The 72,089-nt window shown below is 34.5% G+C and overlaps 1 pseudogene; it reads right to left on the reverse strand.

Moving 5' to 3' along the window:
• Window positions 1–13,646: 13,646 nt before the first annotated feature.
• On the reverse strand, window positions 13,647–40,994 carry LOC113260718 (AP-5 complex subunit mu-1-like; annotated as a pseudogene).
• Window positions 40,995–72,089: the final 31,095 nt, after the last annotated feature.

Genomic DNA, 72,089 nt, shown 5'->3' on the forward strand with positions numbered 1-72,089 from the left:
AAAGTTGATATATAATTTGAAAGAATATCGTCAGAGAATTCTTTGCAGTTGTATCTTTTATAAGTGTAGTAAAGTTATCATTAACTTCATAGTTCATTAAATTAGTATATTGAAGGAAACAACTAAGAAAATTCAAAAGAGTATATACTTTGAACAAAAAGTTAATGGAGTTGGAAAATGAAATAAATCAAAACCAAAAGAGGAGAACACACACACACACACACACACACACACACACACACTTTGGTATATAGAGTGAAGTAACTAGAAAGAATGAAATAAGTGACTTTATAAATAATCAGTAATCCAATTATATATAAAAGAAATAAATTATTCATTTAAAAGATAAATATTTTTAGGCTGGTTTAAAACACAGCTGCATCTATGTGCTGTTTACAAGAATAATGGCTAAAACACATAAACAGATATACTGATAAGAAATACAGATATACTGAAATCTAATAATAAAAACAAAAAGTTGGTGTAGATCTATTGAAATTAAAAGGAAGACATTTTGAGGCACCATTAAAAGCATGATGGAAATTTTAATTTTAAGCTCACATGCCCCTAACATAATATTTCAAAATTATAATTAAAATAATTAAGAGAAGTAAAAGTACATATGTACCCCTATGATCAAGGTGTTCATTTTTTTTACATAATTCATTCAACAATTAACTGAGCATATGCAGAAAATCAGCACATATGTAGATTTTAAAAACATATAATAAATCTTAATCAGTGGACAAATAAAACAATACATGACTATATGATGCACATTTTCAAGCATACATGATTTGTATACACCACTAAATTTTCTATGTATTATTTCAAAAGGAGGTCTTTCTTATTAAATTTCAAAACATTATATCACAGGAGTAAAAAAAATTTTTCTGTAAAGATGCAGAGTAAATACGTACATCTTTGCCTGCCATGTAGTCTCAATTACAAATACTCAACTCTGCTGTTATAATACAAAAGTAGAACTGAAAATATGTAGATGAATGGGCATGATTGGATTGCGGTAAAACTTTTTTTTATCAAACAGGGTTGGGGCTAGATTTGGTTTGTGGGACATTCTTGTTAATCTCCGTTATAAAGTACACATTACCAGATGACATATATTTAAGCTCAAGTTCATATGATACTTAATAAAATTTTATATAGAATAATAATAATTTTAAAGATCATTTCTATATATCTCAAATCAAAAAATAATCCATAACAAGAATGGAAATATATTTAGAAGTAAATAATAATGAAAATAACACCTTATAAGAATATCACAAATGCTAACTCAAGAACCACTTATGAGCTAAATTAGAACTTAATAAAAGAAAGGTTGAAATTCAAAGACATAAATGAGTATACCTGAGAAGATGAAAATTAATGGCTAATCCAAACAAGGAAGAAAGTAAATAGTTAGAACAAGAAAAGAAATTAAAGAGAATACAAAATTAAAATGAGGCAGTATATAAAAGCATTTATTTTAGTCAAACACTTAAAAACTAAAATCAAATAAAATTTTAAAAGAACTGAAGAGCTGGGATGCCTGAGTGGCTTATTCAGTTAAGCACCTGATTCTTGGTTTATCATGATCTCAAGATCATGAGATCAAGCCCCGCATCGGGCTCCCCCTACTCAGTGCACTCAGACTCTTCCCTCTGCCCTTCCCCCACCTCTCTCAGATAAATAAGTTAAGAAAAATCTTAAGAAAAAAAGGAACTGAAGAACTTTTGCATATTTCCTTCTCCTCTCAAGGGGAAAAAATGCACAAGTACCAACAGTATATAAAAAAAACAGAGAATAATCATAAAAGTAGCATATACTTAAAAGGAAAATATGATCAATATTTTGCCAATATATTCAATATATTTAATAATTTAAACTAAAGAAAGCATACAAAAATGTAACTTAAGAAAGCAGACTTATGAATAAGTGTAGACACTTAATAAAATAAAATGAAACAATATTGAAAAATTATTGTAACAACAAAATAGAAATATCAGTGTTACAGATGAGTTATATCACATATTCCAAGTAATATAATTCCAATATTATACTATTCAGAGAATGCAAAAAGTAGAAAAAAATCTGTCTACTCTTCTTATGATATAGAAATAAAACAGAGATGATAATAGAAATGAATATTATGGTCAAATGTGTCACAAAATACATGCAAAAATCCAAAAAGAAATAAGAAAATGTATTTAAAGGATGCTATATATATATACACACACACACACACACACATATATATACACACACACACACATACACATGTGCATGCATACATACACATTTATTCACGGCACTGACATATTAAAGGGGAAAAACTTAAGCATGTAGCAAGATACAGAAGGAAGCATTTGGTAACGCCTTCCATATGAAGCAAAAATGAAAAAAAAATTTAAAGTTTCCCAAAATAGAAATCGAAAGGATGGGACAACCATAGTACTGTGTGGTGAAAACATAAGAGCATTTCTTAAAAAGGTAAAAATACCAAGGATACCACTATTAATAAATCAGCCTGTTGTATTAAAAACTTTGGCCAGTGAAAAAGGAAAAGCAAGATCCCGAAAACAGTTTTCCCTTTCCATTCTTTCCTCTTGCCATCTCTTTCTACCAACAGTCACAAAGATTCTTGTCACTTCTCTCCTGAAATCAATCCAGTTTTTTTCTCAAATTTCTTAGTTACATCCAAACCCTAACAATGGCCTACAAGGAGTTGCATGATCTGACTCTCTTCTCCTCTCACATATCCTTACTCTCTGTTCCAGCTGTTCTGTCTTTGCGACTTAAGGCACATGCTCACTTTAAGATATATTCAGCAGCGTTTCCTTCGTGTAGACGTGGTTTTTCTAGATGGCCATTGCAGCCAGTCTGATCTTTACTGAAATTCAGTCTGCAATGAGGCGTAGTCTGACAGCCAGACTGACATGCAGCTCCCTCTCCACCATCTCCCACACTCAATACCATCCACCCCACTTCACTATTTCTTTTTCTAGAGCACTTATCACCTAACATTCTCTATAATTTACTACTTTATTTATTTTGGTAAGTTGACCATTTAACGTATTATCTGACTAGTACAATTTGAAGAATGGAAGTTTGCTATTAACATGTCATGAAAACAGGCACAAATTGAAACTTATCACAAGCAAATGGGGGTATGTTTTTTTTTTCACTATTATCATTTTTTTTCAATATTATGAGTTCCCTGAATGCAAATATCTTTTTTATTGTTGTTTAATGACATAATCAGGTGGCTAGAACAGTGTCTGCCAGAATAAATATTTGTTCAGAGACAAAATGGCTGAAAACTTATTCTTAGCCATTAAAAACAAACAAAAAAAAAAAAACCCACAACAAAACAAAAACCTTTCCTCCCCAAATACTCTGTGATCCGAAAAGTAATCAAATATTTTTGATCAGTTAACTAGGTCGCAAAAGGAATTCCTAATAATTCATATAGCATAGATTTTCGGTTATTCAGTACACAGGAATCATTTCTGAGGTGTAGCCTCACATTAATATGGATTTTTACATAATTATCTTGAATGAAAAGTTTTGAATTTTGACATAATGCAAGAGGGTGTTTTGATGTAATATATTTTCTTTAAATGTTAAAAGTTTGCTTTTCTCTCATTGAAAAATTAGGTAGATTTTTGCAAAATAAATTGGAGAAGCAGGTGTCGGCAACTAGAACACATACATGCTGGCAGATGCCAAATAGACCAACAAGCATTTGGAGGCTTTACATTCTTGCCAGTCTGATGCCTTAGCACAATCTGCAAAGTGCTGTGAGGATTGTCCTTATGTTTATTCATTGAATAGAAATATTTGTAAATTTCTCTTTCCCCTTTGGATATAAAGTTCTGTGAAATATGATAAAGTAAAAGGAACATTTCAATGACAGAATCTGCATACATTAATTCCATTACAGGCAATAGAAATGCTTGCGACTTCCCATCATTCAAGTATGAATATATATTTAAACATCTACTAGTAGATACTTTTTTATATGAGAGCAATCAATAGAAACCTCAGGAAATCAGTATTTATTTTTAAATATGATCATTTAAAAAATTAATATTCTAAGCATTTAAATCTAACACCAGATACATGAAAGAAAAAATGCCACAAAATATTATATCTGGTTTACACAGCTAAATCGAACCCCTATCAGATATTGAAATATTTAAAATTATAAATTTTAGATATTTATAATCTTTGATAGAAAAGTCTTTGTTGTGAATTTACATTTTTTTAAAAAACAGATTATTAACTTTGGCAACATACATTCCTTACCAAGTGCTTTGCAAATGTAAGATGTTGAGAACAAATGAGGTTGTCTTAATACCTGTAGGGTATGTTCATTTATCTTCTGTTTCCCAAACTCTGATTCTATTTGCATTGTACAAAACCCTTCAGACAAAGCCTCTTGCTTCTTGCATTCTGGACTAGACAACGAATACACATACACATATATGATGCGTATCACACATCTTGTATACATGTCACATATGTTAATCTTACATATACACACATATCACACATACACACACACACATATATACATGCATGCACATGAACATATATACTAGATATATAAATTTGGATTACCAATACTACATCACTTAGGAAGTTGGTTTAGAAATTCCTTAGAAATAAACACTCGAATCACTAAGTCTTTTTCATCACTTTTAAAAAAAAGGGCCACATGATGCTGTCTTCTAGTGTAGAGGTAGGTAGTATAATCCTAACTATATTTTTCTTCAGCAACTAGCATGAGTCAGAAAATTCACCCTCAGGAGGACCTTTCTAAATTAATTCGCTACCTGACAGCCGGGGCTAAAATAGTTGCTAACATAGTTACTGGAAAGTAATTGAAGTCACTCCAGAATCACATGTACAAGGAATTGAAGACATTTTCTTTCTCTATATAGATAACGCAAACATTTCTGGACATGCTATCCTCATATTACCCTCAAATGTTAACAAGAATATTGCACACTTGTCTAGTGCTATCTGTATCTCTGTGAACTCAGAAACTTCCCCTGCACAGATTTATAACCATCACAACTCTGTCCAAATAATGAAAAAAAAACAGTCACAAACAACAATAAATTTCTCAGTAAACCTGAAATTGTAACATCCAGCCCACCAGAGAAGCCAGTCTAATGTAACAGAGAAAGGATTTGTTTTGTTGCTAGGCAGAGGAGATTAAATCTTGATATTACTAAGGGATAGCTAGGTCAACTTATTTATCCTCTCTAAGTCTTACTTCTGCCACCTCTAAAATTGCAATAAATCATAATTTCTGTGTATGTGCTGAATATTAAATGAAAAAGTTTTTAGAGTTCTCAGATCATTCTGTGCTTAGTATATGGCATATGTTTCCATCCTTTTCAAAAAGTTAAATATTATTATTTTATCTTAAATTTTTAAATGATTTGAATTCTAATTTATTTGAAGTATCCTAGAAACATTTTACTATCCTTTAAAATGATACAAAATCGAATATGTAGGGCATGGGTCTTTTAAACTTCCCCCTTTATATCATTAATAACAGAGAAAAGAAAATAAAAAGGAACTAGGGATGGAATATTGTTAATACTTTTGCACAATTAGTACTTTTTCACACACTAAATTGACAACTATCTATATAAGCATTCATATTTTCCTGTTAATTCAGTATTTTCCAATACAGTCATTTTTTTCTTTTCTTCAAAGATGTGTTTTTACTAACAAAGCACCTTGTTAATTATCAACTTTATAAGTCAACAATATGAATTAAAAAATAAAAATGGAAAAATAGGCTTAGTAGATTACATCCATCATTTTATATAGTTGTAAAGATTAGCCTAATCTTGGTCTTTTTATTCTTCTTCTTATTTTCAAGCATGTTCTGTGCGCTTTTAAATGTACCCATTTGTACATTTAAAAATAATGTCCTAAGGTGATGTTTTTTGGAGCTTGACTGCCCTCTTTGACACAAGACAGATATCTACTTATCGGGCTGTGCCAACTTTTCATCTATTTCATAAAATTCACTTATCAAGGCAATTTTCAAACTTTTCTAAGAGGAAGCTCCAAGCAATTAATTAATTTGTTTTTTGATTATACTTTTCATTGCATTGCTGCTAGCCAAGAATTTTCTATTTTGAGTTGCAAAAGCAGTTTGGTCATATTCTTTCATAATTTGCATTATTGGCTTCAAAATATTGCTCTGAGTGATATTTTCATTTAGTTATTGCTCAGGGTTTTCTCTCACAAGAGACAACAAAATGCAAACTCTTTTGAAATTTCAAAGTAATAAAATCCATATTTTTAGTATCTTTAAAAATCCCACTTTTTTTTTCTTTTACTTTGGCTAATGAGTAAATTGCAGTTATGATAGCCTACCCGGAAGCAGGAGCATTCTCTTTCCACTCTTGATGATTTCCAGTTATTATTCATTTTTCTTAGTATTTTATTGATTATAATATCACATATTAAAAATCTTTTAATCTCTGATCCTCATCTCAGTTTTTAAGAATAGAATTTTAAAGTATTATTTTTTAAATGGAAAAGTATCTGAAATATAAAATATTTTAGAATGCATGTATATAATATATTTGCCTCAAATGGAATTCACAGAAATATTATTTAAACTTAATGTATTTCCTTTATTTGGAATAAGTACATGGGGCAATAATCAGCAGCCTCAACGAAGGATAGATAGGATTGCAAAGTGACCAACTTATAGCAAAAGCCAAATGTGTTGAACTTTGAGAACACTAAAAAACAAAACAAAAAAATCCATTACTTTCTTCTTTTCTCTAAATAACCAGCACTAGCTGTACAGACCAGTGAATCAATGCTATCCTGTTCTAGTTCAGTATAATAGTGTTCTTTTACCAGAGTGATCATCCTTCCAGGTTCCAAAATAAGGCTTTTTGAAAAGTATTATTTACTGGCCACCTAATTCTCTGGGCATTGATGAAGAAGCTTGAGATCGACTAACATGGAAACATTGATTGATGAACTTACTTGCCCTTCTATATGGCAAAATCTTTAAGAGGAAATATATTTAAAATGTTTGTTTATTTTATTCTAAGATTGAAGAAGTAAGCAGTCACATACTTGTGTGATGCAGTATAAGATGATACTCCACCCCATAGCTCAGCTGTATTAATATCTCATCTTGACAGCACAGTTTGAAAAAAGTGGAGCTGGAAATCGTTGAAGTACAGTCATCTTCTTTGAAGTCTAATTAAATTAAATGGAATATTTTTATTATTATAGCTAGGAAACTGCAGTTTTTCTGGCATTTTTAGTTGAATCATTACATTCATGATCACCTATGGTATACATTTAATTGAAACTGTGAGTCAGCAATCATAAAGATATTCCAATATATAAAATCCTCAAATCTGTATTTAGTTATACTCAATTCTTAAATATTTCTTGGTTCTATGGATATTTTTTATTTCAGGAATTACACCATTACTTTATTATAATGGATATGACTTCTTTATGACATTGACTTAACAGCAAAAGGAGTAGTCTATAGGGGCTCATTCTCCTCTACTCTCACGTCTGTAACAGATGCTTTGTATGGTTCCAAAAGTTAATTTCCCCTACATATACTTGACAGAGTTCAAAATGAAATGCTGGAGAAAAAAGGAATAAATTTAGGTGCTTTATCTTATAGTGGCTTATAATAAACTATTCCAATAATTTAATTAAAGATATAAAGAATGCTACATAGATTTGTAGACCTCATTCATTTATTGCAAAATACTTAGAGGAAACGTAGGATACTACTGACTGCCCCATAGTCCTATGAGGAAAAAAAAAAAAAATAGCTGACAAACCCTTTCTTTCCAGAAGCAAACTGTATTAATGTTTTAAACTGAAACTACAAATAGAGACAGCAATTGCTTTTGGATTCTAGATGCTGAGAGTTTCACACATTATCAACCATTGATGCTTTAAACTCAGGATCATCTAATTTACAACATGGTAAGAATTTTACAGCAACATTTAATTCAAATAATCATACAATTCAGATAGCACTACTATTAGATGTTGCATACTGGCAAGGCACATGCTCTATATTGCTTAAATTGAAGTTTCATTTGGATAAGAAAATATTGGTGTACCAATGTGTGTGTGTATTAATTAAATTTGTATTCGAATGGGCAATACCACGTAATATTTGAGATGTGTACTCTTCTCAAAAAAAAAAAGGACAAAATTGCACGTTTACCCCTTTTCAACACTGTGGCAGAGCTGAATAACAGTCATCTGTCATCTGTAAGCTTCATCACAACACAGTAGGTAGTTTCCTACTATCTACTCCTCCCCAATGATTTTTTGACATTCAGGCCCAGTGTCAGCCATTAATCACCAGCGTTTCCTTTTTGGTTTTTCTCATGAAGAGAGAGTCCATGAAGGAAAAAGCACATTTTCTGTATCCATGACTCGATAAAAACCAGACATTACAAAAAAATCAGTCAGCTCATAATCTTACATCTGGCTTGACTGTTTCAGTTCTATCACTATGCAAACTTCTGTACACATTTAGGTTTTGTAACTCTGCACTACAATATTTCCAAAGGTGATTATATGTAATTTTTTTATTATGTCATGTGCTAGAAATCTGCCACAACATGCAGCCCATGTCACTGAGGAACAGATGCAGCTATTAAAACTGTCTCTCTCTCTCTTTTTTTTCTTTAGGATTTTTTTTCATTAGGGACCTATTTTTTTTCTTTCTTACCAATTTACATTTAAGAGTGATCTGCTCATTGCACAATAAAAGTTTGCAGAGTATATCCATGATAACAAATATGATCAAAATAATACCTTGCACAGTCCAACCCATTATCTGGGTTAAAGCAGCATTATAAAATGTGAACTAAGCCTTTAGAAAAATTTCATTTAAATATCTCCCCGTCATCTGCATTAACATTCATGGTGTGTTTTCTAAATATATTAGAAAAGCATGGCCTTCCTCACTTACGAAACATAATCATTTAGATGTATATAAACCATGCCATTATCTTTTAATTATTAAAAAATCAGAATAAAAACTCGAGATATTTTTAAGTTAAATATGTTCTGACATGCCACCTATAAGAGATAGAATATTTTCAATAAATGTTATAATACATTATAAGCAAACATTATGCTTCCTCCTCATCCCTGCATTTAAAATTTAAGTTGTAATTTATTTAAATAACCAAGGTATACAAGCTAACATTTTGGTGTCACTATATCTACGTAAGACAATCATGAAGCCATGCTCTGTAGCGAGCACATATATATAAATTAGAATAGCAGGATGTTATATTTAAAAACAGAAAAATACAACCTCGGGGCGCCTGGGTGGCACAGGGGTTAAGCGTCTGCCTTCAGCTCAGGGCGTGATCCCAGCGTTATGGAATCGAGCCCCACATCAGGCTCCTCTGCTATGAGCCTGCTTCTTCCTCTCCTACTCCCCCTGCTTGTGTTCCCTCTCTCGCTGGCTGTCTCTATCTCTGTCAAATAAATAAATAAAATCTTAAAAAAAAAGAAAAGAAAAGAAAAGAAAAATACAACCTCAAGAAATTATTAAATATCAATTGAGGGGCACCTGTGCAGGTAGGTCGGCCAAGTAGCTGACTCTTGATTTCAGCTCAGGTAATGTTTTTAGGGTCCTAGGATGGAGCCCCAGGTTGGCTCTGCTCAGCGGGGAGTCAGGATTTCTCTCTCTCTGCCCCCTCTATCTTTCTCTCCAAATAAATTTAAAAAATCTTTAAAAAATATATCAATGGAACACATTTAGGTGTTAAAAGAAACATAAATGTTAGGTGAAATAAAAATAATTATGTTTGTTATATATAAAATTATGTTTAGGTAAAAACTCTCCTAAGGCAAAACGTTTATTCAACTGTTGGACTATTTTTAATGATTTATTTAGCATCTAATAATTGAGTTTGAACAGTTCTTTATATACTCTATTTCCTTTATCAGACACGTTTTGTAAACATTTTCTCCCAATCTGTGGCTTATCTTCTCATTTTCATAATGGTGTTTTTTGAAGTACAAAGAGTTTCCAGTTTTGATAAGGTCCAATTTGCCATTATTTTTTCTTTCTTATTAAGGATCATGCTTTTGTTGGTTCAGTTAAGAACTCTTTGCGTAACCCATAGTCATGGATATTTTCTGCTATGTATTCTTTTAGATATTTTATAGGTTTAGTTTTGTATTCAGGTTTATTTATCCTTTTGAGTTAATTTTTATGTACAATATAAATTATCTAATTAATTTATTTTGCAGTGAATGCCCAATTATCTCAACACAGTTTGAAGATATCCTTTCTCAATGAAACTTATTACAGATTGATATAACTGTAAATGCAGAGGTTATTTCTGGACTCTCAATTCTGTTTGATTGATCTATATACCTGTTCTTTCACCAAAGCTACACCCTACACTATCTTGATTACTGTATATTTACATAATTTCCATCAAAATACAAATACATGTTAAGTTCGATTTCACAATTTCTACAAAAATATCTGTTGAGATTTTAAAAAGCAATGTGTTGAATATAAAACAAATTTTTACAGAATGAAAATTCTCCATTTACTTAGGTGTTCTTTAATATTTCTCAGCATTGTTTTGTATTTTCAGGTTGCAAGTTCTGACCGTATTTTGTTAAATTATTCTTTTTAATGTTATTATAAATGGAATATTTTCAATTTCATCTTTTAGTTCATTGCTGATTTCTAAAAATACAATTAATTGATTTTATTATATTCATCTTGTATCTTGAGATGTGATGAAATAGCTTTAATTCCAAAAGTTTTGTTGTATATTCTTTGGGATTTTCTACACATAAGATGATGTCATCTGCAAATAGCAAAGTTTTATTTTTCCTTTACAATGTAGATGGTGTCTATCTATCAATTATCTATCTATTTCTCTATCTACCTATCTATAATTTTTGTCCAATTACACTGGCTAGAACATCCAGTATAATGTGAGATAGAAGTGACAAGAGCAGACATGCTTAAATTTTCTAATAAAAAAAATGTAGTGACTCGGTATCAGTTTCATTGTTCTATTGCGGAAGTATAATCATTGAATGTCTCTAATTCTTAACTCAAATGACTTTGCATTAATGAGGACTTTATTAAGATTCTTTTTCCAAAATTGATACTTGTTTTAAATTATTTTCAACATAAGTAATTATATTTCATTAGACTTTTATTATTAAAAAAACACGTTTAGGAAAGTTTATCTAGTCATATGAAGGAAGGAGTATGTCTTAGTTTATTAAATTAAACTTTAAAATGAGATTAGCAATATATCACTCCATATAGAAAATTAGACTCTTTGGGGCATTTATTCAAGAGTATATCATGTGTTATTATGCTGTATATTCTGATCTAGAACATATTTAATAAAAAGGTTGATATTCATCTACTCAATTATGTTCTTAAAATATTTATATCAACTTTTTCTTAAAAACATAAAAATTAATTATGATTTTTTATTGCCTCTGCCCCTGATTCTCAGGAGGTTGGATTTATTTTACATTTGTTAAAGTTTTATTTTTGATAACATAATTTTATGGAAAAGAAAGTTAAATATGTAAGCTTATATATTGGAAAAATTTTTATGGAGTGTTTTGTGTTTATTTGGATGTTTTGATTATTTTCCTTAGAGGGGAAAAAAGAACTCCAAACGAAATACTTTTCAGAGTATATCTATGGTTTACTTTTTATTTTTATTTTTATTTCAGTGTATAGCTGACACATATTACATAAGTTTCATGTGTACAACATGGCATTTCAACTTTATGCTATGCTCACCACAAGTATGGTCACCATCTGTCACCACACAACACTATTCCAATATCATTGACTAATTCCCTGCACTGTGCCCTTTGTTCTTGTGATTTTTTCATTCCATAATTGGAAAACTATATTTCCCACTTCTCTTCACCCATTTTGCCTATCTCCATTCCCCCCATCCCCTTCCCTTTGGTAACCATCAGTTTGTTCTGTGTATTTGTAGGTCTGATTCTGCTTTTTCCTTGCTTGTTTATTCATTTGTTTCTTTAGATTCTATATATGAGTGAAATCAGATGGTATTTGTCTTTCTCAGTCTGACTTATTTCACTTAGTGTGTGGTTTTTCACCATCCATGTGGTTGCAAATGGCATATCTCATTATTTTTTATGGGTGCATAAATTATATATTATATATATTACATATATCTAATCTTCCTTATCCATTCATCAGTCAATGGACATTTAGGTAATTTCCATATCTTGGCTATTGTAAATACTGCTGCAATAAACATAGCAATAAATATATCTTTTCAAATTAGTATTTTCATTTCCTTTGGGTAAATACCCAATAGTGGAATTACTGGATCATGTGGTATTTCTAGTTTTTTTTTATAGAGGAATCTCCATGCTATTTTCCACAGTGGCTACACTAATATGCATTTCCACCAACAGTGTTCCTTTTTCTCCACATTCTTGACAACACTTATTATTTGTTATTTCTTATCTTTTTTATTTTAGCCATTATGACAGGTATGAGTTGATATTTCATTGTGGTTTTAATCTGCATTTCCTTGATGATTAGTGATGTTGAACATCTTTTCATGTGTCTGTTGGCCATCTACATGTCTTTTTGGAAAAATTAAAAATGTATGTTCAAGTCCTCTGCCCTCTTAAAATTTTCTATTTATTTTTAAGTTTTTTTTTAGAATTATGCAGATTCTTTATTAGTCAATAACATAGTTCTGATTAGAACAGGTTACTATTTAACCAATATTCCTTCATTTTTCATTGACTATTTTTTTTCAAGAGATTTACGGTGGTTTCTGATGTGGTATCTGGTATTACATAACAACACATTATACTGGGGGCTTACTACTCAGCTTTGAAAGAGCAAAGAGGTTTTTTTTATCTTGCATATCATCTTCAATCCATCAGGAGTAGCTTCCTGCGGCTCTGCAATGAGAAAGAGCCTGAGCCCATATCCAGGAAGGCTTAGTGGAGAAAGAAGGCTGCAGCTGATAGCCACATCTGCCACAGGGGCAGGAAGGAACATGTATGGTAGGGTGACCCAGGACTAGTCTAAAATAAGCCTGAAGTGAATCACTACTATTTTATGCTCTAGATCATATTTAAGTAAAATCAAGGAGTAACAACATAGGAGACGTTAATCTTTAAGATGTTCTTTCAAAATGGGGCACCTGGGTGGCTTAGTCAGTTAAGCATCTGCCTTCAGCTTGGGTCATGATCTCCAGGTCGTGGGATCAAGCCGCACATCAAGCCCCTCATCAAGCACCGCATCAGGTTCCCTGCACGGTGGGGAGTCTGCTTCTCCCTCTCCCTCTGCCCTTTCACCCCCCACCACTCCACTCCTGCCTACTCGCGCTATCTCAAGTGAATAAATAAAAATCTTAAAAAAAAAAAAAGTCTTTCAAACTATGTCAGATTAAAACTTTAAACCAAAGCATTTTTTAAATTAAATCATTCAATGATTTTTTTTCACTCATAGGTTATATGCATACACATTAAAAATAAAAGACTACTATTTAATTTAAGCTATGTTACCATTGTATAGATCCTATTTAAGCATGGGAAAATTACAGTAATAATGATCCATATGTTACTGGAACAGGAGCTTTATAATTCCAAATGTAATAGTCAGAAGAAATTTGTTTCCGCTATGTACTTATTTTTGGTTTTCCTGATGCAAAAACTTGAACTAAATGCTGATCCACATAACAACCAGTGAATGTATAATCTAAGATTCTAAAATGAAGCTTTAAATATGCTGTACCTCCAATGAAAATCTGGTCAAATAGCTGCTTCTCGTGACTCTTGGCTCCAAAAGTTACAGTTCCAGAAAGACCAATTTCCATTGATTTGGGGAACTTCTGTCCAATAATCGAGATCAATAAGCTTTTCCTCGAAATACTTCAAGCTGGCCAAAACTAACTTTGCATTCCACATGTGTAATTGGACCTCTATTATAAAAAGGTATATGAGCTTCACAGAATTCAAAATTATTTTTCACACTTTCATGAAGTTTTAAATTAACTGTTATTTTTACTTATACTTCTTCCTCTTTCATTTGGTAAAGACCCACAATTGGAGGGATAGAGACCTGGAAAGTATAGTAGCATAAGTTGAATGACTCTTAAGGAAGAGTGAACAGAAATTTGTAAGGTACACTAACAGCAGAATCATCCATTGCACCAGTGCTACTGTAAGTCAGAATGGCAGGGTCAAGAGAAGTCACACAAGGATGAACTAGAATATTCTGAAGTGGAGATCCATTGGTGGGAAGACTCAAGCTGATGGTAATGTTTGGCATGATTCCTTCTAAGTCACACTTGCAAGTGATAGCTCCAAGGACTTGCCTTGTCTCTGCTATATCCTATTTATCATATTGCATGGATTTTACCTTTTCAGTGATAGAAATAGAAACTTGCGGTTTTCCTTTGTATGTTCTAACTTTCCAGGCTGGCTGTTTTTACGGATGCATCACGGAAGCAAGATTAATACTATCCAATGAATTCTGTAAATTGATATCTAACAAAATTCCAATGGACAAGTTTGTAGAAGTAAATCAGGCAGATGGCTCCATTTTGTATTTAGCTCAGTGTCAATTTTTGGCCCAAGTTAAAAAAAAAAAAAATCCTGTACCTCCAAAAGAAAAAAGCCTTGTGAAATTCCATTAATGTTAATTAATGGTGAATGAGGGGATAAAGCTTATTTATTTTTTTTATTTTATTTTCCCTATGGATTTTCTTTAATTATATTATGTTAGTCACCATACAGTACATCCCTGGTTTTTTATGTAAAGTTCGATGATTCATTAGTTGCGTATAACACCCAGTGCACCATGCAATATGTGCCCTCCTTACTACCCATAACCAGTCTATCCCATTCCCCTACCCCTCTCCCCTCTGAAGCCCTCAGTTTATTTCTCAGAGTCCATGGTCTCTCATGCTTCATTCCCCCTTCTAATTACCCCCCCTTCTTTATCCCTTTCTTCCCCTACTGATCTTCCTAGTTCTTACGTTCCATAGATGAGAGAAATCATATAATTGTCTTTCTCTGCTTGACTTATTTCACTTAGCATTATCTCCTCCAGTGCCATCCATGTTGCAGCAAATGTTGAGAACTCGTTCTTTCTGATAGCTGAGTAATATTCCATTGTATATATGGACCACAACTTCTTAATCCAGTCATCTGTTGAAGGGTATCTCGGCTCCTTCCACAATTTAGCTATCGTGGACAATGTTGCTATGAACATTGGGGTGCATATGGCCCTTCTCTTCACTACGTCTGTATCTTTGGGGTAAATACCCGGTAGTGCAATGGCTTGGTCATAGGGTAGCACAATTTTTAACTATTTAAGGGACCTCCACACTGTTTTCCAGAGTGGCTGTACCAACTTGCATTCCCACCAACAATGTAGGAGGGATCCCCTTTCTCCACATCCTCTCCAACAATTGTTGTTTCTTGCCTTGTCTATTTTTGCCATTCTAACTGGCATAAGGTGGTATCTTAGTGTGGTTTTGATTTGAATTTCCCTGATGGCTAATGATTTTGAACATTTTTTCATGTGTCTGTTAGCCGTTTGTATGTCCTCATTGGAAAAGTGTCTGTTCATATCTTCTGCCCATTTTATGATTTGTTTATTTGTTTCTCGCGTATTGAGTTTGAGAAGTTCTTTGTAGATCTTGGATACCAGTCTTTTGTCTGTAGCATCATTTGCAAATATATTCTCCCATTCTGTGGGCTGCTTTTTAGTTTTTTTGACTGTTTCCTTGGCTGTGCAGAAGCTTTTTATCTTGATGAGGTGCCAAAGGTTCATTTTATCTTTTGTTTCTCTTGCCTTTGGAGATGTGTCATGAAAAAGGCTGCTTTGGCGGATGTCCTAGAGGTTGCTGCCTATGTTCACCTCTAGGATTTTGATGGATTCCTGTCTCACATCGAGGTCTTTCATCCATTTGGAGTTTATTTTTGTGTATGGTGTGAGAGAGTGGTCAAGTTTCATTCTTTTGCATGTAGCTGTCCAATTTTCCCAGCACCGTTTATTGAAGAGACTGTCTTTTATGCACCGGATGTTTTTTCCTGCTTTATCAAAGGTTAATTGCCCAAAGAGGCTAGGGTCCATTTCTGGGTTCTCTATTCTGTTCCATTAGTCTATGTGTCTGTTTTTGTGCCAGTACCATGCTGTCTTTGTGATCACAGCTTTGTAGTACAGCTCAAAATCCAGCATTGTGATGCCCCCAGCTTTGTTTTTCCTTTTCAACAGTTCCTTGGTGATTTAGGGTTCCATACAAATTTAAGGACTATTTGTTCCAGTTCTTTGAAAAATGTCATTGGTATTTTGATCTGGATAGCATTGAAAGTGTAGATTGTTCTGGGTAGAATGGACATTTTAACTATGTTAATTCTTCTGAATCACGAGCATGCAATATTTTTCCATCTTTTTGTGTCTTCTTCAAAGTCTTTCAAGAGTGATTTATAGTTTCTAGAATATAGGTCCTTTACGTCTCTGGTTAAGTTAATTCCAAGGTAACGTATGGTTTTTGGTGCTATTGTAAATGGGATGGATTCCCTAATTTCTCTTTCTTCAGACTCATTATTCGTGTATAAAAATGCAACTGATTTCTGAGCATTGATTTTGTATCCTGCCACATTACTGAATTGCTCTATAACTTCTAATAGTTTGGGAGTGGCTTCTTTTGGGTTTTCCATATAGAGTATCTTGTCATCTGCGAAGAGAGACATTTTGACTTCTTCTTTGCCTATTTGGATACCTTTTGTCCTTTTTGTTGTCTGATTGCTGTTGCAAGGACTTCTAGTACTATGTTGGATACTAGTGACGAGAGTGGGCATCCTTGTCGTGTTCCTGATCTTAAGGGAAAGGCTTCCAGCTTTTCCCCATTAAGAATGATATTTGCTGTAGGCTTTTCATAGATGGTTTTTATGAGATTGAGGAATGTACCCTCTATCCCTACACTCTGAAGGGTTTTAATCAGGAAAGGATGCTGTATTTTGTCAAATGCTTTTTCTGCATCTATTGAGAGAATCATATGTTTTTTTAATTTTTCTTTCTGGATAAAATCTAAGACACCGATCGATTTGCGAATGTTGAACCACGCTTGCATCCCAGGGATGAATCCCACTTGGTCATGATGGATAATCCTTTTAATGTACTGTTGGATTCTATTAGCCAAGATCTTGTTGAGAATTTTGGCATCCATATTCATTAGGGAAATGGTTCTGTAATTCTCCTTTAATGGGGTCTTTGCCTGGTTTGGGGATCAAGGTAATATTGGCCTCATAGAATGAGTTTGGTAGCTTTCCTTCTGTTTCTGTTTTTTGAAATAGCTTTAGAAGGATAGGTATTATTTCTTCTTTGAATGTTTGGTAGAATTCCCCAGGAAAACCGTCTGGGCCTGGAGTTTTGTTTTTTGGAAGGTTGTTTATCACTGACTCAATCTCTTCATAATTAATTGGCCTGTTTAAAACATCAATTTCTTCCTGTTTCAGTCTTGGCAGTTTATAGGTTTCCAGGAAGGCCTCCACATCTTCCAGATTGCTTAATTTATTAGCATAAAGCTGTTGATAAAAGTTTCTAATAATCCTTCCAATTTCATTGGTGTTGGTTGTGATCTCTCCTTTTTCATTCATAATTTTATTAATTTGGGTCCTTTCTCTATTCTTTTGGACAAGTCTTGCCAGTGGTCTGTCAATTTTTTTAATTCTCTCAAAGAACCAGCTTCTAGTTCTGTTGATCTGCTCTACTGTACTCCTGGTTTCTAATTCATTGATTTCTGCTCTAATCTTGGTCAATTGCTTCCTCGTGAGTGGATTAGGCCTGTCCCTCTGTTGCTGTTCCAGCTTCTTGAGGTGAGAATATAAAATCTGCATTTTAGATTTTTCTATTCTTTTGAGTTAGGGTTAGATGGCTATGTATTTCCCCCTTAGGACTGCCTTTGCAGTATCCATAGGTTTTGGACCATTGTGTTTTCATTCTCGTTGGTCTCCATAAATTGTTTAAATTGATTTTTGATATCCTGGTGTATCGAATCATTCCTGAGCAGGATGGTTCTTAGTCTCCAAGTGTTTGAGTTTCTTCCAAATTTTTCTATGTTGTTGAGTTCCAATTTCAAAGCGTTGTGTTCTGAGAATATGCAGGGAATAATTTCAGTCTTTTGGTATTGGTTGAGACCTGTTTTGTGACCCAGAACATGGTCTATTCTTGAGATTGTTCCATGGGCATTAGAATAGAATGAGTATTCTTTGGTTCTGGGGTGTAGTGTTCTATTATTATCTATGAGGTCCAACTCGTCGAATATGGCATTCAAAGCTCTTGTTTCTTTGCTGATTTCTTGCTCAGGTGATCTGTCTATTGCTGATAGTGGAGTGTTAAGGTCTCCTACTCTTAGTGTATTTTTATCTATATGTCTCTTTATTCTGGTTATGAGTTGGCTTGTGTGTCTTGCTGCTCCCCTGTGGGGGCATATATATTTATAATTGTCGTATCCACTTGTTGGATACATCCTTTAAGAATAATATAGTGCCCTTCTTTGTCTCTAACTATAGTCTTTAGTTTAAAATCCAATCTGTCTGATATAAGAATTGCTACCCCAGCTTTCTTTTGAGGTCCATTGGCGTGAAAGATGGTATTCCATCCCTTTACTTTCAGTCTGAATGTATCTTTAGGTTCAAAATTAGTCACTTGTAGACAGCAAATGGATGGGTCATGTCTTTTTACCCAATCTGCAACCCTGTGGCATGTTATGGGAGCATTTAGGCCATTTACATTGAGACTGAATATTGAGAGATATGATTTTAATGATGCCATGTTGCCAGTAGAGTCTTTGTTTCTATCAATTGTGACTTTCTGTTCTGTATCACTCTTGGGGCCTTTTTACCTTTATAGAACCCCCCCCTTAATATCTCCTGCAGGGCTGATTTCATGATTACAAAATTGTTCAATGACTGGCGATTCTGGAAGGTCTTTATATCTCCATCAATTCTGAATGACAGCCTTGCTGGATAAAAGATCCTTGGCTGCATGTTTTTCTCTGAAAGAGCTTTAAAAATGCCCCCCCCCAACCCTTTCTCTCATTCCAGGTCTGTGTAGACAGGTCTGACGTAATTCTGATAACTTTGCCTCGGTACGTGAGAAATTTCTATTCCCTGGCCATTTTCAATACTGTATCCTTGGATCTAATATTTGTGAATTGCACTATGACGTGACGTGGTATCATAGGTTTGTTATGGTTGAGCTTGGGAGGGGTCCTCTCTGCCTCTTGGACATGAATGTTTGTTTCCCTTGCTAGATTAGGGAAGTTTTCAGCTACAATTTGTTCAAATATCTCTTCTAGATATCTGTTTTTCTCCACCCCCTCGGGTTTGCCGATGATTCTGACATTGGAACATTTCATTGAGTCAGTAATCTCCCGTAACCTACATTCATGAGCATGGATTTTTTTAAGTCCATATTCTATTTTAGCTTTCTCTTTTACTAACCCATCCTCCAATTTGCTGATACGTTCTTCTGCCTCATTCACCCTGGCCATCAGAGCCTCTAGTTTTGACTGCATTTGGCTCATAGAATTTTTAATTTCTGCCAGATTCGCTCTCATTTCCACCTTTAGAGAATCTATATTCTCATTAACATTTTCGTTAATACTTTTTTCAAGTCTACACATCATCTTGACCATTGTTACTCTGAATTCCATTTCTGATAATTTGGTTATATCCATACCCATTAGTTCTGTGGCAGAGGCCACAGATTCATTGTCTTTTCTTTGCTTGGGGGGATTTCTCCTTCTCATCATTCTGATGATGAGAGGTTGCAGGATTGTCCAGAGCCCAAATTATTGACCGGGACCCAGGTAGTGCACACTTGTTTTATAGGGACCTTGGGGATGTGGGCTTCTTGATTTTTCAGCCTGCCTTCTGGGGGAGTGGCCTGTCCTGCCGATACTCAGGCAAACCTGTTTGGGTAGAGTCTCTGTGTCCCCTGTGAGGGGGGATGGGCTTGGGCACACTGTGAACTGGTATTTCCAGGCTTTTGTTCTCTGGCGGCTTTCCCTGGCAGTTTGCTGTGCCTCTTCTGAGAGTCAGAGCAGCAGTAGCCAAATCTAAGCCTCTGTCTCAGAACAGAGAGATTGCGGACCGTTCTCTACTGATGTTCTGGCCACTTTAACTCTGTTTCTGTTGGTGCTGCTCAACCCTGCAGCATCCCAGGATGTTCACCCCTCACCTGGTGTTCCAGCCCTCACTTCCAGGGCTGGCGCATCTCTGTCCTTTGTGTTTCTATCACCGCCAGCCTCCAGCCACAAGCTGCCAGTCACCCCTGCGCGTTCCGGAGCTCCCGGTCTCAGTCTGGTTCCAGTGAGCGCACCGGAGCTCCTTTTCAGTCTGGTCGCATGCTTTCCCCGGCTCAAGGTCTCAGTCTGCTCTCTCACAGGTGCTGGTCTGCGGGTGGCTACCGCTTCCCAGCGCCCAAACACAGAGGCTCCCTCCCCCTTCCGTTTATCTTCCGATATCTGTGCCGGGTTTCACAGCTCCAAGTTTCGTACCTCAATACTCAGCACTGGAGATGTTCATTTGTAGAGATCCAGGTGTATCTTCCTGCATCTCAGGCTGATTCCATGGATATTCAGGCTGGTCTGGTACCTATCCAACTCGTCTCAGGGGACTGGCTGAAAAAGGGGTCCCCTAGTCCTCTGCCATCTTAACTCCTCTCCGGATAAAGCTTAATTAGTGGAACGTATATAATATATCATGTTATTCTTCAGAAAAGCAATAACTTTCCAGAGTTCTCCACCTTCTAGGAGACCATAAACAGATGTTTTATTGTGTGTGAACCATATATCATGACTCTCTATCAAGTCGTTATCATCATCCAATAATCTGAGTTTAAAGAGCAATGCTTTAAAAAAGGGACCATCATCAGGAATAGGCATATGAATTACTCCATTGAAGACTTTGGCTCATTTTCCAAGAATGCGATACCATCTGGAGAATCTGTTGGTGCCACAAAATGGAGATCCTGGTTCATGGCTATGAGTCACACTGACCACTGAGACAAGATAAGCTGCTCAAGCATCAGCTCATCCCTGAGGTCACCATGGAAAAAGGGCACAGACTGGCCTCCTCAGATGGACTATTACCAGAAGACCCCAGGCTCACCCAACTTGAGCCACCTTCTACCCCACCACAAATAGGGCTGGCTTAGCAGAGGCTAACTCCTTTAGATGAAATTACTAAAACCTCTGAGTCTTCCCTGTCAACACATGCCACCAAAGTTCTGTGAATCCTCACCTAGAATCTCAAGAAACATCCTTCCCCAACAACCCCAGTAGTTTCTTCCTATATAGTCTACTTCTTGGACAATGACCCAGAAGGATCATGGTTCTTCACTTGCGCCAGCAAGGAGACTTTCTGCAGTGTGCCTGTTACTGACTTCCCTCTACTTCCTCCCAGCAGCTAACTGCATGCACCTCCACTTTGCTCTGCCCTTTTTTTAATTGGCTTGTTTGTTTTTATGGTATTGTGTATAAGTTCTTTATATATTTTGGATATTAATCCCTTATCAGATATAACATTTGCAAATATCATCTCATGTTCAGTAAGTTGCCTTTTTGTTTTATTGATGGTTTCTTTCACAGTACAATAGCTTTTTATTTTGATGTAATCCCAATAGTTTATTTTTCCTTTTATTTCCCTTGCCTCAGGAAACATATCCAAAAAATATTGCTATGGCTGATAGCAGAGAATCTCTGTCTGTATTATCTTTTAAAATTTTTATGGTTTCAGGTCTCATATTTAGGTCTTTAATCCATTAGTTTATTTTTGTGTTTGGTGTTAGAATGCGGTCTGGTTTCATTCTTTTGCATGTAGCTGCTCAAGTTTTCTAGCACCACTTATTAAAAAGACTGTGTTTTTCCCATTGTATATTCTTGCCTCCTTTGACATAGATTAACTACCATATAAACGTGGGCTTATTTCTGGGCTCTCTATTCTGTTCTATTGATCTATGTGTCTATCTTTGTGCCAGTCTCATACTGTTTTGATTACTACAGCTTTGTAGCATATCTTGAAAGTGGAATTGTAATACCTTTAGCTTTGTTGTTCTTTCTCAAGATTGCACTGGCTATTTGGGGTCTTTCATGGTTTCATATAAATTTAGTATTATATTCTACTTTTGTGAAAAGTGCTGTTGGTATTTTGGTAGGGATTACATTGAATCTGTAAATTGCTTTGGTTAATGTGGACATTTTAACAATACTAATTCTTTGTGATTTACTTTAATAATATTTTCTGAATTATTAGCTGTAACTATATGTAGACATAGAAATGAATTAATTTATAAGGTTATTAATATGAGGTAAAGAAATAAGGCGTTATTATTATTGTTATTATTATTTGGCTTGCTGTGTCAGACTTGGAAAAGCAGGAACACTACTCACACTATCTCATCCTAGAAGGAACTTCTGTCCAACTACAATTTATTAAAATCTGCGGTGCTTAGAATTTTAGGGTACACCTACATTTTAGAGCAGCAGCTATGCTCTTGTAAAAGAGGTGCCCAGCCAATGGCTGACCACAAAAGTAGTAAAATGATTTAGCCATTTCTACCCAACAAAGGGATTTCTTTAACATGCTGTATTTGCTCTGGGAAATTTCCATTTGGCTGGCTCATATGTTGTCATGTTGGAATCACAGTCTGATTATTTGCCCTGCACAATCCTACCCGTTTCCCCTTTTTTCTTTCAAAGTATTACTTTTCAAAATACCTTTTGCAATTCTAATTCCCTTTCAGTATCTGCTCCAGGAGAACCCAAACTGCACCACTTGAATTAGAAGGAAAGCAGAGTCAATATAGAAAGCTTTCAGGAGTCAGTATGGCTCCGGTGGCAGATGATGAGGGAGTGGAGAGCAGAACAGCATTATCAGAAAGCTAACCCATGAACAGGAAATATCTCTTCTGGTTTGTGCATGTGATCCTTTGGGTTCTGAATTGACACCTTATGTCTCAAAAATGATTCACACAATTGTAACCAGGACACAAAAATTAATAGATTCAGAGATGACATAAACTTAAGCCACTCACAGACATTTTGATATTGAAGTAAACTTATAGAAAATAAACAATCTGAAATTCTCAGAATGTGGATGCTAAAACCACCTTTATCTTTTGCTTGTAATCCTTTAAGACCCAACGTAATAGACTGCTTTTTATCATTTTTAAGTCTAGAAATAAGAATTTATATTCATTTTGATATATAAAATTGTGAGCATTAAAATATGATGTTCATAAATTATTCAAATCTAGAAAATTTTCCTCACTAAGTAATATATCATAATATCAGGAGTACTTTTTTTCTAACCCACTTGCATCTTCCTTGTCAAACCCTGAAATGCAGCACCCTCCGCTCTAGGAAACTAAGACTCATTTTGTGGAATAAAAGATATATTGCTTATGTGTGAAGCAATTGTATAAAAACAGGTAGAAAAAAGAGAAACACTTCTCATTATGTAATCATTCTAGGAAATAGAAAATCAAACACAGAAATATAGTTCATGTTGGAGTTGCAGGAATGAGAAGTAAAAGGAATACTAGGATTAAGAATATTAGGAAAGAATTAAAAACATAAGGAGAAAAACGGAAATAACTCAGTGGACTTAAAATTCCCAGATGTAAAATGATGCTCTACAGTGTTGTTACTATAGGATTTAGCGATATATTGTGATTGAAATTAATAAATAGCTGGCACATAGAAGAAAATATTTTATATTGGGTAAAATAAAAATAAAATAAATAAAATAAAGTAAAATAAAATGAAAACGGAGGGGCAAAGGGAGAGGGAGAGAGAGAATCTTATACAGGCTCCACGGTAAGTGCAGAACCTGAAGCAGGGCTTGATCTCATGACCCTGAGATTTTGACTTGAGCCAAAATCAAGAGTCAGATGCTTAACTGACTGAGCCATCCAGGTGCCCCAGTCACACAGCTTCTAAACTAAATACATAATTTAAACATATACAGTAATTCTATACAATAAAACGTGTGGCCACTCAGATTTATGTGAATAAAACAGCTATATGTAGAGCAAAATAAGTTATGATTTCATCAACTATAAATGTTTTTAGTATACATGTGCCATATAATGAAAAAGGTAAATAAAAGGACAAGCTATAGGCTGGGAGAGAATATTTGCCTATCTCTTATCTGGCAAAGGACTTGTGTTCAGAACATACTAAAAATTCTCAAAATGAAACAATGAAAAACCAAAAAAACAATAAAAATATGAGCAAAAAACTGAACAAACACTTCACCAAGGAAAAGAAATGAATGGGAAAAAAGTACATGAAAATGTATAAAAAATCATTAGTGATTAGGGAAGTACAACTTAAAACCACAATGAGCTACCACTATTTACCAATTAAAATGGCTCAAATAAGGGGCATCTGGGTGGCTCAGTTGGTTGGGCAGCCTACTCCTGGTTTTGGCCAGGTCACGACCTCAGGGTCCTGAGATCAAACCCATATGGGGCTCTGCACTCAGCAGGAACTCTGCTTGAGGATTCCCTCTCTCCCTTTGCCCCTCGCCCACTCATGCACACCCGTGGGCTCTCTTTCTTTAAAATAAATAAATAAATCTTTAAATAAATAAATAAAATGGATAAAACAAAAACAAAACAAAAGCTTAACAATACAAAATATTACCAAGTGCTGGCAAGGATATAGAGCAACTATATCTCATACATTTTTGGTCAGAATGAAAAATGGTACAGTCAATTTGGAAATCAGTTTGATAGTTTCTTGTAAAGCCAAACATATACCTACATATAACTGAGAATCCCAACTAGATTTTTAAAAAAAATCATGTCATGCAAAAACTTGCACATGAATGTTTACAGAACCATTATTTAATCTTCAAAAACTGGAGGTAAGCTAGATATTCTTCAAGAAGTAAATGGATAAGCTATTCATTCAGTGGGATACTATTTAGGAATAAAAGGAACAAAATATTGGCACAACCCATGACATGGAATAACTACAAATTATGTTATGCTAAGTTAAAGAAGCCAATCTTAAAAGGCCAAATACAATATGATTCCAGTTTTACAAATTTCTGGAAAAGATAATTCTCTATAAAGATGGAAAACATATCAGTGTTGTAAGGGGCATGGGGTAAAGGGAGGGTTTGTCTACATGAGGGGATTTTTTGGGTGATGGAATTTTGCTGTATTCTGATTATGGGGATGGACACATGAATCTTTGCATAATGTTAAAACTCAAAGAATTAGAAACCAACCCCCATAAAGAAACTGCATTATTTTTAACTAAAAATTATAAAAATATATTTTAAGGAATTTGATTATGAAATTAACATGTTTATGGCACAAAACATTGTTCTATGCTCTTTTGTGAAAAGTATGTCTGCTAGAAAATAAATTTGTATTTTTTAATGTTATTATTTTATATGTGCAAGATAGGACTGGTATTCTGCATTAGCTTTCCCAGCTCTAAATTCAGCCTATGTAGAAATTAATGTGTTTTGGAAGGAAAAAATTGCACAGATGTCATTTTCCTCAAAAGCAGGCAAATTATGAATGTAAATAATGCACTGTTTTGGTTTTGAGCTTCCAGAATCACTTGGAATCTGAGATATTGAAATGTCAACAAATTTTAGACCATTTTCTGCCATAAATGGAGATGAATAGATTGATAGCCACTTGTCTTATTTGTAACTTGCATTAATTTTTCTATAAAAATATTTAAGAATAAAATTTGGCAGAGTTTCCTTATCTATTATTATAGTACCATTATGTTATTATGAAAAAGCACAATCCAAACATAAACATTAGTTTTATGTCACATTTCTTTATCTTTTATGTCACTTTTACTATGCAATATTCATTACATAGGAATGTGAAGATGAAAAGTTAAGTCAGAATAGGATTATATTAAAATAAAAATTCTTGGAAGCTTCTGGGTAAAAAGTCAATTTGAGTATAGATGTGTTCCCTAAGATATTCATTAAATGATTATACACATACTAATGTCTATACAAACATGTAGATGAGATCAATAACAAGCATCAACATTTTACAAGCTATTACACTGGTACCAAGCAATGTACCTACCAGGTGTCACAAAATTTGGTCAACACTTAGTTTGTATATCCCTTGACTTGGCTATCTATTGATAGCCAACGTGAATGGTAGACTGAAGAATTGGGGCAGCACATAGCTAATAGTCATTCCTTACATTATCAAATTCTTCCATTATCCCACTGATCAAAAATAAAATTTTAAAGAAATCATTAATATCATAGAACTATCTCATTAATTATCAAGTCTATATCCCTTACTATTGCCATGAATTCTCCAGGCCATCAAAAAGCCAAGTATATTTTGTGAACAAGATAAAACATCTTATAACTATTACATGCAGTACCTAAAATTATCACTTGCTTATAAATGTTAATACTTTAAATGGTGTAAATGGATAACATACTGCTTGTCTAAGGAAAATATTTAATTTAGACATGCACAGAAAAATGATCTTGGACTTTTAGACTTCTAAGAATAAATTACTCTTGTTTATTGGCCACCAAGTCTATATATAGCATTCTGCTATAGCAGCCCAGATCTACCAATGTTATTGAAACCCAAGTTTGGCTGTTGTCACTCAAAAGGCCAGTCCTCAAGAAATGAATTTTGATTGGAAAAAACTTTGAGCCTTATTCAGGAGGCTGGCAATCTGATGAGAAGGCGGACTCTTGTTCAAAAGCCAACTCCAAGGTTTCCTGCCTGGCCCAGAGTTTTTTTAAGGGGTTAAATCAGTTAAGGGAGACAGTAGTCTGTGACATTTCTTGATTACATGAAGTCTCGATGATGCCAATTACACAGTTATCTTACAGTGCTCAGAGGTTATGAAAGAAGGTCTGGTGCCTTGGTACCCAGTGGCTGTGCAAGAGTATTTTTTTTTAAGTATTTTTTTGATTGATTGATTGATTTAGAGAGGAGGGACAGAGGGAGAGGGAGAGGATCTCAAGTGGACTCCGCACTAAGCATGGAGCCCCACACAGGGCTCGATCTCATGACTCCTGAACCAGGACCTGAGCTGAAACCAAGAGTGGGTAGCTTAAACCGGCTGAGTCACCCAGGCACTCCAAGAGTATTCTGTTCTTTCTGGAAAAGAGGGCAAGGTCTCTAGATGTGAAAAGGAAGGTCAGTAAAGTCATTTGTGTGACCTTAAAAAAGAAAAACATTTTGCTAAAAAAGTGCTGGACTAATTGGAAAGCTGAGGCTGCTTCAAACAGACTTGCTGCCCTCTCTGGCCTGGGGAAGTTCTGGTCCTTCATTCCCCAATACCAGTGGTCTGCAGATCTCAAAGAAAGTAAATTAATTTTGTTACAGATCAAGGGCCTTAGGTCAGCAAGCAAGGAGTGTGTCAACTTGAAGCAAGTTAACCCTTAAGGCCAGTTGTAGTGCTGTTAAACCAAAACATTTTATAATATTCCTTTTCATGTGTGGAGAATTGACCACTCTCTGCATATATTGAACAAATTCTCCTTAAGTCATTCTTTGTTCACTTTTTACCCCTTACCCACAAAATCAGAGGAGAAAATAAAACAAAATTATCAACTACATATATGGATAAAGTACACATTTCCGTTTCTTTTGTGTAAATATCATATAACATGCTTAAGGGTACCTATTTTGACAATAATGGAAGATAGTTTTGCAATAGTGTTTTAAAATTTAGAAAATTTCTTATGCTCATTTATTTATTTTTCCTATTAAAGCAAATTCTTTTTAGGGAAGGGTTATAGAATAATGGTTGGGGCAGAAAAACTGCATTTAGGTTTTAGCTCTACTATGTTGCAAATATGTACTTAAACAGGATAATTTATTGGAAAGAAATCCAGTTGTGTTCCAAATGAAAATTCAGAAGAAACTTCATAAATATCTAAAAATGCAAGAAAATGACCATATCAGCTCTGTATTCTGTATCAGTTTGCAAGCTGTTTTATTTTTCTTCAGCAATCAAAACAGTACTTAGTTGAAATGCATAACAAAATTTGAAAACCATAGCTTTGCATGTTTGTTCCGTCTCCGGTTACGAATGTAACACTTTTGAATGTTCCAGAATGGCAGTCTTAAAATGAAAGGAAAAGAATATACTTGCACAGCACATTTGGCTCTAAAATCTGATTTCTGAAAGCTCTTGATGGCCTTTCCAAGAGTATTAAGGTTATGTTTGCCTGATAAGGAAAACAGCCAGTCACTTTAGTCAACAATCTAGTTATCAGATATCCCGGCGGGGGGAGGGGGGTTGCATTCATAAATGCTTTCCTCCTCAAAATTTTTCTTTGCCATAATAAATAGGGATTCTGAATTTTGAGAAACCTATTTAATCTAAGAAGTAGAATTCATATATTTACTTGGTAAATTGCAATTTAAAATAGTATTTGCAACAGGATAGAGGATAATCTTTGGTATACTTTTAAAACCAATTTGATATCTCAGCCCAAACTAGATTTTCATCAATTAATGACTTGGAGAATATTTATATTTATCACATTGGCTCTATAATTTAGGTCATGAGAGAAAGTTCTCCTGGGATGCAATAAAACTTATGATTAGGGGAGAATACAGTATGCTCTTGATCATTTTCCAAGTCTGACTTTCACTCTAAATACGTGAAATTTGAAAATTTACTGAAATTCTCTAAGATTTTGTAAGGATAGCGGAGAAATAGCAACTATGTCTTAGTACAGAGTAAACTGAGAATGTCCCTTCTTCCTGTCCTCCCTGGATTCCTTCCTCTCTTAAACAATTTCTACTTCAACCAAGAGAACTGAGGTGTGTGTGGTGGGCGGCGGGTTGGGGGATGTTTTGGTTTTTTCCCTCTCACTGCTGAAATTGCCTGCACAGAGCTCTCACCGAGAAACTCTTGGAGACCTGTAAATATTACGTTTTTTTCAGTGTTTTTTTTTTTTCAACCTCTAGTCAAGCATCACCATAACTTTTTTAACAGAGAGACCATGTTGTTCTCAGTCCTGGCTCCTTCGCCTTAATACATTGGCTGATGTTATGCCCAAATCCTCAGGAGCACCCTTTGTACCTGTCCAGCTCCCATCCAGCATTTTACATATCCACCAATTCTTTCTATTTTCTCCTGGAGAAAGTTATTCTCTGCTGGAGGACTACAGCCGCTCTTCCTAAGCTCTGTCAGGTAAATTAGAAGCCTTTCAGTAAACTAGCCAGTTTATAAATCAAATATATACTGTTCTTGGTTTATTATCCTTTCATGAAAGCTCCATCTCAGGTGATGAATCCTCGTATTTAATGTTTGTACTTCAAGAAGCTACATGCTGCACCATGGGTCTGTATAGAGCTCTATCATCATGGTTTCTGAGAGACCAGGAACATGTGTTATACTTTATTCTCTTCTAAATGCTGATTGCAGATTCTACCGTCTCTAGTCTGCACTAATCCCAGAGCTACTAACACAAAACCCAAGAGGCATTGATTTGCTATATTTTAACTCTTGGCTCATTCCACCCAATGATGCTGAAATATGTAAACAAATTTTATTGACAAAATGGGCAAATAGAAGCAAATTCAATGATGAGGAAGCGAAGAAAAAAATAGAATTATGTATATGAAATGAACTCAGAGACAAAAATCAATTGATGAGTAAAGCAGCACATTAGTCACAAAGGAATACAAATTTTGTAAATTCGCAATATATTTAAAAAGATCACTCAATACAATTGAGAAAAACAAAAAGACTTGAAAAATGAAACAACAGTTAAATGACTATGGATTAAAGGACAGTTAAAGGACTTTGGATTAAAAGGCCTGAAAACAGCAGCAAGTCAGTGGAATGTTCTGAGAATGTCCCACACTGATAAAAGATATAAAACCACAGCTAAAAGATAAACACATACCAGAAAGTTTAAAAAAAAAATCACTTACTTTATATACAAATTCTAGCTGAAATTGCAGCAAAACAAAGCCAAAATGATGGATTAAAAGCAGCCAGGGAGGGGTGCCTGGGTGCTCAGTCTGTTAAGCATCTACCTTTGGCTTAGTTCATGACTCCATCCCCTGGGGTGGAGTCCCACAACAGGCTCCCTGCTCAGCGAAGGGTCTGCTTCTCCCTCTGCCTCTCCCCCTGCTCATCCTTTCTCTCTCTCTGTCAAATAAATAAATAAAAATCTTTAAAAAAAAATAAAAAATAAAAGCAGCCAGGGAAAAAGGAAAATGTACTATAAGAAAAAAAATATGACAAGAAGTTTTTCAAAAGCAATATATGTAAGATTTTTTAAAATGGAATAATAATTTTAAAGAGCTGAGAGATTATGCTGACAAACTAGATTGTTCTGCACAGGAAATTATTTTTTCATAATAAGGGTAAAATATATTGCAAATAACCCAAACTTTTTTTTAATCAAGATAACATTAAACAAGAGATTCTGAAGAATGCGCTTTAATAAGAATCAACATATTTGAAAAATAAAATCTGAGAAATTATAGAGAAACACATTGGAAAAACAGTACACAAGTTTAAATATACATTTACTGAATAACACAACATTTATGCAAATGATGATGATCAGGAAGATGAGGAATATGATGATGATACTTAAAATAGTAATGAAGAATAATAAATAAAACTGAAATGTTGTGTAACAAAAACATGCAACCTTTTTGGAGGTAATTAGGCTTTTTAAGTCTTTTTAAGTCTTTTTAATTTGGAGGAATGACAATAGTGATTTTGAATTAATCAATTTTTAAAATATCAGCTATGCTTAATTTTAAGGGTAACAATTAAAATTTAATTTCAAACAAATTGGGGGAAGTAAACAATATGGAGATAGTTATAAATAAAGGTTTAGATATACGTTATAATAACAAGATAGTATTTATTCAAAACACTAGTTTACTGAACTGTTAAAAATCATGCCTAATTCACCATGTTAACATATTGGAGAAGGTAATTCATACGGTCACCTCAATAACTCAAGACAAAGTATTTTATAAAATCTAATACACTTTTATTATCCCAAATATAAAAACTAGTGGTAGAAGTTCCATATCCTCATAAATTCATTTGGCAAAACAGCCAAATTCTTAGAAGTAATAGGAGAGATTTTTACTAGTTTTATGTAAAATAAATATACAAAAATCAGTATCATGTCTGTACACATGTAAAAAACAATTAACAGCATAATTTAAATGAAAAAATGCTTATAATATCAATAATAGTTCAGAGTGCCTGAGAGTATTTCTAACAAAATGTATTTAGAAACTTTAAACATTATATTATGACATTTTATGGTGTGATTTTGTAAATAAGCTAACTTGTTGAAATATAAATAATACTCATGAATAGAAAACATGTCAGTCCTTCCCAAATTGAACTATGGATTCGATTAGTTCTAACGAAAATCTCAATGTATTTTGTTGCATGGAATAAAACATATCTGACAAAATAATTCTAGCATATATATAAATGAGTAAATAATTCAGAATTGTCAATACATAACTAAAGAAAATCAAAGAGGGAGACTTTCCTTTCCAGATGTCAATGGTTATAATAAAACCATATTAATTAGAACAATATGGTATTGATAGACAAAAAGAAACATAAAACAATGGAAAGAATACAGTGCTTAAAAACAGACTAGACCATATGAAGAAATAATATATTGGTCAGAGGTAGTACAATTAAATGGAGAAAGGATCTTAAGAAATAGAGAAAGATTAAATTGTTCCAAAATTTAAAAAGAATTGGGTGTTTATCTCACAGTACACACAGTAAACTTAAATATGACAAGCAAAATTACAAACATTTTAAAACGCATTACACTAATTTGTAGAGTTGGGTAAAGACAGGTGTTTATAGAAGACATTAAAAATAACTGCAAGAGAAACAATTTATTAATATGGAAATCTTAAAATTAAGGTTCTAGAACAACATAAATGAAATAGGTCAGTCACAATGGGAGTAAATGACATTTCCATAGAGGTAAAATACCATGTTTCTGAAAGTTGAGGCATATCCCTGTACTTAGGATATTGTTACCAATTTTCATGGCACAGGTTCTTTAAAATATTCCAGGAGGAAGCTTTGCAGAACAAAATTCTGATATTATTTACCCTCTCTCTCCTTCATTCTGCTGTCTGACTTAGTCCTCAGAATTAAGGCAAGATATTTTAGTTATCAGTGTACATGTCCTGAAATGTGTAAAACTAGTGAGGAATATAATGGGAATAACTTCTTTGGGAAAAAGAGCAGGAATAGCTGGTGTTCGATCTGATCATAAAAGTAACTGAGTTTGAGATATGTCTCAAGAGGTGATGAAAAGCAAGAGGGCATTTTAACATTCTTATTCTGTAGATAAGCCTTAGCCTGTATAAGAATTTATGTTCCTCATCAGGTCAGGGTGGGACCTGGAAGGAGCAGCATTTTATTTTTGTATGAGTTTTTCCTAAAATCAATCAGAATAGTGAGGTTCTTTTTAAAACACAATATCTGGAAATTATTTTGGAATCATAACACTTTTCTTGCTTGACTCAATGACCAAAAATATAACATTATCTATGATTTTTGTATATTTTAATTTATATTACAGTAATTAGCTGAGTTGAAACTTTTGCTTCTCTTTTCACACAAAGACTAGCATATATTTTTCTTTTCATTGTCGTAAGGAGATATAGGGACAATTCTAAAATATGACCAAAATTACTATTTGGCACCTCTCTACTGCCAGTTCTCCAGTTCATAATCCAGTGTGTCTTGCCTGGAATACCCATAAAGTTCTGTGCAATTTCTTTTTCCTGTCTCTCCCATAGGCTCTGATATTTCAGTTCCCAAGCAATCAAACAGCACCAAAGAAAACAAAATTGCCAGTGTCTTTTTGTAATACCCCAATTTTATTTTCCTGATATTTAATTTTCTGCTTGAACTAACCCCACTCAACTTTCTCAGCCTTATCTTTTTCTAATCCCTTTAATGAGACACAAGACCTGTCCAAACTAAGAATTTTTTTTTAACACATGCTTATACCTTCAGATCTTCATTATTTCTACAAAGATGCTCCTCAGTCTTGACTCACCTCCTTTGTTCCACATTCCGCTTGCACTTTAGAGTCTCTCTCAACTGGTACAAAATATTTCTTGATCTCTCAAGACCTGTGCTAAAGCATTTTCTCCCTTTTCCAAATAAATAATGACTCTTATATTTAACTCTTTATGACCTATATTTTTCAATCCTGTGTTATATTTATGTCTGTATCTTATTCAACGTTTTAGGTTTTAAAAACTTAGAAAGGTTATTGTATCTGAATACCATTTATATTCACCATATAAATACTTTTTTATAATTATTATGGTTCTAATAAGCATAGAAGTCAAATTTTTACCTTAAATCAAGATTGAAAGCCTTTTTTTCTTTTCAAATTTGAAGAAAATAATTGAAAACCAAATGAAAGAGATAACTTAAAATGTCTCCTTTGATTTATCTCAAATATGGAAAAGAATAAAGGTTCACCAGATGACAAAAGAATAAAGTTAATAATATATAATTTTAAAACATAATAAATAAATATGATCACTACTTGTTAATTATAAAAGCAAACTGAGCATGATTTTATGTGAATGCAAGATAAACATTTTGTTTCCTCATATCTAACCCTTTTTTCAGTGTATTATAAAGCAATGGAAGCAGCAAGATTTAACTATGATCAAATTTACTTTGTGTTATACAGTGAATTTCAGTCCATACAAGACAGAGAATGGTAATTTATTTCTGTAGTGATGAGTAAATACAAATGATTTAATCATAAAATATGGTTGACAAATAATACAGTTTACTTTTCCTAGTTACTTGCTTGACTCCTTAGTGAAGATCAGACTGCATTGTTCTTATAATATACTAGACCTTTGTTGATAGTTCTTATATGTCTGTCAGCAGGAATCAGGAGAAAGATCCTCATCTGTATACTGTTACTGATTTTGTAGATTCAGGAATTCTCACTGAGTTTTTTAGATTGTGAACATTGAAGTGTTTTAAATGTAACATTGTACTGGCTACGTATCCTTTTATTTTCAAAAATAAAAATTTGAATAGAACCAAAGTGGGCAAAACCAGAGAATATAACTCACTATGTGGTTCTGAGGGTAGATTACAGAAACTAGTTTATCTCCACTTTGTTTTTCTTCCCTTGAAGCTCTTCTGTGTAATCCTGTTGTGGAAACATGGTGGCAACACAACCAAAATATTTTTAAAATAATTTATGTCAAAGCCTCCCATAGTAAATAATTAGATGTGATTCTGTTTGCCTGCATTAGTCATAAGTTGTCTGAATATATGTTAGTGGAACATCTGCTTTCACTTCAGTCCCTTGATCAACCAATTTTCTGGCTGAAAGAATGCAGCATGAATAGCCACACTGAACAAGCTAATGGTCTTCATGGACAGTAGTTCTGTCCATCACTACCAGTAATACATCCCCAGTCTGCCACCAACATCTTCATTATCTGATACTATTCTTCTCTTCACCATTATATTAAATGTGCTGAGTTCTTCTGAGTATGTTGTAATCATCTTCTAAGTGTACATACACCATTCAATCTATTGCTAAAAGCCTGAGAATATTACTTTCAGAAAGTATAAAGCCTAATTTGACCATGAATTTGCTGTTACCCTAAGAGGCAATAAAAATTCTCCCATTTCTCTGTTCATATTAGCAACATTTCTAATTTGTGATATTTTTTTTCTGAAAAATCATGCAGAATACATCCAGTCTGTGATTATCATATGAGTATCATCCATAAAACTAAGATTTTTTCAATCTCCTTAATTCCCCACTTCTTTAGAATTTTAACATATGTATAGATTTTTGTTATGTTTATTCTTTAAAAGCATAACACTTCTAGATAACTATTATGCACTTCTATAATAATACTAATTAGTGTGAAATGAATAAATAATATTACATGTTCTGAATTCTGTTAAATCTATAGTTTAATTCTAAGAGTGGCTTATCCAGGAATTCAAAACATCAATTTATTTAAAAAAAATCTGATCTAGCTGTGCATTCATCTTTACCTGTACCAACCTACATACACAGATTGTTTGGGGCAGGACACGGGCTTTTATATCCTTTGACCAAATCCCCTCCAAACCCGTGCATTCCCTTACTCAAAAAATATTTTGAAAAGCTTGTCTAATATCAATATTACAACCTCTACTTTTTTATTGCTTGTGTTTTCTTGGTATAATTTTGTCCACCCCTTTAGCCGTGACGAGTCTCTCTATTTTAGGTAAGTATCTTATAGAAAACAAACTAAATTTTGATTAGTGAGCAAATCCAAAAGCAGAAGACTTAAAGTCCATCTATAAATATTGATATGATTGTTATACTTAGTTCCATATTTTCATGAGATTTTAAGTTACTTTTGTGTGTGTATTAAATGTATCTTTCTATATATAGTGTGCTTTCTCGGCTCTTTTGTACTAATTCTGATATTTATGCGGATTTTGCTTTTGTTCAAATTATCATGCTGCAATAATATATTTCATTATAGCCTTAAGCTGCTATTTATGTGGAATTCTACATATCTTTGACTTTCACTCATTACTGATGCAATCATCAAGGAGGTTATTTTACATTCTCACATTTTATTTATTTCTACTTATATGAACTTATAAAATTTAAATAGCATTAGTTCATTTTGTTCCCACTCTGATTCCAATAACTACAATTAAATACGTTTAGCGCTGAGCAATGTTCTTCACTACAGTCTTACCTCTAGTTGATTCTTCAGAAAGGACTCATTACTACATTCTTGAAAATTCAATTATTCTCATATTCTTGATAGTTGAACTAACTACAGCTTGTCTGAATTATCAAATGTTTTTTTTTCCCTTCTTTGTGGATCTTAAAATACTATTTCACTGTTGTCTTATTTTGTGTGTTGTCAAGAAGCTGCTGTTGACCTGATTTTCTTTAGAAGTGACTTGATCATTTTGCCTGGAGGTTTTGCATCCTTTTTCCCTATGAATTATAGTACAACAGTGTTATATGTTCTAAAATTCTCAGTCATGTACAATTTTTCATATACATAATGAAACTTTCAATATATGGATAAAAACTATAAGTAATAGTTTTAAATATTATTTCTATCCCTTTGTTTTGTTTGTTCTTTGAGAACTCGATTTCACATTGGATTAGATTACAGTTAGGTTTAGGGTTATAGTTAAGGTGTTCTAAATATTTCACTTTCTCATTTTTTAGCACATTATATTGTTTTGATTCTCTTCACAGTTTTGTTTCTTTTCATAGTAACACTTAATTGTTTCCTGGCTTTCTTGCAATTCCATCTTCTTCTTCTTTTTTTTTTTTTTTTTTTTTTTGATTTGGTGAGTTTCTCAGTGAATTTTCTGAATTCTCTTCTCACATTTTATGTCTTTCTTTTAAAAATTCTATTGTGAGTTTTAAAAATTGCTGATTCATCATGTACAATTACTACATACAGTTGTATTGTATGTACAATACATTCATTGTACGTGTTGCTACAATTGTTAATTTAAAGATATTTCATTTATCTTGGAGGGATTTTTTTTAATAGTTTTACCTGCCAGCTTAGTATTTTCATCATGTGGAAATCTTGTTTATCACTTTCTGTATTGTTTTATGCTAACTTTTCAGATATGACTTCTGACTTTTTTTTATTATGTTAAGTGTTTTGAGAGGCAGTAACCCTTATCTCTATGGACCTGAGGTGTTTCATTATTTTACTATGTCTCCTACTGTTAGTAAAATGAAGTGCATTTTTTTCAATAAAATATTCCATTTAAAACAACTATGGTTTTCAGATGCTCTTGTTACTGTAGGACTCTTATTTTTACTACTTTATTCTTTTTTTTTTTTTGTATCCTACACAAAATCAACAATGTATGCCTCTCCTTTCAACTTGTTTTCCTCTCCATCGGCACCGCCTCTCTGAACACAGGCACCGTGGAGAACCTATTTCAATTTCCCAGCAGCCAGCGCTCTGCTCTACGAAGTCTCCCTCCCATTCTCATTGTTTTCCTCTTTCAGTAAGACTCTCCTCTGGGTGATATTATCTGCACCTGCCCCCAATAGAACTCTACTGCACTCTTCCTTTTCAGTCCAGATTCTTTGCTCTGCTACAGACTCCTGAGTCTGCTCCTCTGGTTTCCAGAAATTTGTTAAATCACTTGGGTCACTGGATTCTGTATCCTACTTCTTTCCTACATGTGGATTGTGAGTGGTTTTATTTGCTCTTTTTGTTGGACTCTGTAGTTTACAAGGACATGTATAGAGATTTAACTTATTTCACCACCATCCCAGGAAAACACCTATCCATCACTGTAGTTGTTCCAAGGAGGGGGAAGGATGTCTTAATAATTTTATAAGGACTAAAAATGATTTATGTAATTGAAAAATATAGTTTTTTTAAATGAAAAATATGAAAGGGACGTTGTTTCAACCCCCGTATTATTGTCTTTTAAATCTGTTGCTATACACAGTTGTTTCTGCTTACATGTCAAATATTTTTATTTCAGATATAACATGATGTTTTTGCATTACTTTCATATTGTAAACTAATCCGTTGTTCTAGAGAAGTTGATATATTGCCTATGAAGGGAGCAGAATTTGCTACCGTAAATTACATCTCTTTGTCATAGGATTATTTTAGGCTGATTATTTTTAAGAAACAGCTACATAGGAAAAGCTCTGAAAACTGAGTAGAAGTTACCCTTTTATAAGAGGCATTTACATTTATAAGGGAAATCTCCATTTCCCCTCTCTGTACCAGGAAGAAGGGGATGACTAAATCTCTAGAAACTCTTTATCAGTGAAGAAGGCACTGACCTAAATCTGAGTAACAACCTAGCCCATGTTTACTGTGCTTTTCCTGATAGCCTCCCATAACTGGGTCTCAACTTCCCAATATCTTCTTTTGTCTTTAGCTGTAGATGGTATTTAAGGTGGTCGCTTGGGACATTTCTGGGAGTTACTCAAGTTTTCCTGGGTATCTCCGACATAGACAGAAGGTATACATGTTATTAAACCTCTGTTTTTCTCCTGTTAATCTGTCTTTTGACACGGGGGGGTCTCAGCCAAGAACCTAGAAAGGTAAAATGAAAGAAGTTTTTCGTCCCCTATACCTGCAACTCTGTATAGTCACTGATTTTTTTATCCTCAAAAATTTTTTCTCTTATGGAGTCCTTTCACCTTCTTGCCTTTGTTAAAAAATATATATATATTAGTAAATAAAAAAATAAAAATAAAAAAGACAACAGAAACAAAATAGAGTTACTTGTGTTAAGCCCTGTGTCAGCAAACCAGGACTTAATACCTGACCTAATTGCAGTTTCAGCCCCTGAAAGGAATAAAGCCTTTAACCAGTTAGTCTGGAATTATCTGGTCAAAACTAGAGAGGTCATCTGGGAGAGACCCTATAAAGGGAATGTGACATTGCCTGAAAGATTTGATATAGCTTCCTTGTCCCACCTCCTTTCTGCTTATAAAAGCCTTCCATTTTGCACATCTTGTCAGAAGTCCTTTCTGATAGATAGGATGCTGCCCCATTTGAGAATTATTAAATGAAGCCAATATGATTCAAAAATACTCAGTCGAATTTTGTTTTTTAAACACCTTTATTAAGTGTATGTGCAATTAATATCTTCCATTTCATATAAAATGATGTGGATTATTTTTCTTTTATGATAAATATTTCACAGAATAATGTTTAGTAATATAATTTTTTTGAGGAAAGTGAATAAAATTATAATGTACTAGTTTACTCAGCTGAATTCTAGCAATTTTTCCTTATCTATTAAAAATAAGTAATATTCTGAGTAGCAACACATGTCCATAGAAAGATGCACATGGACACACATGCAAAAGCTTTTTGTATATGCTTAATTTATCATAATCAATGTAAAATTATTATTGTAGTAGTAGTAGTAATAGCACATAGTAAAGTTTTTCTAACAATGCCACCAGTTATTATTTGATTTCAAAGAAATACCATTAATAAGAGTATAAAAAACCCAATTAAACTAATTTATTTTATACAGATTATGTAATGTACATTAATCAACATTTAAGGGTACAAAAGGTAATATAACCCCACACTTATTTCTAGCACATAAATTAATACTTCAAGTTATAAGTAGTGTCATTATTTTTTTGAGATTCTACACATCAACAAATACCCTAGAAATTTACTACACTTAGAATGTAGTTCCAGTATTTCCTAAAAATACCAATTTTTTTGTGTGTTATTGAATGAGCCAGAATTGGGACTGTTAAGAGGTAATCTGAGCAATATTAAAATTTTTAAGAGTTTATTTGAGCAAAAATCAATTCTGTCGGGCAGTGCCAAACCAGAAGTGGCTAGGATGATATGCCAATAGATGTTGGGGAGAGACTGTTACAGACAAAAGTCAGAAACAAAGTAAAGCGATCATTAATTTACTACAGCTTAACACCTACTTGGCTGTGATTGGTTGTCCTTAGCATTTTAAATCTGCAGCCTTGCGACATTTACAGGTTTAGATTTTGGCTTGCTTACCTAGGTCGCCACGGCATTAGAGGCAATGTGGTCTATTGGCCTTCTTGCTTAATTAAACAGAACTCACTTTTTGTTAAAGGGAACTTTTAACTCAGAATTCTTTCTACTAAACCATCTGTCACATACATCAATGATATTTAACTACAAATTTCCCTCCTAATTCATAAAGGTAATGTCCCATATTTAAACATTCTGCAGAATGCATCCATATCTATATCTATATATCTAACTCATAGAGAAAATTGAAAGTTAGCTAACCAATAATATTTTCACCACACACAGAAGTCTGTGGAAAATAATATTGTTTTATTTGCTATCATATACCTTGCATGACACAAAGAACCTGGTATTCAACATTCAAAAACCAGAAGTTGAATTAGGTGAATATATTTATAAATTAAAGATTTGGGAATATGTGTATAAACTAATTAACTTTATTAAGAGTATTTGAAGGAAGAATAGTGATAGAAAGTAGAGTTGGCTCTAAATTAGGGGGGCCCAGTCACAGATCAAACTCTGTGGCCAGCTTGCTGAGTGAATTCAAAAAAAGCCATTTATTGGGGCGCCTGGGTGGCGCAGTCGTTAAGCGTCTGCCCTCGGCTCAGGGCATGATCCCGGCGTTCTGGGATCGAGCCCCGCATCAGGCTCCTCCGCTGGGAGCCTGCTTCTTCCTCTCCCACTCTCCCTGCTTGTGTTCCCTCTCTCGCTGGCTGTCTCTCTCTGTCAAATAAATAAATAAAATCTTTAAAAAAAAAAAGCCATTTATTATCCTTTTATTTTCTGAAATGTGAAGTCACAGTGTTTCTTTAAATGCAAGTGAAATTTTTACGGAGCGTCTTCTTTAGGTGATATACTTCCAGTGTTATATAAAGGGCCAAAGATGGCTTCTGTATATTGGCTCGTAAGTTTTATATTTCTTCACAACACACTGACTACTCTTAGCTCAAAAGCTCACTGGTACAAAGTTTTTACACAAGTATTTGTTTTAAATAAAGTCCAAATAAGCATATTTTTAGCCAATAAGAAATTGATTGTTCTTCTTGACCTACAAAATTGTGCACAGAATCTGCTAGGCATTGATAACACTCATGCCATAAAGACCCACAAACCACTGCTACCTTCAAGTGTCCTCTGACTCAAGGAAGGCCTATCATGCTGCCCCGTGACATCACCTAGGTACATAAGGTCCCTTTTCCATCCCCTTCTTGCCCAGAGTTCCCTTGACCTCCTCACCTTCTGTGTGGTGGCCCTTGCTGTAGCTTCTGAACAGTTTGGTGCTAGAAGAATTTCCTCCAAGCAAACCCATGCCGGCGTCACCTAAGAAAGTTTGTGTGTGTGCTACTGCCACCTTGTGGTCATTTCTGTTTTTTTTATCAACTCTAAAATCCCAAGAGCCTTTAATGAATGTCACTAGGGTTAACCAGAATAGTTTTTCTTATAACTACATATACTTCTTTTTCTCAAAAGAATAGCATCAACTGAGTGCTTCATTTTCTGTAGGTCAGTCAAATATATAGTGCCAGTCTATAAAATTTAGAAATCTAAAATACAAGAATAAAAAATTGATCACTCCATTGTTAAGATTAAACCACTATGTTAGTCATTAAACATACAAAATAACTGATGTGTTAAAAACCTCACTTTGATATATCTAGCAAACGATTTATGAAAACATCATGGCACTTTGATCTGCCACAATCAAGGAAGAAAGCATTCCAAATCTTTGCCATTAGTCAGCATTGTAAGCTTAGAAAAGGGGGGTGATTTTAAGTTTTGGAGTTAAAAATGGCATGTCATGTTAATATACATATAGCTATTAGCTAGTGAAACTCATTAGAAATTTTTGTTTAATCTTATGAAATTGATATCATCACCTTAGCATTATTCATATAAATTAATTGGATTTCATTATGTATTTGATGTTAAAAACTTATTTTAAAAAAATGTTTGATTGATGTATATTTAATAGTCACAGCTTACAACTAAAATTTTCCTTGTGGTTGTTTTCATTGTTTCAGAAATGATTTCCCAGTAAGATATAAGATTTTTTTTTTTTCTATATTGAACCTTATAAAGATTTAAGTATCTATATTCAACTAGATCTTCTATACTGGTCATTTTCTAAAGTGTGTGGTAAAATATGCATTACGTAAAAGGGGCCATTTTCACCATTTTTTAGTGTATAGTTCAGTGACTTTAGTACATTCACATTGTTGCGCAATTACCATCACAATCCATCTCCAGAATTTTTCATCTTCCCAAATTGAAACTCTATTCCCATTAAAAACAAAAATAAAAACAAAAACAAAAATTTTCAATCCCTATTTCCTCCAGTCTCTGGCAGCTACCATTCTACTTTCTGTCACTATGAATTTGGCTACTCTAAGTATCTCATATAAGTGTATCATACATTTATAAAGAGATGTCTCTGTTTGACTCCAGTTAACATGACCTACTCCCTCAGAGTGACCATCGGGCCCACTCCAGTCATGACTTTATATCCACCATTACGATGTCAGCATTGAGCACTGCTTGGAAGCTTGGAAGCACTGCTTTCCATGCTTCATGGAAAATGCTTCAACTAAGTGCTGAATTTAACCAATCTGGTAGAATTCTAAGATGTTAGCTCAGGCCACAAATCCTGTTTCGTTATAACACTATAAAGCACCGTAAAAGCTTTGAATGCTCTTTGACATGTCAAGGGGTGGGCTAATGTTCTCCCAACCCTGAGGCTAAAAGCCCACTGCCCAAGAGTCGGGCTTCCTTTATCATGTGTGAGATGCAGTCTACTAGACACAGTGTAATGTTTTGGAATGCAAAGAAAACTGGAAACCCACACGCCTGTGATTTATCTTGGCCTCTGAGTTTCAAGCTCCGGAAATACTGATCCAATAGACCTGATATGTGCACTGTTGAATACTCTGTCTTTGACTTCTCTAAATGTATATTGACTGTCTTCAAATGATCTGTAGTCTAGAATATCTTACGTTAAAAAAAACTATTAAAAAAGTGAATTTTGATATTATATACTTATATAAAATATTTGCTGCAAAATACTTGGTTTCTATAAAAATATATGTAGAAATTCAAATAAAGTAGATTTTTAAGTTCCCTGCTGATAAATGATGAGTCTACCAATTTTATAATTAAAAAAGTCTTCTCTTCATTTTTAGAGCATAGTCTTAAAATTGTTACTATGGAAATCAGTTAACTTTTCTATTTCTTTTCTTAAATGTTAAATGGAGTTTCCCAAGCAAAAGATTTCCTTTACTGTCGATAACTGACTTCCAGTTTAATCTGAAGCTCAAAGCATTTGGATTGACTGTCTGAGTATAACATTCCCAGCAGCTTTATCTTTTATATACTTCCTATCTCTTTGTGGAACAGCAGTACACCACAGTAAGATGGAAGCCTTCTGGGTAAACCCTAATGTTGTTTTGAAAGATATATTTACGTAGCATTATAATATCTTTTATTCCTTGTAACCATTAACAATATTGGACTTAAATATCATTAACTTAAAAATAAGTACTTTAGAATTATTTGCTTCTTATGGAACTGGAATTGGAATTTTCCCAGTTTATTATGTAATTGGATACATCATATTTCAAAAAGCAAAATAATATGACACTCACATAATAGTGGTAGAATGAGAAAACTACTTACCAATAAATATTTTCTTTCTTCAAACTCCAAGTTTATTTTTATTTTTTTTTATTAATAATGATTTTTTATTATATTATGTTAGTCACCATACAGTACATCCCCGGTTTTCGATGTAAGGCTCGATGATTCATTAGTTGTGTATAACACCCAGTGCACCATGCAATACGTGCCCTCCTTACTACCCATCACCGGTCTATCCCATTCCCCCACCCCCCTCCCCTCTGTAGCCCTCAGTTTGTTTCTCATAGTCCATAGTCTCTCATGTTTCATTCCCCCTTCTGATTACCCCCCCTTTCTTTATCCCTTTCTTCCCCTACTGATCATTCTAGTTCTTATGTTCCATAGATGAGAGAAATCATATGATAGTTGTCTTTCTCTGCTTGACTTATTTCACTAAGCATTATCTCCTCCAGTGCCGTCCATGTTGTAGCAAATGTTGAGAACTCGTTCTTTCTGATTGCTGAGTAATATTCCATTGTATATATGGACCACAACTTCTTAATCCAGTCATCTGTTGCAGGGCATCTAGGCTCCTTCCACGATTTAGCTATTGTGGACATTGCTGCTATGAACATTGGGGTGCATATGGCCCTTCTCTTGACTACGTCTGTATCTTTGGGGTAAACACCCAGTAGTGCAATGGCTGGATCATAGGGTAGCTCAATTTTTAACTTTTTAAGGGACCTCCACACGGTTTTCCAGAGTGGCTGTACCAACTTGCATTCCCACCAACAATGTAGGAGGGATCCCCTTTCTCCACATCCTCTCCAACAATTGTTGTTTCTTGCCTTGTCTATTTTTGCCATTCTAACTGGCGTAAGGTGGTATCTCAGTGTGGTTTTGATTTGAATTTCCTTGATGGCTAATGATTTTGAACATTTTTTCATGTGTCTGTTAGCCATTTGTATGTCTTCATTGGAAAAGTGTCTGTTCATATCTTCTGCCCATTTTTGATTTGTTTATTTGTTTCTCATGTATTGAGTTTGAGAAGTTCTTTGTAGATCTTGGATACCAGTCCTTTATCTGTAGTGTCATTTGCAAATATATTCTCCCATTCCGTGGGCTGCCTCTTAGTTTTTCTGACTGTTTCCTTGGATGTGCAGAAACTTTTAATCTTGATGAAGTCCCATAAATTCATTTTATCTTTTGTTTCTCTTGCCTTTGGGGATGTGTCATGAAAAAGGTTGCTTTGGCTGATGTCGTAGAGGTTGCTGCCTATGTTCTCCTCTAGAATTTTGATGGATTCCTGTCTCACATCGAGGTCTTTCATCCATTTGGAGTTTATTTTTGTGTATGGTGTGAGATAGTGGTCAAGTTTCATTCTTTTGTATGTAGCTGTCCAATTTTCCCAGCACCATTTATTGAAGAGACTGTCTTTTTCCCACCGGATGTTTTTTCCTGCTTTATCAAATATTAGTTGCCCAAAGAGCTGAGGGTCCATTTCTGGGCTCTCTATTCTGTTCCATTGGTCTATGTGTCTGTTTTTGTGCCAGTACCATGCTGTCTTTGTGATCACAGCTTTGTAGTACAGCTCGAAATCCGGCATTGTGATGCCCCCAGCTTTGTTTTTCCTTTTCAACAGTTCCTTGGAGATTCGGGGTCTTTTCTGGTTCCATACAAATTTAAGGACTATTTGTTCCAGTTCTTTGAAAAACGTTCTCGGTATTTTGATCGGGATAGCATTGAAAGTGTAGATTGCTCTGGGTAGCATGGACATTTTAACTATGTTAATTCTTCCGATCCATGAGCATGGAATATCTTTCCATCTTTTTATGTCTTCCTCAATGTCTTTTAAGAGTGATTTATAGTTTCTAGAATAAAGGTCCTTTACGTCTCTGGTTAAGTTAATTCCAAGGTAACGTATGGTTTTTGGTGCTATTGTAAATGGGATGGATTCCCTAATTTCTCTTTCTTCGTTCTCGTTATTCGTGTATAGAAATGCAACTGATTTCTGAGCATTGATTTTGTATCCCGCCACGTTACTGAATTGCTCTATAACTTCTAATAGTTTGGGAGTGGCTTCTTTTGGGTTTTCCATATAGAGTATCATGTCGTCTGCGAAGAGAGACATTTTGACTTCTTCTTTGCCCATTTGAATACCTTTGATCCCTTTTTGTTGTCTGATTGCTGTTGCAAGGACTTCTAGTACTATGTTGAATAATAGTGGCGAGAGTGGGCATCCTTGTCGTGTTCCTGATCTTAAGGGAAAGGCTTCCAGCTTTTCCCCATTGAGAATAATATTTGCAGTAGGCTTTTCATAGATGGCTTTTATGAGATTGAGAAATGTACCTTCTATTCCTACACTCTGAAGGGTTTTAATCAGGAAAGGATGCTGTATTTTGTCAAATGCTTTTTCGGCATCGATTGAGAGGATCATATGGTTCTTGAGTCTTTTCTTGTTGATATGATGTATCACGCTGATTGATTTGCGAATATTGAACCACGCTTGCATCCCAGGTATGAATCCCACTTGATCGTGGTGGATAATCCTTTTAATGAACTGTTGGATTCTATTAGCAAGTATCTTGTTGAGGATTTTGGCGTCCATATTCATTAGGGAAATCGGTCTGTAATTCTCCTTTTTGAGGGGGTCTTTGCCTGGTTTGGGGATCAAGGTAATATTGGCCTCATAGAATGAGTTTGGTAGCTTTCCTTCTGTTTCTATTTTTTGAAATAGCTTTAGGAGAATAGGTATTATTTCTTCTTTGAATGTTTGGTAGAATTCCCCAGAAAAACCGTCCGGGCCTGGAGTTTTGTTATTTGGAAGGTTGTTTATCACTGACTCAATTTCTTCATAATTAATTGGCCTGTTTAAGAAATCAATTTCTTCCTTTTTCAATCTTGGTAGTTTATAGGTTTCCAGGAAGGATTCCATCTCTTCCAGATTGCTTAGTTTATTGGCATATAGCTGTTGATAAAAATTTCTAATAATCCTTCCAATTTCAATGGTGTTCGTCGTGACCTCTCCTTTTTCATTCATAATTTTAATAATCTGGGTCCTTTCTCTTTTCTTTTGGATAAGTCTTGCCAGTGGTCTGTCAATTTTATTGATTCTCTCCAAGAACCAGCTTCTAGTCCTGTTGATCTGCTCTACTGTACTTCTGGTTTCTGCTTGATTGATTTCAGCTTTAATTTTGGTCAACTGCTTCCTTGTGCGTGGATTAGGCCTGTCCCTCTGTTGCTGTTCCAGCTTCTTGAGGTGAGAATATAAAAACTGCATTTTAGATTTTTCTATTCTTTTGAGTGAGGCTTGGATGGCTATGTATTTCCCCCTTAGGACTGCCTTTGCAGTATCCCATAGGTTTTGGACTGTTGTATTTTCATTCTCATTGGTCTCCATAAATTGTTTAATTTGATTTTTGATTTCCTGGTTTATCGAGTCATTCCTGAGCAGGATGGTTCTTAGTCTCCAAGTGTTTGAGTTTCTTCCAAATTTTTCCTTGTGGTTGAGTTCCAATTTCAGAGCGTTGTGGTCTGAGAATATGCAGGGGATAATTTCAATCTTTTGGTATCGGCTGAGACCTGTTTTGTGTCCCAGAACATGGTCTATTCTTGAGAATGTTCCATGGGCATTAGAATAGAATGAGTATTCTTTGGTTCTGGGGTGTAGTGTTCTATATATATCTAAGAGGTCCAACTCGTCGAGTATGGCATTCAAAGCCTTTGATTCTTTGCTTAGTTTTTGCCAGGGTGTTCTGTCTATTTCTGAGAGTGGAGTGTTGAGGTCCCCTACTATTAATGTATTTTTATCTATATGTCTCTTTATTCTGGTTAAGAGTTGGCTTGTGTATCTTGCTGCTCCCCTGTTGGGGGCATATATATTTATAATTGTCATATCCACTTGTTGAATACTTCCTTTAAGAATAATATAGTGCCCTTCTGCATCTCTAACTATAGTCTGTAGTTTAAAATCCAATTTATCTGATATGAGAATTGCTACCCCAGCTTTCTTTTGAGGTCCATTTGCGTGAAAGATGGTACTCCATCCCCTTACTCTCAGTCTGAATGCATCTTTGGGTTCGAAATGAGTCTCTTGTAGACAGCAAATGGATGGGTCATTTCTTTTTATCCAATCTGCAACCCTGTGGCGTTTGAAACCAGAATTTAAACCATTAATGTTCAGGCTGAGTACTGAGAGATATGCTTTTAATTCTGCCATGTTGTCAGTAAAGTCTTTGTTTGTATTGGCTGTGACTTTCTGTTTTGTATCACTCTTGGGGCCTTTTTACTTTTATAGAACCCCCCGTAATACCTCCTGTAGGGCTGGTTTCGTGGTTACGAAATTGGCTAGTGACTTTCGATTCTGAAATGTCTTTATTTCTCCATCAATTCTGAATGACAGCCTTGCTGGATAAAGGATCCTTGGCTGCATGTTTTTCTCTGAAAGAGCTTTAAAAATGCTCCCCCAACCCTTTCTCTCATTCCAGGTCTGTGTAGACAGGTCTGATGTAATTCTGATGCCTTTGCCTTGGTACGTGAGAAATTTCTTTGCCCTGGCCGCTTTCAATACTGTATCCTTGGATCTAATATTTGCGAAATGCACTATGACGTGACGTGGCGTAGGTTTGTCGTGGTTGAGCTTGGGAGGGGTCCTCTCTGCCTCTTGGACACGAATGTTTGTTTCCCTCACTAGATTAGGGAAGTTTTCAGCTACAATTTGTTCAAATATCTCTTCTAGACCTCTGTTTTTCTCCACCCCCTCGGGGATGCCGATGATTCTAACATTGGATCGTTTCGTTGAGTCAGTAATCTCCCGTAGCCAACATTCGTGGGCGTGGATTTTTTTAAGGCCATCTTCTATTTTTATTTTTTCTCTATTAACCCATTCTCCAATTCACTAACCCTTTCCTCCGCTTCCGTGACCCTGGCCGTCAGAGCCTCTAGTTTTGCCTGCATTTGGCTCATAGAATTTTTAATTTCTGTCAAATTCGCTCTCATTTCCGCCCTTAGGGATTGTATATTCTCAGTAATATTTTCCTGAATACTTTTTTCAAGTCTACTCATTATCTTGACCATTGTTACTCTGAATTCCATTTCTGATAATTTGGTTACATCCATATCCGTTACTTCTGTGGCAGAGGCCACTGACTCACTGTCTTTTCTTTGCTGGGGGGGGGGCTTCTCCTTCTTGTCATTCTGATGAAGAGAGGTTGCGGGGTTTCCAGAGCCCAAAATTATTGAGTGGGTCCCAGGCCGTGCCCCTTGTTTTATAGGGATCTTAGAGATGTGGGCTTCTTCTTTAAAGATTTTATTTATTTACTTATCTGAGAGAGGAAGACAGACAGTCAGCAAGAACGAAACAGAAGCAGGGGAGTGAGAGAGGAAGAAGCAGGCTCCCAGCGGAGGAGCCCGATGAGGGACTCCTTTCCGGAACGCCGGGATCACGCCCTAAGCCGAAGACAGGCGCTCAATGACGGCGCCACCCAGGCGCCTCCGGTTGTGGGCTTCTTGATTTTTCAGCCTGCCTTCTGTGTTCTGGGGGAGGGGCCTGCCGCGCCGATACTCAGGCAACCCTGTTTGGTTAGAGTCTCCGTGTCCCCTGCGAGGGAGGATGGGGATGGGCACTCTCTGAGCCGGTATTTCCAGGCTTTTGTTCTCTGGCGGCTTTCCCTGGCGGCCGGCTATGCCTCTTCTGAGGGTCAGAGCAGCAGAGGCTGCATTGTCGCAGAACAGAGGGATTGCGGCCCGTTCTCCACTGATGTTCTGGCCACTTTAACTCTGTTACTGTTGGTGCTGCTCAACCCTGCGGCGTCCCGGGATGTGCGCACCAACTCGGCGACCCTGCCCTCACTTCCAGGGCCGGCGCGTCTCTGTCCTTTGTGTTTCTACTGCCGCCAGCCACCGGCCCGCGCGTCTCTGTCCTTTGTGTTTCTAATGCCGCCAGGGACCGGCCCGCGCGTCTCTGTCCTTTGTGTTTCTAATGCCGCCAGCCACCGGCCGCCCCGCGCGCTCCCGGGTCTCCCGGTCTCAGTCTATGCCCGGTGAGCACACCTCGATTCCGGAGTTTCGTGAGAAGCCTGGTGGCGCGCGCACCCGGTTCAGGGTCTCAGTCTGCTGTTTCGCGGGTGCCGACCGCGAGTCCGCCCGCTCCCCCGTGCAGGTGGCCCGCCAGCCGCCAGCCGCCCCGCGCGCGCGCTCCGGGAGTTCCCGGTCTCAGTCTGGATCCCGTGAGCACACCGGGATTCCGGTGTTCCGGGAGATGCCTGGTGGCGCGCGCGTTCACGGCTCACCGGTCTCAGTCCGCTCTCTCGCGGGTGCCCTCTGTGTGTCCGCCCGCTCCCCCGTGCAGGTGGCTGCCGCTTCCCGGCGCCCAAACGCGGCGGCTCCCTCCCCCTTCCGTTTATCTTCCGATATCCGTGCACGGTTTACAGCTCCCCTCTTAGTACCTCAATACTCAGCGCTGGAGATGTTCATTTGTAGAGATCCAGATGCATCATCCTGCGTCTCAGGCTGATTCCGTGGTTATTTAGGCTGGTCTGGTACCTATCCAGCTCGACTCAGGGGACCGGCTGAAAAAGGGGTCCCCTACTCCTCTGCCATCTTAACTCCTCCTTCCAAACTCCAAGTTTATTGATGATACATAAAGTTAGAAAAGAGGTTGAAGTTTTCTAATATAATCCATCAATTCAAATTTTTTTCTTTCAACTAAAACTATTTAATAAATACCAGTTCAAAATAACTAATATATGGGGGCACCTGGGTGGTCAGTTGGTTAAGAGGCTGCCTTTGGCTCAGGTCATGATCCTGGAGTCCCAGGATCTAGTCCTGTATCGGTCTCCCTGCTCAGTGGGAAGTCTGCGTCTCCCTCTGACCCCACCCCCTCTCGAGCAGTCTCTCTCTCTCTCTCTCTCTCAAATAATAAATTAATAAAACCTAAAAAAAAACTAATATGTAGAACAGAAAGAATAGATGTATGCTGGTTTTTTAACTTTGAATGAATAGTTTATAACCAAAATACCAATTAATGTATAAATCATAAACAACTTTCATATGCTTTGAAACTTAATTGAGTATAAATGAACAAGCAGAGTAAAATACTGACAAGTTCTTTAATTTTTACTCAAAAATTATGCCTTTTGAGCTTTAATAATTACCAAAAAAAAATACCTGTTGCTAACTTTATATTCCTACTCCATTAATTTTAAGAAGTGGACTGGACTAGAAGAAATATAGTGAACTCAAATTGACATATAAAATTTTTAGGTGGATGTATTTAGGAGGAACAAATGTGTATCTAACAGAGTGCTTAAAAAACCCAAACTGATATAATATTTAAATTATTCAATACGAAAGATGCATGTATTAGAGATTCTGCATGAGGATACAGTCACTAGTTTTAAGAAAAAAAAACATTCAATTTGATTAGAGCAGATGGTGGTAAGTTTTTATAGAGTAAGGATAGAAGGAATATTGCAATTCGTAGTTACAGTGACAGAGGTTAAAGTTGCAGCACCGGGTATTATATGGAAGTGTTGAATCACTATATTGTAAATACACACACACACACACACACACACACACACATATTCTTTTTATTTCAACTCTAAACTAAGAAGAGGGAATATTAAACACCATATAAAAGTAAACAGATTAATAAAAACCACCACTTTTCTTGATTTAACATAGGTGAGAGAGGAAATTCAGAGAGGGAAAAAAGTCTACTAGAGACACAGAAGGTGACTCTGAGGCTGAAATAGAAGAGAACATAAATTCAATGTATGAAATAACTCAGAAACACAAAGTCATATTCAATACAACTGTGCGAAAGACAAAAGAGAGAGCTTTTCTGTTTTTGTTTTTGAACCAAGGAGCAATTTCTACAAATAAATGTGGCAGGTACCTGGTCTGTGGAAACTCTAACAGAAGCAGAAGGAACACATAGGTCAAATCAGACCAAGCATCCATGCCAGTTAGTCTTGAACAGAGGTACATGGGAGCAATGAAATTAGAGTGAACATGAATCTAAAAATGTACATAATGACTATACTAAGTTATTCACGAAGGATCACATAAGCAGTGAGATTCAGAGATAAAGCAGAATGTCTGCCAGACACCAAGCTGTTATTAGAAGTGGCAGACATGTAGTGTGTGATTAAAGAAACAGCAATAGTTGAAATAATTTACTGTGTAAATGTCAGTTACCTGCATTTTCTTCCAGTCTATTGGAAACTATTTCTATCAGAACAGGGTCTTAGAAGTGAGGACCTCTAAAATATGCTGGTTCTTAAAGTCAGGCAACCAAAAATATAAGAGGGAGACTCAGACACTTGACACAAGCAAGTGTAACCTTTCATAAATTGACACTGCTATGTTGTGCACTTTTTCCATTTATACTACTAAAGACTTTTAAGTCTGTGTCAGTTAAAAATGACTATAAACTTTAGTATGATATCTTTTCTCTTGTTTCACAATCCCCATAAATCTGGTTTTGTGTGGCCTGTAGGATGGAGGTTTATAATCAATAATTTCACTTATCTCAGAAAAATAAATGGAAAATGAAATTGGTTAAATGGTCAAACCCAAAGCCTCAAAATAAATTCAGCACCTTGAGGTGCTATCTTATACCATAAATATTTATAGTTTGGGGTGATAAATCATTATGACCTTAAGACATTATTTACTAAGGTAACTTCAAACATATTTGACTCTTCAGTGACTCAAAATAATATAGGGTGCCAGGGCCATTCAATGGGGAAATGTCAATCTTTTTAACAAACAGTCCTGGAAAAATTGGATTTACACGTGCAAAAGAATGAATCTGGATCCTTACTTTACATGATATATAAAAATTAGCCAAAAACGGTGCAAGAACTCTAAACAAAACTCTTGAAGAGAATATAAAGAGAAAAAACTTTATGACATTGGTAATAATTTCTAGGGTATGAAATCAATAGCACAGGCAACAGGGGAACCTGAGTGACTCCGTCAATTGATCATTGAACTCTTGGGCTTGGCTCAGGTGGTGATCTCAGCGTCCTGGGATGAAGCCCAGCACCTCCTCCTCGGGCTTCACGCTCAGCAGGGAGTCTGCTTGAACATTCTCTCCCTTTGCCCTTGCCCCTTCTTGTTCTCTTTCTTTCAAATAATAAATAAATCTTTTTAAAAACAGCACAGGCAATAAAAGAACATATAGGTATATTGAACTTTACCAAAATTATGACATTTGTGCAGAATTTCATGGTGCATTGTAGTAAGGCTATAATGAGATACAAACATTGTCAGTACTTAGAAAATTGATTATAATCTAGAATGTGGCTTGGTCAAAAAAGGGTAAATGTAGAAAAAATAAAAGGAAAGATGGAAGGAAGACAGTATTGAAGGCAAAGAAAAGGAAATGAAGATGAGAAAGTCAATAAAGGGAAGAAGGAAGAGAGGAAGGAAAAAAGAAGGAACAAATAAAGGTGAGTTAGAAAAGGAAAGAAGATAACTAGGGAAGTGGGTAAATGCAAAATATTGAAAAAACTTTTGGTTTAGTTTTGGTTTTGATTTCAGCTCCGGTCAAAGTTTTTCTTGAATTACTAATAAGACACCAGCAGAAAGACGAGATCATGCCGATAGGTGTTTGAAGAACTCATTAAGGAATGCACAAGTAAGAAAGTCACGTTAGCTAAATGACAGGTTAATTTTCTACAGAGCTACAAAATAACAAGCTTTGATTATCCTTTTTATAGGCCACATACAGTCACAACTCATAGTTTTTCAATAAGGTAGTTTCTAACTTTATGGGGCTGGAAACCATCTGTCAAATATAGAGATATCTCTTGATTAGGTTATCTCTTAATTAGATGAATAGAAAGTTAGCTTATAAAAAATATACTTCAAAATATTACATAATCAGTTGTCATTTTGCCTTATTTTCATGTTTGAGTAAATTACTTTTTTGTAAATAAGAAAATGAATGACAGGGGGCGCCTGGGTGGCACAGAGGTTAAGCGTCTGCCTTCGGCTCAGGGGGTGATCCCTGCATTATAGAATCGAGCCCCACATCAGGCTCCTCCGCTATGAGCCTGCTTCTTTCTCTCCCACTCCCCCTGCTTGTGTTCCCTCTCTCGCTGGCTGTCTCTATCTCTGTCGAATAAATAAATAAAATCTTAAAAAAAAAATGAATGACAGAAAAAAGAGAGAAAAGGAAATAACTAAGAGGAAACTTTGGAGAAGTAGTTATCCAAAATTCCAATTACATAATGCAAGCTTATTAGGGGAGTGTAGGCTTTCTAAACAGGATGTAACACTTTTCCAGTGATGTAATATTCAATCAAATAAGCCTAAAATTTATGTTCTCTGTGAATGCTTTTTTTCTTAAGTGAATATAATTTATCATAGTCTTGCTATGCTATTTGCATAATTAATCATAGCTTTTCTAATAAAATTTATATAAGTATGAAGAATATTCTAAAATATCTAAAAATTACACATACAAAAATCTTTTTTCTTTAGTCTGGTAGACATACTTTAAAGTAGTTGAGTTGGATCAGTTCAATTCCTGTATCATCAGAAGTTAATACCATGAATTTTAATCAGTATGCATTTACAAAACTTTCTCTGTTTAACAACATATGTAATCATCTATTAATAATTGAAAATATAACCTTACTAATTAAAAATTAGTAAAACATTAATGCTAGAAAATTATAGGGCTGTATAAAGTAATAAGGTTTATGATACTGTGAATTTAATACACAATTTAAATAACCAAGTCTTTGATTTCACTAGTTTCATGACTGAAATTGTACTTTCAGAATTGGATGAACCCAAATGTTGTTTAGAATTTGGCCACAGAGTTAAAATTTTTAGGCTTATACTGAGAGTCATATATATTTTGGCAACTCCAAAAGTTTTATTGTCTTCTGGGTAAATACAGTACACTTTTGGTTCTATCCTCCTTGAGACACATTGATATTCAGATGTATGTTGAGATAGCCAGATGAATTTAAAACATGATTTATATACATAAAAATTTGTTAAACTCTTCCGTGGTTATGACTCATCTCCAAATATAAGTAAAACTCTGATTCTATTGATCTCAGAGTTCAGCGTTGGGAAATAAGTGCTGTCTTCACTTGCTATCTGAATAACTCATGCATTCCATTTGAGTCTGAGATTTCTAGTTTATATGTTCATAGATGTTGTCTTATGTTTGCTATTTTTATAAAGGATTTTTAAAAAAGATTTATCTACTCATTTGTCAGAGAGAGGGACAGGGCACAAGCAGGGGAAGCAGCAGGCAGAGGGAGAAGCAGGATCCCCACTGAACAGGGAGCCTGAGGTGGGACTCCATCCCAGTACCCTGGGATCATGACCCAAGCCAAAGGCAGACACTAAACCAACTGAACCACCCAAGTGTCTTTATAAAGGATATTTTACAAGATATAGAAGGATAGGCTGATGTAAATGTCCATAGGCCAAGTTCCTGAAGGGCCTAGAGCATAGAAGCTTCTGTCCCCGTGGCTTTGGGGTGTGTGACCCTCCCAACACATGGATGCTTTCACCAGCCTGGAAGCTCCTATCAATGCAGAAATTCTGCCTCCTTCTGTGATAGTCCATTAAATGAGTTTAAGATTTTTTTCTTATGATTTCTTGCTCTGACCTAGACATGTGGTAAATAATTGCACATATTATAAATTTAATATGAAAGTATTATTGTGAGAGAGTTATTTCCACCTTGCTTTATGAATATGAAAACTGAGGCCCAGAAAGTTTGAGTTATTGGCAATGATTCATGACTACAATGCCTTTCATTGATAATCACAGTGCTTCCTGAACAGAAATTTGATCCTGGTAATTTCCATTATGACCAAAATGAAAAAAAAAAATACATATATATATATATATATATATATATATATATATATATATATAATCAGCTATACATGTGGCAATCTGTAACTACAGAAAGAAAATGTACAGATACTTTACCTCCTGAAACTTTTCTGTGCTCTGTGTTATGAACAGTCTTTACCTTAACAATATCATGCAATTTTAAGTTCTTATGTTGTTCTCATTGCTGAGTGTTCCTCCTGTCATCATCCACATTCATTCAAGTTTGATAATGCAAGTCTTTGAGCATGATCTAAATTTGAATATAGTGTATCTGTTGTAACTGAAGTATCATGGAACAGATATAAAATGCTATCCTTGAATATAAATGCATCATTAGAAATGTCAAGTACCTTTAGTGTCTAATATTTAAATACTGCAACGTAGAACCTGAGAAAAATGTGTGCATAGAGAAGACTCTGCCTTTGAATCACATTCTAAGTATTAAATCTTATAAAAATAATGTATTGTTTTAACTTAATTTACATTTTTAATTATGTCAGAAAATGATATACCTCACTTGTTTACAAAAATACTGTAAGACTCCTCTGTTCATGTGTCCCTGGAGGCTGGTTGCTGTGTGTTTGTACTGCATTAATACCATTTATTCTCTATAATTGGTGAATATGTTGTGTTAGGAGCAACCTTAAACATCCAATTTTCCCTTGGTCTTCTCTCTTAGAGAGGCTGATTTTGCGCCTGATGACGCTACTGCTAGGTCAGGAAAAAGACCTATGAGGTCAAGCAGGAGCCTTGTTCTTGCAGTATGTATCCTTTGCATTCCTCAGTTTGTACTTGGGCATTCTGCTTTAGCAATTCTGACTACTGTTAACCTTCAAAGTCCTAAGTGTCTACAAGTGAACTGCAGCTTATTTCATTACTCAAGGGCAGATACTTTATCTTTTCAAATAATAGCAAGCATTTACCAAGCATGGTCTTGAAACTATTTTAAGTGTTTTGTAGAATTGTCTTCCTAAGAGTCATAACTCTATGAGGTAAGGTGGTAGCCACAAAAATGTACCTCGTAGACCCCCAATTACCGGGAGAAAAGTCAACCTAAGGCCCCAGCCGCTCTGCTCAGAAATGCATCCCTGCCTGTCTTCTGAGTCCACACTTCACTTAGGATGCTATCAGGCAATAACTGAGCTCAGCAGGGATACTGCTGGAGACCCATTCCTGGGATGAGAATATCTCTGATGGTTGTTTTTGGCTTAAAGACTCCCCAACAACCTTGTGAAACTTTCCACATTGCATAGTAGTTTATAAACCTTCTACCCAATCTACCTTCTTTTTTATCCTTCTTTCTGGGTCAGACTTCAATCTTGCTTAGATGGCTGTTCCAATCTTACGAAGCTCTGTCTCCAATTTCTCTCTAACATCCTCGCACATTTAAATTGTCATGATCCTACTTCTCAGGTGATTCAAACCAACACAGGTGTATACTACCTGATCCAATTTTTTATACCATGATAAGAATTAAGGTAAATAATTTATCCAAGATTACTGATTTAGGAAGGTACATGTTTGAGACTATACTACATTCCCCAAAATGGACTCATCTTAGGTCTAGTCAATTTATTGCAACCGTAAGTTCTAAGAAAGAGTACTTATGAATTGGACCTCAGGATCTGTATGGAGTTTGAAATATTTTCCATTTGCATTATACCTAGTAAGAATTATGTTCTGTAATACATCATTGTTCCATAATTTTTAGAACTTTTGTAGCAACTCTTACATTCCCTTTTTTTTTTAATTTTTCTTCATGTTATTTCATTTTTCAACAGGGGCAAGGACTTGCAGTGACCACATGTGGATAGGATATGTTGAATAAAGTGTGCATATATTCATTAAGATTTATTTAACATAGGTGCATCTTTAGGTCTTTATTTGTTAAAGCATTCATTTAAACTATATTTGCATTTCTATGCATAATTATTTAGTTAATTTAGTTAATATTTTTTTAACAAATGAGACCAATTTATTTATATATTCATATGAATATACATATATTCGGCTTCTGGCCTGTCACTAATTTACACATTTAAAACTTCTACCACTCATTGAGAGATTTCTTTTTTAAATGAAATAATGCCATTTGTTTTCTTTTGTCACCTAATTAAAAGGAAAATTAGCTTATTAGGTGTCCTCCCAGGGCACACTGACAATTTTCCATGGTTGTAACATAACATGGACTTCCATTATGTAAGATAATTTAACTTCAAAAGAAAAATACAACTTTTATTATGGGTTTCTGTTTACCAGAACATGTTTAGAGTTCCATAGACCTACAATGATGGCATTGATTCAAGGAGAACCGTAGATGTGGTATTATGTGTTTATTGAGATATTCTTCAGAATATGTATGCTTAGATCCCATTCCAAACCCTCTATCAAAAATTACATATAATAAAAATATTATAAATAGAAGCATTTTTACAGATTACTTTTTCTAGCAAGTGTTCTTCTAAACAATTTGGGAAATACTGTTCTACACGGTCCAAATTTTGTTTTGTTTTGTTTTGTTTTTTTAAAGATTTTATTTATTAATTTGACAGAGAGAAACAGCCAGTGAGAGAGGGAACACAAGCAGGGGGAGTGGGGGAGAAAGAAGCAGGCTCATAGCGGAGGAGCCTGATGTGGGGCTCGATCCCAGAATGCTGGGATCACGTCCTGAGCCGAAGGCAGACGCTTAACAACTGCACCACCCAGGCGCCCCTACACAGTCCAAATTTTGAATGAGAATACACACTCTGAAAAATATAGGGCTCCCTGCTCAGTGGGGAGCCTGCTTCTCCCTTTCCCTCTGCCACGCCCCCTGCTTGTGTGCGCTCTCTTTGTCAAATAAATAAATAATCTTTAAAAACAAAGAAAAATATATAACTTCTATCTATCAGTATTGTCAATAATTAGAATATTGAACTATCATGTAGGACTGTTAAATCAACACTATTGGTTTGATATAAATAAAATGGTTCTCAGAATAAAGGCTTCAGGATCTGGAGACTATACTAATTATTTAGCATATAAGTGAGGATTACAACAAGGATAATAGCTGGTAGGTTCTAATTAAAGCATGAAAATAAATAATAGGTTTTCCTTTTATCTCTGACCTTTAGTTACTTTTAGAAATTTCGTGATTATTTTAAGTATTAATTTTGGAAAACAGAAACAAACAGGGAGAAAAAATAAATTGTCAGGAGATAACTTGAGAGCTTTTCTTTTGAATCAAAACAACCAACATTCGCACAAAGTTGGGAGTCATTAAGCTGAATGAATGACACATACTAAAGTATTCTTGAACATTTTCCCATTCTTTGACATTGAATGCAGATTTTACTAGATGGTAGTGTTCCTTCAAAAACATGTTCTGATATTCATGTAAACCTGATCATCATTTTATAGCTTTGATGAGTTTTTTTTGTCTTCATTCGTGGATGGATGATCTGAGTCACTTGTGGCCCAACAGTATTTGCATTTCTACTCCTCAGTGCTTAAAAAATGTAAACATATCTGAATCCATTAGCAGACTTCGATTTATGGCTTATAAGATTGTATTATTCTGAATAAATGATGTTGGATAAAAATCTAATAAATTTACATAATGGAATCTATAAATGTAATGGATTAACTGCATTAATGTATTTGTTGCAGTAATTTACTTTTTCTTTTTAGATGGAAAAGAATGTTTTTAATTTTCCTTTAACAGATATTATTAATCTTGTTGACTTTGTGGCTAAACATGTTGTCAGATCTATTTACCACTAAAGATAAAATTGCATTTAAGCCTCTAGGGGGAAAATGCTACATGAATTTCTAAAAGATTGCTTTGAATATAAACAGATATATAGGAAATATTTAAAACATATCAATGGGAAATGAAAATCATTACTATATTGCATTATTTCTAGGAACTAAAGCAAAAGCTAATATAGTGTCAAAATACAAAATGAAAAAAAATATTTATATACAGTTACACAACATTATTAACCTCATATTTTAAAATATGTAAACATGATTCTAAAGTAACAGACTTTACTTTTCATAAATGAGGTTGAAAATAATCATTTTTTCCCTTATTGTTATCCAGTCATGCACTAGTATGTCTACGTAACAATCATATTTCATTAGAAACTTTATTAATTTAGTTTCTATTTTCTGAATTCTGGGAAACACATTTTCTCTACTAAACACGGTTACAGTTCAGGAAACAAAAAAATGCATACATATGACATTGAGTTCTAAATGACTGATTAAACATGAATAATTATCTTTATGGTAGTCAAGATTTTAAATTATGGAATAAATATTATTTAAGATAGTAAATTAATTAAAATTAAGTTTAAATGGAGTAGTTTAGGAAAGGTGGTGGTGTGCTTCCAGCATATACAAATAGTAAGATGGTTTAGATGACATAAAAAGAATAAAGACTTTGACAATAAAATCCAATACAGCTGAGAAAAACACAACCACATTCAGATGAAAACGAGGATCACCAAAAATGTCAGTTCTTTAATATTTTACCCCAAATATGAAAGCATTAGAAGTTAAGATTGATAGTCTGTACCAATAATTAATTAGGGAAAGTAGAACACCTTTAATAAAACCAAAATATTTTCTGGCTTTAGTACATAAATAACTGTCTCAGGCAGAATTTATGACAAAATGATTTTGTGACTAAAGAATATAGTAGTGGCCAATGTAACTTAAATCACCAATACAGAGAAGGAATTTTTTTTCTAATCCAATATATACACATACATACATACATACATACATACATACATACATATATGCAAACATACATACAATCCATATTTGGTTTCTATTTTTGCAAAATAAATTACCACAAATGTAGTGACTTAAAATAACACCCTTACTATATCACAGGTAGGTCAGAAGTGTGGGTGACTCTGCAGCTTAGAATCTTACAAGGAAAAATTGCAGTGGTGGTCAGCCTGGGAGCTTACCTGGAGATTCTTGGACACAGTCCACCTCTAGTCTTATCCATTTTATGAAGAATCCCGTTCTTGTTGTTCTAGGATAAAGGTCTCTAATTCCTTTCTGGTTGTCAGTTGCATTCTTATTTCCTTCCTCATTGTCAGTTGTCAGTTCCTAGAAGCTGTCCACATTCCAGGTTACATGGCCCCCTCATAATTTATATCTCTCTGGAATTCTCTTCTGCTTCATCTTTCTTGCTCCCTTTTCTGTTTCCACTGTTAGGGACTCATGTGATTATCAAGGGCCCACCAGGACAATTTACCTATTTTAAGGTCATTGATTAGTAATCATCATTACATCAGCAAATCTTTACCATGTAAGCAAACATACCTTTCCCAGAGATTATGGTATGAGATCTACTGGGGGCTATCCCTATCAAATCTCTATCAAAATACCAATGACATTTTTTCTGGAAATAGAAATAACAATCCTAAAATTTATATGAACCACAGAGAATACCAAATAGCCAAAACAATGTCAATGATGAAGAACACAGATGGAGTTATTCTTCCTGATTTCAAAATATTAAACAAAGCTACAGTAATCAAAACAATATAGTAGTGGCATGCATACAAACAAATATAGCAGAATAGAGAGCCCAGAAATAAATAATAAATCCATACACACACACACACACACACACACATATCCAAATATATATATATATATATATATGAATGATCTTCCATGAGGATGCCAGTACTACGCCATGGGGAGAGGATAATTTCTTAAACAAATGGTTTTAGGAAAACCAGGTATCCACAAGAAAAGAATGAAATCAGACATTTATATTATACTATACCCAAAATTTACTCAAAATAGAATAAACATTTAAATGTAAGACTTGAAACTCTGAAACTCCTAAAAAAAAAAAAAAAACATATAATTCATAACATCGATCTTAGCAGTGATTTCATGGATGTGATACCAAAAGCACAGGCAAGAAATAGAAAAATAGACAAGTGAGACTACATCAAACTAAAAGGTTACTGCACAGCAAAGGAAAGAATCAGCAAACTGAAAACTAACCTATGAAATGTGAAACAAATATTTGCCAACCACATATCAGATAAGGGTTAATTTCCAAAATAAATAAGGAACTCTTGCAACTCAATAGCAAAACAAAACAAAACCCTAAAAAACAAACAAAAAAACAACCCAATTAAAAAATGGACAGTGGACTTGAATAGATATTTCTTCAAAGAAGACATACAACTAGCCAAGAGATATATGTTCAACATCACTAATCATCAGGGAAATGCAAATCAAAAGCATATTGGGCTATCACCTCAAACCTATTAAGATGACCATTATCCAAAAGAAAGACAGAATAAGGAATGAAAGTAACAAATGCTGACAAGGATGTGGAGAAATTGAAACTCCTGTGCAATGTTTGTAGGAATGTGAAATGATACAGTTGTTATGGAAAACTGGGTGGAGATTCCTCATAAATTAAAAATATAACTATCATACATTCTCCAATCCCACCTCTGGGCATTTATCCAAATGAAATAAAAACAGGCTCTCAAACAGATATGCGTATTTCCATGTTCATTGCAGCATTATTCACAACAATCAAAGGTAGAAATAATCTAAATTTCCATTAATATAGAATATATAGAATATATATGTACATGGAATACTATTCAGCCTTTAAAAAGGAAATCTCATCCCACAGTACAGTGTGGATGAAACTTGAACATTATGCTAGGTGAAATAAGCCAATCAGAGAAGGACAAATGTTGTAAGATTCCAATTATATGAGCCATCTAAAGTATTCAAACTCATAAATTAGAAAGTAGAATGGTGTTTTCCAGGGGTTAGGGGAAATGGAAAATGGGGAGTTCTTTTGAATGGGTATAGAGTTTTATTCATGCAAGATAGACATATTTTAGAGGCCTGCTATACATCAATGTGTATATAGGTAATAATAGTGTACTGTACACTTAAATTTTGTTAAGAAGGTAAATTTCAGGGGCGCCTGGGGGCACAGCGGTTAAGCGTCTGCCTTCGGCTCAGGGCGTGATCCCGGCGTTATTGGATCGAGCCCCACATCAGGCTCCTCCGCTATGAGCCTGCTTCTTCCTCTCCCACTCCCCCTGCTTGTGTTCCCTCTCTCGCTGGCTGTCTCTATCTCTGTCAAATAAATAAATAAAATCTTAAAAAAATAATAATAAATAAAAATAAATAAAAATTTAAAAAAAGAAGGTAAATTTCACTTTAATGCTTTTCACCACAATAAAAATAATCAATCAAAGAGGATGAAAACCACATCCAGTATTTTAGTTCACTTCAAATCCCTTGTATTTTTATGTTTTGGAAAAATAACCAGACGTAGTCACAGACTATTAACTAATTACAAGTAAAAAATAATTTTAGAAAAGAGAGATATATGATGGATGCTACCTTAGCCAAATGACCAAATACTATATAAATATAATGGGACCATTTGATATCAAGTACTTCCTCAAAATTCAGAAGTGGGACAGAATTTTATATCACTTATGCAGTATCATTACAAAAATGGAAAAATCTACATCCAATTATGAGAAAACAATCAGATAATCTGAAATAATAGGCATTCTACCAAGCAAATTGTTTTATACTTTCACAAATGTCTATTTCATGAGAGAAAAATAAAAGTGTTAAGAACTTTTCCAGCTTAAAGACCAAATAGGCTTAACAACTAAATACGAAATGATCATATGCTAGATTGGGAGAAAACACTCTAAAGCTTATTATTACGATAAGTAGCAAAAATTGAGTATGGATCATAAATTAGAAAATATCCTTGTAAATGTGTTAGATTTTGTGTAAATGGTTGTTAAATTTTCTGTGCTTTTGAAAAAGAATGACTGGGTCTGGGAAAGATCTTATGTCAAATTCATGGAAATATTTTCAAGTGGAATAACAATAATATTTTCCCGTTTGTTTAGAGAGAGATGGATAGATGAGATAGATGATAGATAGATGGATAGATAGATATAGGTAGATAATTGATAGATAACTAGAGCATGTGTAACAAAATATCAACCACTGGTGGATCTAAATGAAAGATATATAGATTTACTTGGACTATTTTTTCAACTATTTGTTTAAAAATAGATAAAACAAATAAACAAAAACAACCCACACATTGTAAACCACAAATATCATTGTTTTACATACACTGTGATTCAAAACAACATTCTTCATCACAGAAGTACTGCTGATGTGAAGGATTATTGGAAGCTTCACCATGGTACTATTTAACAGGGCAGAGAGAGAAATATAGAACGATGTCTTAATCTTGTGATGGAGATAATAAGTGGTGTTCTAGCATGGACCAAAACTTAGAAGTATTGCATATAAACATAATTATAGTGGAGAGCTGCGAGAATTTTATTCTTGAAAGGAAACATTCAAATTTGCAAATATTACCAAGTAGCCCCTCTGATCTCCATCATGACAAACTTTCATTATGAGCATGTTATGACAGCTTGTAGGAGCATAGGCTATTGATGCAAATACTGCAAGTACTGAAAAATGCCCTGGGGCTAATTGTGTTATCTTTTTTTTCAATTTTAACTTTTTATTGAAATATAAATACACATAGAGGAAAGTATCTATAAGTACATAGATGATGAGCTTTTACAAACTGAGTATGCCTGTAAGAGCACACAGATTAGGATATAAAACTTTACCAACACTCCAGGAGCCCTTTTTTTACCACCATCACTGCCACCCCTTCACCACCCCAAGGATAAACACATTCCTGATTTATACAATGATATCTTTTTTTCTTGTTTTGGTTCTTTGCATAAATGAAAAAAAAATCCTATGCTTGGTTATTGTGGACTGGAGGTAGCCTGGCTCTCACAGCTTGCCCAGGTGTTTTCCTTTGAATGTATTAAAACGTCATTTAAAAATGTCAATATTGAGCAACAAGCTCCTCTAAAGATATATGCTTATCACTGGCTATCCCACACTAATATGTGAATTAAGAAACCAAATATGTGTTTGATCTTGATTATTCTTCCCTTGCCAGGATGATGGAGTATATTTTCCACAGCAGAATTACTATAAGTTGTTTTAACAGTGGAAATATAAATGAGTCCATATCTCTGTTATTACATACCCTAATAAGGAGTATAATAAATAACATTATCACTACTGACAGAAATAGCAATGTTCAAATATAAAGACAAGGTTTCTGATAAACCATGAGATAGCAAACTGTTTAATCTCTGTGCTTCCAAACAAATTACTTTCATATATTTTCAAATTTAAAGGTAATTACATTTATGACTCATCTTTGAAAGAAAAAGGCCCTGAGAATATTTGATATGTAGACTTGACCAATGAATCAGAATATTCTAATCCTGACTTTTCATATTTATTTACTGTTTGATGCTTCAATCTCTTAATTTCTTATAAATACCTTTTATAAGATTATTGTGAGAAGTTGTTAGCTTTATGTAAAATCTTTTCAAAGCTACAGAGTTGTCTCAAACTCAAATATTATTATTAGAATATATTTCTATTATAGCTTATTACCCTTAATTTATGCATAATTTATAGAAACACATAAAGCTGAGAGTATTGGTAACCAGCAATAGAAAGTAATCATTTAAATCAGTAACAATAGGCCACAGTACATGAAGTATAAATAATCATGGAATTATAAAATACATACTAAATCTAAAATATACTCATTTTTTGTATGTATTTAAGATAGGATGTATACTTATAAACTGAAAATATTCTTTTAAATGTACTTTACATGTATTAAGAGTTTAAAGAATAGACATAACATTTAACCATTGACCAAGTGAACCAATTTTTGAGAAATTATCCTAATGAGAAGTGTGAAAAATAGTTTGACATTTTGTCCAGAACTGCTTTGTGCACACACACATACAAACATGATATTCAAATTATGCATGGTTAAGGACCTTTCCACTTTATGAAATAAAATTTTAAATCATGTATTAAAGTCATATTTAGTAGTATATAATAACAATTACCATATATTATTAAATAGAAAAACTATACAGTTGAATAATAGAAATTTTATCAGGAAATACATCTCCATTTAACACACACATACACACACATACAGAAAAATGACTGGAAGGAAATATGCTAAATATTTAATGGTATTTGACTCTGAGTTTTAATTTCTTCTCTTATTTTTTACAAAAATTTTGAAATGACTGTATTATCTCTATACCATGAAAATATTGCATTTTGATATAACATATTTCAATACTTACAAAATGTAAAGAAGTAAAAGGTGTAAAATAGGTTATATACCTCAAATAATCAGAGATTAAACACACACACACACACACTAAACTTTAAAATAAACTTCAGACAACACTGTTTGACCTGAAGCAAAGCCCAAGGGGCAATGCTTTTTTGGGAGGTACACAATCTAAGCAGGGAAAGTGAAAAAAAAAAAAAAAGAAAAAGGAAGTCAGTCTTGAATGGATTGGAGACCATAACAAGTGATGCATTCCAGGTGACCAGTGCTTCACAAAGAAACATAGCATGTCTCCTCAGCCAAGCAGGACATCATTGGAAAGGCATAGAAAAAAAAGTCTTGCACTCTTCCTTTAGACAGCATGATGGAGAAGACATATTTTTGAAGTGACCTTTTGTCTCCGGCCCTCATTGGTTAACAGTTACTCATCAGGGAATTGTTGCTCCTAGAATTTGTGGTTATATCACTTTACCCTTCACAGCTGCCAAGAAGTCAGATCCCAGTCCTTGCATTGAGGTGCTTCATCAGATTCTGCAAGTGATTCGCATAGTTGGAGAGTTGGGATGTCTTAGAGGAAGCAGATGCACCTAAAAATGAATAGGTTATCTAATGCAAAAAAAAAAAAAAAAGGCAAAATAAATGAGGTCAAAGAAATCTAAAACAGTGCAAAAGATGTATCTAATACATATCAGAAAAATAAAATAGTGCAGCTAGAACATGAAACTACAAATAGTAGGGAAAGATATAGGATCCTGGTCATAAAACAATTGAAAAATCTTTCAAACTAGATTAAGAAAAAGAAATCTTCTATAAACACTTTCTGTCAAACAGGATAATAGTTAGAGAAATACAAGGGTTGTGGTTTGGAAGTGTTGATTAATGACACCTAATAGGGTTTATTAGTAAAAATATACATATATAAAATATACAGAGGTTGATGGTTCAGAGATTGGTGTAGCAGCTCCATGATGATCCTCAGTGTAGTTATCTTCGTGTTTCTTGTGATTGAGTTTCTTTGAAAGTCTTGGATTTGTGATTTTATAGTTCTGATCAAATTTAGACTTTTTTTGGTTATTATGGTTTTTTTAATAATAATTTTTACTATGTTATATTAGTCACCTTACGATATATCCTTAGTTTTTGATGTAATGTTCCATGACTCATTATTTGCGTGTAACACCCAGTGCACCATGAAATATGTACCTCCTTAATACCCATCGATAGGCTGATTATTAGGTTTTTAAATATTTATTTTGTTTCTCTCTCTGTCTTCTCCTTTTGGTGTTCCAATTATACATGTATTCCAATTATACAGATATCTCATTGCTAACTTATTTGAAGATATCTCATTGCTAACTTATTCTCTGATCATTATTTCCTACTCTCTGTGATTAATTTTAAATTAGTTTCTATCACTACATCTTCATGATAATTCATCTTTTTTTTTTTTTGGTAATCCCTAATTTGCTGTTAATCTCAACCAGTATATTTTTCTCTCTATTATTGTAGCTTTCATCTCTACTAATTTGATTTGTTTGATATATTCCATACCTATACTAAACATGTTCAATATTTTGTCTGACTTTTTGAACATATGAAACAGGTTATAACAATTTTAACATCAGTTTCAGTCTTGGTCTGTTTCAATTCATTTGTTTGTTTTTTCTTATATGGGATATATTTTTCTGCTTTTTTTTTGCATGTCTGGTAAGTTTTGATTAGATGGCAAATTATATGAGTTTTGCACCTTGTTAGTTGCAGGGAATTTTTTTTTTTTTTTTACTACTTTAAATGCTATTGAACTTCATTTTGAAGTGTAGTTACCTGGAAAACTGACTCTTCTGAGATTTGCTTTTAAAGTTTGTTAGGTGGGACCAGAACAGGCTATAGTCTAGGTCTAATTATTCCCCTCTAAGATCCTTCTGAATGCTCTACTGAGGGGCCATGATCATGGGCTTTCCTAAAATTCTCTAATTTTTATGGATGTTCTTTCCCCAAATAGGATAATTTCCTCATGTGCCTGTATTGATCTATACGCTGCCAACTACTTGAGGAAGACAGGCTGTAGATCTTTAGATTTCTTTCTCTGCTCATTTCTCTCTTCTCTGACATTCTGCCTTGCAAATTCAAGTACTCTTGTCTCTCTGCAATCTCTGTTACATAGCCTCACTTTGGGACCCTTGTCAAGCTCTGACTGAGTTGGTCTCCCTGCTTTATAATCTGCTTTTTGTTCTCCTGTCTTATGATCGTGATGTACTCATGGGGCAATAGCCTGTGGCAGTTGTAGGACTCACATAATTTGTTTTCCATCACTAGGAGATCAATGTCCTCCATCGTCTCATTGCCAATGTCTTGAAAAAGTTGTTTTAATATATTTTCACCCTGTGTTTTTGAATTAAACTAGGTAATCATGGAAGACTACTAACATGGATTGTATATTTTAACCCCTAATGGAAATGCTTTCACTGACATGCATTTGTGTCTTTTTTTATTACTATTATGTTATGTTAGTCACCATACAGTACATCCTTAGTTTTTGATGTAGTGTTCCATGATTCACCCAGCACTCCATGCAATATGTGCCTTCCTTAATACCCATCACCGGCCTATCCCAGTCCCCCACCTCCCTCTCTTCTGAAGCCCTGTTTGTTTCCCAGAGTCTCTTGTGGTTCATTCCCCCTTCTGTTTACCCCCCCCCCTTCATTCTTCCCTTCCTTCTCCCTGCTATTTCTTATGTTCCATAAATGAGTGAAACCATATGATAATTGTCTTTCTCTGCTTGACTTATTTCACTTAGCATAATCTCCTCCAGTCCCGTCCATGTTGCTGCAAATGTTGGGTAATTGTTCTTTCTGATGGCATGCATTTGATTGTTATTTCTTCACCCTTCGTTAATATAGAAAACCCTAAAAGATGAATTGCTTTTCAATAGAAAATAATGTGGCAATGTAAATGTTACTACGTTTACTATTATCTTTATGACGATCCATATTAAAATCTCACAAATCTCATTTAAAAATCACGATATAAGAAGAGTTGGACTCATTTCTGTAACTGGACTGTTATTGATACAGTCATTTGTGTGACTTTTTTTTTTTTTTTTTTTTTGCTCTACCTCAAGGTATAGGTCCAAATGTATAATTTGACAGATCCAATGTAATCTTGGGAAATTATCTCACTTCATCTTATTTTTCTAATGACTATTTTCCATTGTGCAATTATCAGTGGTTTTGGTCAAACTAAATATATAAGTAAACTAAAACAGAGGGGTAGACAGTAGACAGTAGTTTTTTTACCTTCCCTGACTTTTCTAAACTGAATATTTTTCCTGCCTAGTTCAACAACCTCCACCCAATACTTTTAGACATATTTAGTTCTATATAATTAATTTCTTGTAGGCCCACAAGTGGAATCTGCCAGAACACTCTTACCCTAACAGATTTTTAGATTTGGCTCCTTTTCCCCAGCCATATCCTGCTGTTTCTCATCCTTCTGTATGACCATGGCAGTACGCTGAAGGGTTGCACCAAATGATGCACTGATGGGAAAATAATTAAAGTCATTCAATTATCAAATATTTATAGAGGATCAAGTACATGCCAGCATATGTGCTATCTTATGGAGATGTAACACTGAAATAGAGAAATACCAATCTGCTTTCACAAAAATCCAATATCAAAATGTCTTGCTTTAATTTTCTTCTGAAATGTCAAGCCATGGACAATGCAGTGGATAGTTATGACACAGAAAAAAGTAGGACATATGCTTTAATTTAATGGTTTATTTCCTAAGCATTTAAAAATATGAAAAAAAATGTAATTGCAAAATTTACCTATAAGAAAATACATTGATGTTTCACATATGATAGTTATAAAACCTTATTTTCCTAGTATAAACCTAAAGAAACCTCCTATCCAATCTATTGCAAAGGAGATCAGACATAATTATCAAAAATAAACAACAGGGGATTGAAGCTAAACCTAGATACTAATGTCACAGCTACAACAGGTTGACTAATTGTCCTATTAAAATATAGAGATATAGGCTAAATCAACTGAAAATTGGGAATATAGGTTTGGGGTGGAGAAAGGAAGAGGCAGAAAGTTAGATATGACATTATTAAGGCCCAAGTTGCCCAAGGGTTGCCTAGGTTAGGGAATAGTTTTACAATTTTAGAATCCTGGTAATTCATTACAGTTTTTCAAGTAAGAAAAAAGAAAAAATTGCCTATTATTTAGTTAAAAATATTCCATTTACTCTTTCTGGTTGTGAGACTCAGTAGCAAATAAGAGTGAGTCATTTTTACCCTCTAAGATCATGCATTATAGTAGGGAAGACAGCTCCCACATACACAAAACATACCAATTGATAACCCTTTATTTTGAATGAATGTGAGGGTGGAAAAAAAACAATGTTCTCATTTTCTTTTGAAATGTGAACCTTTTTGTTCAAATTTTTAGTAACTCAAAAGCAAAGAACTTTTAAGAAAATTGATTATTTGCCACTAATTTTGATGTCTGTGGGGGAAAAATACTATTTTCTTTATCTATTAACTTGATAATATATTGGTTTACATGAAGACGTGTTTTTTTCTGGTTTATGTTTTATTTCTAAATATTTATCACAAGATATTAGATAATTAAATTTTTATTTCTCTCAGTTCATCTTATTTGTATCATTTATCTTACCATGATAACTCAGGATTGAATATCACTGTCCTTGTTTTCAACGGAGTTCCCATTACTGTCACAGAATACCCTAAACAAGATAGAGAAGTACAAAATTGCAGTATATGGTTATCCGTTAGATATGACAAAATAGACCTTCAAATGGGATGACTCTGTCTTATGATATTTTCGTGTGTGTGTGTGTGTGTGTGTGTGTATGTGTGTGTGTGTGTGTGTTTAAGGAAATATGCACTTATCATTGAGAAAGAAACCCATTTTTTAAAAAAAAGCACATTTCATTGAATTCTTTAAAATTAAGCACGTATTTTGGACCACCAAGGATCCCTGCATAAGAAAGTAATTGCTCTTTGTGGTTAAACAATTGCATGCTGTGTTTTATAGCACTTCAAAATATATTTCAGAAGCTTGACTTCAGCAGTGGTGTGAGGAAACAGGATGTCAACTAACAGGAGTAAAGTGATAAAAAGTGCTGGACAGAGGTGCCCGCAGTACAGAAAGCTGGGATCTAATTGGAATGGAAAAGGGAAAATAGTGTTATAAAAAGTACTTAATGAAGAGTCTCTAAATTGTGTTACAAAAAAAGAAAATGTAGATCACTTTGTTTTTTGTTTGTGTTGTTTTCCTGTTTCAAATTAGAAAATAAGAAAAATGGAGATATTAGGAATTAATATCTTTGTTAAGGTCAATGACCTCAAGTCCTAAATTCTATTTTATTCTTTTATCTAATTATCTAAAATCTCCATAGAAAGGATCCGGGGCATCTGGGTGGCTCAGTTGGTTAAGCAACTACCTTTGCCTCAGGTCATGATCCCAGCCACCTGGAATTGAGCCCTGCATCAGGATCTCTGCTCAGTGGGGAGTCTGCTTCTCCCTCTGCCTGCCTCCCCCCTGCTTGTGCTTTCTCTCTCTCTGTCAAATAAGTAAATAAAATGCAAAAAAAAAAAAGAAAAGAAAAGAAAAAGAAAAAAGAAAGAAAAAAAGAAAAGAAAGGGTCCAATGACAAAAATCATGGAATTAAATGTAGACTGTCATGTTAAAATAATAAAAACATGTATCTCCTCAAAATACTGATTTTAGTTCCTTTGAGTATATACACAGAAGAGAGATTACTGGATCATTTGGCAGTTGAATTTTAAATTTTTTGAGTAACCTTCATATTTCCTATAAGGGCTGTACCAATTTATGTTCTCACCAACAGCATATACAAGGGTTTCATTGTCTCCACATCCTCACCAACAATCACTATATTTTATTTATTTATTTTTAAGTTTTTGATAGTAGCCATTTTGACAGGTATAAGGTAATATATCACTGTGTTTTTGATTTGTGTTTCCCTGATAATTAGTGGTGTTCATCATGTACCTGTTGTCCATTTGTATGTAACTATGTGAGAGGGTATGTTCATTAGTTTGATTGTAGTAATCATTTCATTACGTATATGTGTAATAAGTCATATTGTACACTTTATACATAATTTTAAAATTAAATAATAGCTAAAAACATAAAAATTAAATAAAAAATAAAGACAATAATGATAGAAATAATGATATATTGTCTCATTGTCACTACAATTTATTGGGAGTTTACCATATGTCATGTAATGCACTAAGGATTTTATGTACATCATTATTTCATTTATTTTTCAAAATAACTGCGTGAGGTTGACAGTTCTATATCATATGTGGAAGAACAGAAGCTGAGGGCATTTAAGAAACTTGATTTAAAAAAAAAAAAGTAAAGAAAAGAAACTTGATGTAGACTCAGGAAAATTTAAGACACCAGAGTAACTTTTTTGCCAGTGGAGATTAGATGGGGTAAAATAACTAAACCCCTTTTCTGTTGCCTTTTCATAAAGTATTCCATGATCTATGTTTCTGGGTTAAAGATTCTCTGGTTAGATATCAAGCTTATTTTTTTTCCCAGAAAAAAAATCTAGGAATATCCCCTGAACTGTGTTATATTTTTTTATTAGATATTACATTAGGTC

The sequence above is a fragment of the Ursus arctos genome, unplaced genomic scaffold (assembly GCF_023065955.2).
Source record: "Ursus arctos isolate Adak ecotype North America unplaced genomic scaffold, UrsArc2.0 scaffold_15, whole genome shotgun sequence".
In the NCBI taxonomy this organism is placed as follows: Eukaryota; Metazoa; Chordata; class Mammalia; order Carnivora; family Ursidae; genus Ursus; species Ursus arctos.